This window comes from Carya illinoinensis, chromosome 1 (genome assembly GCF_018687715.1).
Source record: "Carya illinoinensis cultivar Pawnee chromosome 1, C.illinoinensisPawnee_v1, whole genome shotgun sequence".
NCBI lineage: Eukaryota > Viridiplantae > Streptophyta > Magnoliopsida > Fagales > Juglandaceae > Carya > Carya illinoinensis.
This window is the reverse complement of record NC_056752.1, coordinates 15,872,879-15,944,967: the sequence shown is the minus strand read 5'-3', so window position 1 is coordinate 15,944,967 and position 72,089 is coordinate 15,872,879. Positions and strand designations below refer to the sequence as shown.

General features: G+C 35.8%; 2 protein-coding genes, 1 long non-coding RNA gene and 1 pseudogene across 9 annotated transcripts in view; 1 reads left to right on the top strand and 3 right to left on the bottom strand.

Annotated features, from left to right (window-relative positions):
- Positions 1-3,162, bottom strand: part of LOC122311890 (uncharacterized protein At5g08430-like) — a 9,533-nt gene extending 6,371 nt beyond the window's left edge. Inside the window, exon 1 of one of the 2 annotated variants that reach the window (XM_043126656.1) lies at positions 2,864-3,162. In XM_043126656.1, the coding sequence (XP_042982590.1) occupies positions 2,864-2,967 (104 nt within the window). In that variant the 5' untranslated portion in view covers positions 2,968-3,162. Of the gene's footprint in view, positions 1-200; positions 256-2,863 lie in introns of those variants that run through there. The other variant, XM_043126663.1, reaches the window with a different exon arrangement.
- Positions 3,163-29,422: 26,260 nt separating this feature from the next.
- Positions 29,423-48,232, bottom strand: LOC122310987 (annotated as a pseudogene).
- Positions 48,233-60,377: 12,145 nt separating this feature from the next.
- LOC122301959 lies at positions 60,378-63,660 on the bottom strand. 2 transcript variants are annotated; one of them, XR_006240237.1, is made up of 4 exons: positions 61,928-63,660; positions 61,027-61,092; positions 60,831-60,913; positions 60,378-60,735 (listed from the first exon to the last, which is right to left on the bottom strand). It is a non-coding gene; the product is annotated as an uncharacterized LOC122301959 (long non-coding RNA). The 2 variants fall into 2 exon arrangements; XR_006240234.1 differs by lacking the exon at positions 61,928-63,660 and having other exon boundaries at positions 61,027-61,878.
- A 3,277-nt stretch (positions 63,661-66,937) lies between these two features.
- Positions 66,938-70,727, top strand: LOC122311872 (protein IQ-DOMAIN 17-like). 5 transcript variants are annotated; one of them, XR_006242901.1, is made up of 7 exons: positions 66,938-67,563; positions 67,688-68,002; positions 68,098-68,343; positions 68,637-68,774; positions 68,882-69,891; positions 70,115-70,176; positions 70,332-70,727. XR_006242901.1 is itself a non-coding variant. In XM_043126633.1 (5 exons), exons 1-5 carry the CDS (start codon positions 67,483-67,485, stop codon positions 69,698-69,700), a joined length of 1,599 nt encoding a protein of 532 aa, XP_042982567.1. In that variant the 5' UTR covers positions 66,938-67,482; the 3' UTR covers positions 69,701-70,072. The 5 variants fall into 5 exon arrangements, 1 of the variants encoding a protein (XP_042982567.1); XR_006242900.1 differs by having other exon boundaries at positions 68,882-69,898; XR_006242899.1 differs by having other exon boundaries at positions 70,115-70,727.
- Positions 70,728-72,089: the final 1,362 nt, after the last annotated feature.

Genomic DNA, 72,089 nt, shown 5'->3' with positions numbered 1-72,089 from the left:
TACAAATGTCATCATAGAATTCGTCTGGATCCCCACTAGAAGCAGAAGAAACACACAAATATACTAATGAAAATCAAGCTGATCTCCTTATTCAATTGGACCACTCATTAAGTTTTGCAGAAGATTATTACAGATGATCATATGTACACAAAGCGCCGAAGCTCCTAATGACCACTCATTAAGTTGCTGGTAAATCTAACCTGCCAAATTCCAAGCTTCTTATTATGTCATCCCATACTTGAGAAGGACCCTGCCTTGGTGAAAATTCACATTATCAAAAAAACCTAATGCAAGATACTGTAATCAAAAGAGGAGAAAGTGATCCTTTGAGACATGATTAATCAGGAAACATAAAAGTTTCAATAGCAAGAACCCTTTCACACTCTCCCAAGATTAACCAAAAAAATCTGGGTAGAATAGGAAGATTCTATAGCAAATAAGGAGAAACTCCCCATTGCCACAAACTTTCATCAATGCCACGAAGGAAACTCCCATAGTCTTGTCTAGTTTTTACCATTTGCTTAATAAGTACAAGTCTAATTTTTCCAGAAAACGAATTATACGTATTTTGATTACATTCTCAAAGTAATTGTCGCACTTTGATAAGTTCAATTTACTTATTTTTTAATCTCACTCTTTCTAGAATTTGGCTTTAAATTGGACTAAAAATGTGGTGTGCCCAACAAATGCCATAATCTTAACATGAGTTAACGAAAATGGCCTTAGCTTATAGATAAAATAAAAAAAGATCTCCCCCGCGATCCACACCCAGCTGCGTTGCAGATCACAACGCCAGGGGGGCACGGCTAGGCTACCCCCACACCTCCGGGGGTGAAGTCTCCCCAGCACCCCTTGGTGGGAAGCTCACCCCCCATGGTGGACGGTTCAATGGGAAAGAGGGCTCCCCTCCACCTACCCCCTGAGATTATTAGATCTTTTTATACCTTCACACTTAACTATGACACAGGCAAGCCAACAATGAGACTTTTCCTCTGTTTCAAAGCAAAAAGTTTACTGAGTACAAGTTGAATAAAGAAAACAGTGATTTGAGGGTAACCTCTCAAAAGTGGTAGTTTGAAGATGCAGGGTGTTGTTTTCCCAAATGAATTATAAAGGTTGCACAAACAGAATGCTCATTTATAACTCCTATAAAACACAAAAAACCTGTTTTGGGATTTTTGATATTATAAAGTTAAAAAGAGGGTTAGAATCTAATTTTTTAATATTATTTTTGTTTTGAGATTTGAAAAAGTTGAATTGCTTTTTGTTTTTCGTTTTGAAGTTTGGAAAATTTGTAATGATTAGATGAAAAAGTTGAAAATTTGAAATTGAAAAATATTTGTCTTTGAATGGTGTTTAAATATTGAGATAAAATGAGATAAGATGGGATGAGACAAGATGGTTTCAACCTTTGTGAAACCAAACTAGGCCTTAGCATTTACAAAACCTCTAAAACAATAGAACAAGAATAGAATAGGACACTAGAGTGGCGTCATGCATTTAATGTTTACTAAAACCTTTAAAACATGATTAGAGCAAGACAATCTCCAGTTTAAGTGGCCATGTGCTTTATTTTGGAAAAAAAGAACAAGACAAACACGCTCTACCAGAGCATGACCGTAGTAGCACCCTTACACATTGGAGAGCCCCTCAAGAGAGGCACAGGCCCACAAAGAGCCCACTAGATGGGTTCAACAGGAAGAAACAACAGACACTGCTTCAAAGATGAATTTGAACTGAAGTTTGACCTCAACCCCACCAAAGACAAGTGATACTAAGCTTGTGGGAAAGGATAACGGATAAAATGGCCAAGAAGCACCTAAAGTTAAACATTTGTATCTTATCTTCTTTTAAGGCCTAATACCATCTTAGATTCTGCAGTGTTACCATAGGTTTCATTTGTTTTTTCTCACCAATTAATTATCTCTAGTAGATAGTTGAATTTGATTCTATTCGAATGCAAAACCACTAAATACATAGCTCAGTCTGGCTAGCAAAATAAGAAAGTACGATTTCATTGCTCAGTCTGGCCAGGAAAAATAGAAAGTATCGACCAGTGCGCAGAAAGGGAGAAAATAAATGGAACAAGTATCGAGAAAGCTTCTGCCTTTCTAATTCCCTTTTTTCAAACGAAATAAATAAGAGGACGAGTGTTCCGTATTCCCACTGATCACTATCTGCATCCATTAATTTACACGATACCGACAGATAGGTAATGCAATATTATAAACGACTCGTCAAGGAAAGAGACAAAAAAAATTAACAAAACTAAAAAACAAAACAAAACATTATAAAATAGCGGCAAACATGATGCAAGTTGCAACATCAACATGTGTACATGCTCACTAATTTGGGTACCCACTTTCCCAAGTAGCCATCCAAAAATACATAGGCACTCAATGCAAATAAGGAAAAAGAATTAAGAAATTTGCAAAATCAATGAACCATGCGTGAAAAGGCTTAGCCCCCCAAAAACACAAAACCAATGAGGCAGAATCAAATGATGGTAATTCGGATTAACATTCACTAATAAAATTGTACTTTGCTCCAACAAGATGAACTGCAGGCGTCGCCTTCAGCATTGCACGCAACTATACGACCGACCAGTTTTACAATGACGAACTGGCACATGCAAATAACGGCTGGTTTTCCAAACAAGGAATATTTTTTATAACTTTTATCAGCTTTTTTTATTCCAACAGCGACTCAGAGCCGGTTTACAATCGAAATAACACATACTTTAAAAGAACAAAACGTGTATTGCACAGAAAATTACATTCCCAGTCCCACATTCTTCACCAACACGCCTACCATAAAGGAAAGCTTTTCGGAACCAGGAACAGGAGAGAAGAAAATTCCTCACCCGTACTCGCAGATGATTAGCTGCCCACCGTCTTTGCACACGAAACACCAATCCTCTGTTTCAGTCTCTTTGTTAACCCTTTGCTTTCTCTTACACTTCCTCATTTTTCAACTTTTTCTTCCTGCTTAACAATGGGACTCCGATTATGCAACTCTCCCTCTCCCTCTCTCTCTCTCTCTCAGAGTCGCAATCGCTGCTTGGCCAACGGAGTTTGTGTCCTCTTAAAATTGGTAACTTGGGAAAGAAAAAGAAAGACTGACCGAAGACTAACAAAAAAGTCGTCCAAACAAGTTTGTAACCGAAGTACTTTTTCCAAAAATTCAAAAACCCAAAATACTAAAAGTAATTTTCCATACACCCAGAAAAGAAAAATTATTTATTACAGAATTTCACTACTTCCGTGGTGGATATAGAGAACACGTCGTAGTAGTTATGTTCGAAAAAAATGATAGATATAATTGTGAAGGCATAATTGTTGCGAAATAATTTAAAAATTAAATAAATATGAAATTTATATAAAAGATTAATTTTTAATAATAGATATACGCTATTTATATATTTTACGATGATATATAAAATTATTTTTTTTTTCTTATTCACAAATTATTTGATATTACATTACCATCCAAATATAGCCTTAATGTCCTAGTTGTACTCTTCTCAAAAAATATTCAAGTTGTACCTAATTTTTTTTCTTTTTTGGGACAAAATGTGTGTTAATATTTAAAGTTTGTGTCAGTGCATTGACTAAGTAACTACAGGTAATGTTAACTTTGGCAACAAAAAAGTAATACAATTTTTCATTAATATAGTATATTTAGAGTATAATCTATATTATGTAGACTAAGTAGCAATTAGGTATAATTAATATGTGATGTATATATAATTAATAAAAGAAAAATTCGCATAAGCCTCCTATACCAAATACTACTCTTTTTATTATTTTTTTTAATTTTTTTCTCTTACCAAATATGTGATATATTGATGATTAGTAGAAGAATTCAATTATTTTAAAAAGAATAAAATTAAAAAAAATTTAAAAAAAATAAAAAAAAATTATATAATATGTGATGTATATGACTTATAAATAACAAAGCTTTTAATAAAAACATAAATAATTAATGCAAAAATAATTAAATTTAGTATATAAGTATTTGTGGGTTATTATTTTGTTAAGAGTACAGATGTCATTCGTGCATACAATCTTACTAAAATCGAGAAAACTTCCATACCAATCACTCTGTAACTGATTTGAAATTCAAGATTTAGGGTAAGTTTGGACGGCTGATGTCATTTCAATCTATTGTAAATTAATTATTAATAATATCTTAATATTTTAATTTTTTATAAATAAAATTTCAACATATTTTAATTTATTTCATACATTTAAATACATTTTCATAAACCCATAAATAGAGGTGAAAACTTATGAGATGCACTGGCATTGGTAAATGGTGCTCAAAATCAATCGAAACCGGTTGATTGGGAGAGAGAAAACCGATAGTCACAATCTCAATGTGCGTCGGTGCAGTTTCAGTTTACCATCAGTATCTCAATGATGGAGGAGCGTCGTCTGTGACTCTGTCATGAAGAACACATGCAGATGAGACATAAACTCTAGACTGAAAAGGAAGAAGAAAGAGGGTGGGGGGTTCGTTTAATCCCATTTTAAAACGACTAAAACCTTATTGGAGATATTGCCCTATTCCATTAAAAAGGTATATATAATATCACCTTGTTCAACAATTTTTCACTAGGTTGAACTAGGACCGAATCGGCCGATATTAGTTTTGCATAATTTTTGCCACCGGCCGACCGGTTCTTTGCTAGCTTTGGCAAGTTCCATGCTCCGACGGCCGGTCTGATCATTTTTCGGCCAGTTTTCTCAGTTTCTATATAGCCCTTCCCACAAAACTCATTCAAACATCTAAACTTATTACTATTTACAGATCAATTTAAATCATTCGATATCACCTCAGTATCCAATCGCAATCTTATTAGAGATTAGGAGAATTCTTAAATGTCATGTGGCAACCCATGTTTCGATCATCCTTAATTAAGTTGATTAGTGGAAGATCTTCAATGTATGTCCCGGAAAAGTCATGTACTAGCAGAAGGACTGTGAACATTATTTAATAGATGTTGGAGGTGTGTCGTCCTGTATTCAGCCTATTTCAATGGTTAATCTTTCTCATGATTAAGATTTTAAATTCCTTTTTCAAGAAATAAAAAATTAAAAAAAAAAAAAGGATGCACTAAATAATCTTTTCTTTTGATGGAATTGGCCAGCAAGCTGTAACCATGATTGCCACTAATTAGAGTATACCATCCACATCCTGGTAATATTTAGTTTGTATGATTTGAATTTTAAAATTTATTTTTTAAATCAAATTATATAATATAAATATTTTACCAAAATCTTCTAGACTTTGTGGATTAATAAATGTCAAGTGGAATTTATGATGGTGACAACTTTACTTGTGGGCAAAACAAAATATTATATTATATTATATTATATTTTGGATATCACTACCACTCAACTGAATAATATTATATATAGTTATCTTTATATATTTTTTATATATTTTATTAATATAATTAATTGTATTAATTTTTTTAATTTACAATTAATCATATTAATAAAATGTATAAAAAATATAAAAAAATGACTGTATATAAAATTTTTGATGTTATATACACTTCCAGAGTGTACGCATACTTTGAAAAATTTGAGAACTATCAAGTCTTAAATTTACCCACTTTAGTTTTTTTCAAATGGAATATACAAAAATTGTATATTTTAATACTGCAAATACCATTTGTCTATTTGAAAATGGTAGCTAGAGCACGTAACCAAATTGTAGAAAGCATGTTCATATTTCTACATATAATAACATCTTATGCAAGACAGTGTTATAACTTGTGCATGGGTCAATAAGCTTCATTAATTAGAGTACATATCCTATCCTTCCAAAACATCCCCCTACCTTATCTCGTTTGGGAAAACATATTATATCATTTCATCTCAAATATTATCTAAACATAAATACTTTTTAATTTCAAACTTTCATTTTTTTTTTTTATCTAGTCATTACAGAGTTCCAAATTTTCAAACAAAACATAAAAATCAATTCAATTTTTTTAAATTTCAAAACGAAGTTAATATTAAAAAGAATTCTATTATAATAATATTTTAACTTTATAATATTTTTATTGAATTTTATTTTCTAAAACTCAATAAAATACTTTAACTTAAATCATTTAACTATTATTCACATATTTCTCATTTAATCTCATTTATAGACCTAAATCTTACATTAGATTTCTATATATACAATATATATATATATACGGTTTTTTTTTTTAGTCTCAAAAACAGTGAATATGTTCAGGAGCGTTGGTGCTCAATAGCCAACCCAAATGATGCCATTTGACTTCACTCAGTGTGTCCTAAGTCCTGATCTGTGTGTATAAAGACCAAGTTTTTACTTGGCTCTTTGCTTTAGTATAGAGAACACGGGATTTCTCTTGAAATATAATAAGAGAAAATCCTAAGGCCGATGCACAGTTCTGGATAGTAATCCTAAGGCCAACCCGTACTTCATATGAAAAGAGAGTTTTGAGAGAGTGGACTTACACATAGTCAAACTTTAGAAAACTCCTTAAGCAGTCTTACTCCTATACCAAACTCTCAAACTCATAGGAACAAAAATTCTAATTGATTTGAAGAGAAAATAATGGAATGGGGCCATTTTGCCTTCCACCACAGCCCGCCCTATTTATAGCAAAACTCATGCTTACCATTCATTGATTTCTAGAGGGGCCTAAACTTTTGGCTACTACTAAAAAAGTCATACTACCTATCCATTTTGTTGAACATATCATGCAATTATCCTATATAATTCACAATGTATGTATATTACATGGCCTCTTTTGGACAGTCACTATCTTAACAAATACAGATTGTCACATCTTGTATTCGGGGGTGAATCCTTTTAACCCTAAAATAGGATCCCCAATAAAAGATTGTGACAGCTCAACAAAGATTCTATTAAAGGAAAATAAAATCAACACTAATATGATATTCCTCTTAAGTCCAAAAATCCACTAGTGCCATCTAGCAATTCTCTACCACTCTTTTATAATCCCACCTATTGTGCTTTCTATCATCGATCATCAACAGGATCCTCAATGTCATTTGAAAAATATAGAAGATAAACAGGTGAGTCCATCAACTTAGTAAACATTAAACTTATACTAGTGTGCAGAACATGAATTAATTGCAAAATGTAAAAATGAAGCCATGCTCCAAAAATAACATGAAGGTATTTCATAAGAATTTAATACTACTAATATAGAAAAATCACCTTAGGCATAAGGGTGACTGAAATATGAAATAGCATCATAAACATAAATATAGGGCATGTTTACCCTCATAATAGGGTTGAGCATCTCAGTGGCCAATCAAGCCAGAATAGAAAGTGGAATCCTCCATTATTAAGCTCGGCAAGAAGTGTGCACTCAAAAATGACCTACTCCAAAAACCACTTTGTCTTCAAAGTGGGCCCATTTAGAAACAAAAAAGAGATGTTGGTACCAAAGTAATAACATAAGCTAGATTTTATACCCGTGGCAAGACTAGAAATAGAAATAGAAACAGAATGTTATGCCTTAAGGTTTTCAAATGCAACACAATTACAAAAATATTATACAATCCAGATCATATCATTTAATCACATAAACATTTCAGTCATATTTACATTTTTGGCAGTAAGGAACCAAGGTACAAAATTGGTCATGTCTACGCCAATTTTGACAAAATGTTTCATTTCATTGTTCTGATATAGAAAATAGTGTAGAAAATAATCGAAGTAGTTTTCCTAGCAAAATAGGCAAGCTTGTAAGAAAATCAACCTCAATAAGTTTCTGGCAAAGCTTAGGGTATGAGCATTGCTTACCTGACTTTATTAATAGCATTGAATTGCCTCTCAATTATGTCTATTGAAAATCATTTGGCACCTAAAAATTATTAACTGGATCTATATATGAGACTTATGAGTTAACGGAAAGGACCATTACTTTTGAAAATAGGTCATACCAAAAGCAGTGGGCCGCGGCCCACTATATATTAAATACACTTAACAGGCCAATTCAGCGATAACCCGAATTTTGCAAAACCTATATGCCCCATTCTATTTGTCTCGAAACTAACACCCTAGCCATTGTACAAATCCAAGTACTCTCATTCCCAAAACTATTCAGGTTAAGAGACGTAAAAGTCAACCTTATCTACACGTAAAAGCCCTACACCTTCTTGACATCCAACAGATCACAAAACCATGCCCAATATACTCCACTCCAATAGAATCCAATCTCCACAGTAACCAACTAGCATCATCCGGCGAATGCCCAATTAAAGTAAATATAATTTCTAATAACCTCCTCATAAATATCAACCCTACGTGACGTTCCCATCTAATTTTATGCCATAGTATCAAAGCATCCCTTTGCCCAACATGTTGACCCATAATAATATACAGAATCATTTGTTTGTTCCAAATATCCAAATACGGGGAACTAGACTTGGTTGGTCGCCGGACTAACAAATACAACAACAAAGAAGGAACACTAAAATTACTAATAATGGAGATAGGCATCCGTATCTATTGCTTGGATGGGGTTGGTCTTTCTTCCTCAGGTACCTCTCTTAAGTCTACCTTTGCATCAAAGTTTATAGTTCTGATAAATGAAACCATAGGCAGGTTAAATATATATGAAAAAATTGCTAATAAGAGACAATGTAAGTGATGATGTACTGCATACAGCTTCATGTAAAAGATATGTGAATGTATATATATGTGCATGGCAAGGAATCACCTATATATATAAATATATATATATATCTATTATATATCACCGTGGCAAGGAATCACTCCCTTCTTACGCATGTAAAATCTCATTATATCACATCGTATAGAATCTCATCACATAAAATCTCATCGCATAAAATGCCAAGCAGGGGAAATCACTTTACCATTCGATTCAGGAAATCACTCCCACCTTACCAACATGCAAGCTAATTTGCCTAATTCAAATCATCTAATCACATAAAGAAATATACATGTTGCACCGGAGACACATTCTACTTGGCCAACCAACTCGATGACACCACACATGATACACTCGAGAAACTGTCCTTCCAACTTATCAATTGAGGCCAATACGAAAGCATTCCACCCTGATTATCACGAGACATTTTCTTTCATGCATGAAACTTGTGGCAACATGTTGTCGGAATGGCTTAGAGAATCCTTAACCCGTTCATGATGATTAACGCATAGTAAGACTTAAGATCTCAAAATCATGATGTAAAAATATTTATTATTTCATAACCAGAAAGGAAAATGTTACAGAATATGCAATGCAAATCCCACGACATACCCACGACATTTATCCCACATTTCCCATTATAGTCTTAGAAGCTAACCTACCTGAATAATACTATGGTGGTGCCAGTGCTGCTCTTCCTCTACTCTTCGTCTCACTCTTGAGTTCACTTGATTTCTTTAAAGGTTCTAGCTCCAAAGAAGATCCAACACTTTAAGATCTCAAAAATGAGATTTTGGCTTTTACTTTAAGCCATTTATAGGGCAGGATCGTCAAGTGTCCTTCTTACGTCCATTTGAATTTTGATGTGGCCGAATAGGAGCCATTTAGTCTCAATCATCCATCTGTAGGATGACAGAGATAGACTAATGGGATAATGCACGCACATTTCTGTAGCTTGCCTTGCATCCAATATGCAGTCTTTCTACAAGTACGGGCCCTTCACATAGTGTTGGACCAGACCTCTGGTTTTAGACAATATGGGCTATAGAGCCATAGCCTTTTTCCTACAGACCACTCTAGATGTGACTTTTCAGATGGAGTGTGGGCTTCTAGTACAACAATGCTGCCCTCTGAGTGTTTTCCTATTATTTCGAAAGGCTTATACATCTACATGGGTTATGTCCTTGACCGTTGTTCTCCTTAATCTTGTACCTCAAATTTCATTTGAGTTAGTAGCCTTTTCAACTCATCTTTCTTGCCTTTTGCAATAGCCTTTCTTACCTTCGTGTTTGCTCGCCAGGTATAGGGTGAAAAGTCCTTTGTTATACTTGTGGTGAGATGTGTTTGCCCGGTTTTCTATATAGTGCCACTCATTCTTTCTTTGGACTAGCCGCATTCTACATACCTTACCTCCTTATATTTTACCAAATCAATGAGGAAAGATCATCTTTGCCTTCCACTTGCCAAGGAAAGGGTCTCTTCTTCGCCTTCCCTTTACTCTTAGAAGGTGGAAGGTGGTCTATCCTCTTATGCTACTTGATCCTCAGATCTTCCCTCCTTATTAGGAATTTTATCCCCAAAATTTGATGAGGACGATCCTTCGATATGACATATCAAGGAAGGTGATCTAGATGTGAGGTCCTTTAGTGTTCTTGTTCAACTCCGATTGAGGAGGAGACCCTACCCTCACCTAGATTCGCCAACAAACCTTCACTATCCACAACTAGGACACAAGCTTCCTCCTCTTGCCTCCTTTGTCAGTTGCTTTTGGTGCACCTGTTGGTTGTGCTTTCTCACATCCTAGCTCCTTCACTAGATTCAGAACTGTAGGACTTTGGTGAATCTCCACCGTTGTCCTTTTTTCCCACATCATCCTATGAGACCATTCGTTTCTCCCCTCGTGATGCTATGGTTGTGCCATCGTGACCTAACATCTCTGTTATTAGGCCAGCCCTCTGAGAAATTTTTTCATCTCAGCATCATTCCTCCTTTGCTTGACAGAGTTCAGCCTTTAACCTTGCCATTTCTTGTTGTTCCTTTAAGAATTGATGCACTATTTTTGGCAGTACAGTTGCAATCCGTGATGTTCTCTTCTCTCGTACCATGATTATAGTTCTGAGGGCTCTAAGTGTTGTGGTCTAAAGGGGTAAAACGAACTTATTTATAGATTTGCTTCTACCCTTGAATTGTTTGAACTATCCTTGCATTATGCATTATGGCGCACTTATTGTGGTTCAAATAAATATGAGAACTGCTCCTTGAGACCCACTCATTTTTCCATCTAAACTTCCTAGTTCCCACATCTCCCTATTGTACCTTCACCAATGGTACTATTTAGATCGTAATCTTTGCACCTTCCAGTCTACGATTCGTACTGGTCTCTCTTCATAGGTGAGACTCGGTTGCAGTGGGACTAGATTTGGGTTAATCACTTGGGATTTTGGTTCTAAAAACTTTTTCTTAATGAGGAAATGTGGAACACATTATGAATCCCTTCGTATTCCATAGGTAATGCAACTCAATATGCCATCGGGCCTACCTTTTGCATTACTAGGTAAGGTCCAATGTATCTTGGGCTTGGTTTTCCTCTTAGCCCAAATCTCTTCACTCTTTTCATGGTTGATACCTTGAGATATACTAAATCACATTCCTTAAAGTTAACTCTCTTCTCTTTACGTCATCTTAGCTCTTTTGTCTTCTCTGAGTAGTAGTCATCCTTACTCGTAGAAGTTTGATTTGTTTCGTAATCTCTTGGATGATCTCTAGTCCAATCGTTTTGCCTCTCCTACTTCATCTCAGTATATTGGTGATCTACATTTCCTTCTATATAATGTCTTGTAAGGGGTCATCTGAATTGTTGCCTAATAACTATTATTGTACAAAAATTCAATGAGTGGGACATGGCTTTCCCATGGACCCTTAAAGTCCAACACACATGCTCTCAGCATGTCTTCCAACATCTGAATCATCCTTTTCAACTGTCCGTCAGTCAGGGGATGGAAAGCACTACTAATCTCAACTTAGTGCCAATCGCTACTTGCATACTCTTTTAAAAATGAGACATAAATCTTGGGTCTCGATCTTACACTATGGTCTCGGGTACTCCGTGAAGCCTAACTATCTCTCTTGAGATCTAGATACATCTTCGTGCCTCTAGAATGTATTGAATATGGCAAGGAATGGGCTTTAGCTGATGTTGTCATAAGATATATGAATTAGCTAGGACTATTTTTCACCCTCTATACAACAATGTTCCATTCTCGTCCAAGCTGAAATGCAAAGGTCCTTTCCCTCTTTGGATTCTTTGCTGGATCTCTAGTAGCTTTGGATCCTTCCTCTACTAGATCTTCAATTCATCAAAATCACTCATCCTCAATTGTTTCAGCTAGAATTTCCTCCTGTGGCGAATCCTTCCCCATTGAGTGCCTCATTCCCTCAAGAAGTGAATCCACATCTATGGAACCTTCCACTCCCTTTGACCTTGACTTATGAATTAGTGCAATGACAACTAAAGTAACCTTCCCTGAGCAGTACTTGATTTCACACAGATAATTTCTTTTGGTCTCCAGCAATCATAGAGATGGTGTGGGTTGTTCAGCGCAGCGAAGAGAGAGAGAGACACAGAGAGAGAGGTGGAGGAGCTTACCGGTTATGGGAGGGTTACAGTGCTCGTGCACGGAGTGGTGGAACAAAAGAAAATGAATAAGGCAAATGATGCTAGGGAGCGAGAAGAATGAGAAGTTGACGAGGAGAGAGAGAGGTGAGAGATTTAGCACTACTGGATTTGGACGATAACGCGGAGAGGCGGCGATGACATGAGTTGGAAGGGAGATGTGGGGCATCATTTTGGGATTGCAGAGAGAGAGAGAGGAAAAAATGAGGGAAAGTTGGTAGGGTTTGGGCTTTGTAAGCTGAATTGGGCTGGGCTCTATAGGTGTGGTGCTTGTGGCACAAGGCCATGGTGGCAATGTGGTAGAGATGGCTACCGTGACTATGTCAATACCCATGAGAGATAGGAGGGAGAGTGTAAGACAAGGAGGTGTAAGAGAGCGAAAGAGATAAAGGAAGAATGGTGACAACTGTGGGGCAATGGGATCACAATGGCAATAGCGATGTCGCAGAGTAATGAATGCGGTTGAAGGAGGTAGAGAATATATATAGGGAGAGGGGTAGAGAGAGAGAGATATATATATATAAAGTGAGGGATGATTTACTTGTAGTTTCATGCGATAGAAGGGCTATGGTGGTCGTCGGCATGAGGGAGAGACGAGTTGGTGCTATGAGGCTAAGGGGCTATGCAACCAATGCTATGGGGATCGGTGCAATGAAGCTTCATGGTGTTTACTTAGGCGGCGGTCGCACAAGATGAAGTGAGAGGAGGCTTGGGCCTTGGGCAACAATTGCACGTGGAAAAAGCTGGCTCCTTAATAACTATTTTTTTTTTCCCTTCTCTAATCTCCTTAATAACTGCTTAAATCAGTTCTGCGTGTTTAGTTTCATGTATTGTAGGTGTCTAAGTAAATGTCTTGTGTTTTATTTAACATAGGGTTGTGTTGGGCCGTAAGCAATCACTGTTGGGCATTACCACAAATGTGCTTTTTTATTTTTTTGCTATTTTTTTCATATTTTTTTAAATATATTTAAATATTTTAAAAAAAGAAAAAAAATACATCAATATACTAAAATTCATTTTCTTAATTATTAAAATAAAAGTTTTAAAAATTAATTTGAGGAGCGGTACACTAGGAGTAGTATAGTAGATTTATCCTTCAAAATATGTTGTAATTAGTGACCGAGTTAGTCAATAATGAGCCACTAGGCGTATGGGCCAAGTTTGATGTTAAAGTCAATTTGATGTATATTGGTGGGGAATCAATTCATGTTAGTTGAAATTATGGTCCAATAAGTGGGTTTGCTTAGAGTCCCGGAAAATTTAGGAGCATCACAGAGATGGGAGGTCATTGAGTGAAATATTGACAACATTGTAAGGAGGTTTTGTTACCCTCGGAGTGGCCTAAATTTATGATAAGTTGTTGTTTTGCTCTCTCCATTTCTGGTATCTTACAATTTGGTACAAGAGATTTGATCCCAAAATGGCTGAAGGGACAAGATTAAATCATTTGATTGGCACTATTAACCAACTTCAAAATGAATACATCCTACAAAGAAACTCAAGATGCTCATCATAAAATGTTGACAGACATGGTTCACCTAGTAGGGAAATTTTCTGAGAGCTTTGAGGCTTTGATTGGCAGGGGGTGAGACTCATGATGGCTTCAGTAGTTCCCTGGACCTACAATGTGTTGAAAACCCACCCTTCGAAGGTTATGTGCAATCTCGATCCATTAAGGTTGACTATAAGGTTTGAAGGGGAGAACCCCGCAGGGTGGCTACTGAAAGGTCTTCAATTCTTTGATCTTTATCGTGTTCCGTTTTTCTATAAATTGTTGATTTTCCTTTTACATGGATGGTAGGGCCTTGTTGTGGTACCAATGGATGAAGGAGTATGGGTTGTTGTCTATTTGGGAGGATTTTACTAAGTCTTTACCAGTACAGTTTGGTCCTTCTCACTTTGAGGATCCTTTACTACCAAACTTAGACACATTGGTTCACCGAAAGAATATCAAACACAATTTGAGATACTTTCCAGTAAGATACTAGGCCTTATAGAATAATTTGGATTAATACCTTTATCAGTGGCTTACGAGAGGATCTTTGCATTATTGTCACTATGTTTCAACCCACCTCACTTGTCTCTACTTTTGAATTACAAAACTCCATAAAGAGAAGAAAGCACTGGCCAAAAAACCACTTAGAATTAAACTTGCCCAACCATTAACCACCCAATTACTTAGTCCTCCTTTGAAAAGAGCATTGGCACCTCCCTTCCCCCAATCCCAACCACAAAAAGAAACCTATCCTGCCCATCACCCGAATCGACCAAAATTTAATTAAAGAAAGAAAAGAGAAGGGATGGTGTTATCATTGCGATGATAAATGGGCTCCTGGGCATAGATGCAAGCAATCAAGAATTTACTTACCTTTTGGAATGAATTGAAGCATCATTTGATCCTGACAAAGAAATTACACCACCATCATATTCGTCTTTTGAACAGAAAGTAGATAACTTATGCTTGCAAGGAATAATAGAAAGTAACATGGGAATTTAACTCCATGCTATTTCGGGGACCCATTACCACGAACTATGATGATGTTGGGTTGATTGAGCAGTAAACAGGTCATTGTTTTGATAGATACTGGAAGCACCCACAATTTTGTGGATGAAACTATGGCAAGCTTGCTAACTTATCGATGATGGGAAGAACATTGTCAATTACATAGTAGCTAGTGCAGCTGCACTGCCCTACCAAGGTTGCTATGAAGTAGCTCCAATACTCTTACAAGGTGATTTATGTTCCTCATACCTATATGCCATTACTTTGTGGGGATGTGATGTTGTTCTTGAAATTGATTGGGTGTCTACTCTTGGGCCTATCCTTTGGGATTTGATCAATTACCTATGTGCTTAAACGAGAAGGGAAGGGAAGCACAATTGTTAGGACTGAATCATAGTTCTGTATTGGTGGGAGAGGGTGATCAGTTTGTTAAAGGGATGACAATAGAAAAGAAAGGGGTCCCACTGCAAGTTATAAATACCACAAATACCTGTTGTGAAATTTTAAATGTACTCACAAGAGCACGACCGTATCAAAATATAGTTTAGCAAAACAACGTTGAACCTACAAGGATTTGTAAAAACTTAGGAACCAATTAAATATAAACTAAATAAATTCTAATCTAGTTCAAAAAAATGAGTTCTAAAGTAAACCAATAAATTAGGAACTAAACAATGAATTAATCAAAGCAAGAAATAATCAACTTAATAAGCTAATATAAGAACTAAAATAAATTTTAAAGATACAAATTAATCTAAATAATAAATAAACTGTTAATAGAGAATAATCTAAGGTTTTGGAATCCACCTAATTTATTCATAGTAATATATTTAGGAGAATTGATCATTCTCGAACATCTACGTGATAATTTAGAAATCAATTTTACTATAATGAAAAATATCATCATTGAAACCTATTTCTTTTTAAGAAATATCTAAAGTATGTTCTTCTGTAACATACTTTAGAAATCGAGGGAAAATGGTGTGCTATTATTGAACTTTGACTTAAAAATTATTTTTCTTGTAATTGCGCCAGATATAAAGATTACAAAAACTTAAAATCATCTTTATTAAAAATACTGAAATTATAAAAGAGAATGTGCGAAGCATTTAGTGAAATTTCTTGAAGTGGGTGCTAGAAAATCATAACTTAAAATCTCTGTACATGATCTATGCCCATGTCTACTTCTCTGGACTAAGTTCTGTCTTGCAAATCTACCTTCATAAATATTCTAACTTGGGTTAGTTTAAAAACATAAAAACAAACTAAAATACGTCTATGAATTGGTAAAAAACCAATCATAATATAAACATACTTAACAAAAAGTTTTTCATAAAATATTTCATATTAAGAACTTAAAATCATTACTGGTAATATGTATGCTATGGCATGCATGACTTATTTGAATCAACTGACTTGTCTGGTTGATCTAAAATATCTAACTGTTTTGATTGGCTAACATACTTAATTCTGTGTGCAAGGTTGTACACTGGCCTCACATCTCATGGCCACAAAGGTAACCGCTAATCTGATTTGATAAAATACTATGTTGAGCTATGCTTGAATCCGTGGCTTGCAAATCCACATTGACTGCATTGGTACCATGCATTTAAATAGCCATCTAATTTATTTTATTTTTATCTTACACTTTATCTTATGAAAACTTTGTTAGACAAGATAAACAATGCATAACAGAATCTAATTCTAGAGATCAACTTCAATCAGTTTCAAAAGCTATGCAGAGAATCTAGGAATTATAGTTTGTATATTATCCAGTTGTTGTAATCTTTAATTTTGTATTTCAAATATTTTATCTTATCTCTATATTCAAATCTGTAAAGATCATTATAAATACATAAATGCATATCAAGCTGGAACTCACTTGAACCAGCCTTCCTAATTCTTCTAGCTTGGTATCAGAGCATTCTGGCTCACCCCATCCGATCCTATATGGCCTCTCCAAGTCCTTCCTCCACTACATTTGTTCTTCCTAATATTACCCCATTAGTTTCTGTCAAACTCGATGGATCCAACTACCTAAATTGGACTACTCAATTTATTCCTGTATTGCGTAGTCATGATCTCTTGAGCATTGTTGATGGCTCATAACCCTGTCCTTCCCAGTTTATTATTGATGATATCGGGAAGCCCACACTGATCTCAACCCTGCCTATCTGTTATGGCAGAAAAAGGATCAGTTTATTTTGGCATGGTTGAATGCCACTTTATCTGAGAAGGTTCTGTCCACAGTTTATGGACTTAACACATCTTGCCAAGTCTGGACCACTTTGGCAAATCGTTTTGCTCCGCACTCTCGATCTCTCATCTCTCATCTCAAGAGGCAGCTTCAAACTTTGCACCAAGGATCTCGAAGCTGCTCTGACTACTTATTAACAGCTAAGAGCTGGTCTGACCAACTTGCTGCTGTTGGCAAACCAGTAGATGAAGAGGATTTGATTTCTTATATAGTGGGAGGTCTCAATCATACTTATCATCCATTTATTACTTCATTGAATTTTTGCAACTCGTGATACTTCTATCAGCTTTGATGATTTTCAAGCTGAATTGCTTAATTATGAGCAACTCATTGAATCACAAACCAAGCATGTTGCAGCAGACAGCAGCATTGCTTTCTTCACACAGAAGCCAAAGTAGCCGCAGTTCAATAAGAAGAAGTTTTTCCCATAGCAAAACTACTCTCACCCATAAGGCAAACCTTCCAACAACTCTTCAACACCACCCAATCAGCAAGGTTCCAAGTCTTCTACCAATCAAAGACTTTTTTCTACAAATTGACAACCTTGTCAGATATGTGGAAAATCAAGTCACCAAGCATTAGATTGTTATCACCGTATGAATTTCTCATACCAAGGCCGCCATCCTCCATCTCAGCTTGCAGCACTAGCAGCCCAGTTCAATGTTTCTCAGGAGGTTGAACAGCCATGGTATTTGGATAGTGGGGCAACAAACCACATAACAGCTGATCTTGACAACTTAACAATCCAACAGCAGCCATATCAGGGTGCGGACAAAGTAAAAGTTGGCAATGGAGGAGGTTTGCATATCACACACACTGGTTCTTCCTTCTTTTCCTCTTCTACGTCCAAATTTCTACTCCAGAATATTTTAAGATGTCCTCATGCTTCTTCTAACTTATTATCCATTCAGAATTTCTGTCAAGATAACAATTGTTATTTTATACTTACTGCCTCTTCTTTTATTGTTAAGGACTTGCAGACACAGGAGACACTCCTCCAAGGACCGAGTGAAGCTGGCTTGTACCCCATTTATTTGTAGCATTTTCAGTTCAATAAAACCTCCACAAGGCCTGTCTCTCCTCCCTCTTTTACTGCATTGCTAGGAGTCAAAGCACCAATCCAAGTTTGGCACTCAAGATTGGGCCATCCCTCTGCAGCTATTCTTCATCAATTAATTACTAGTTCTATGTTATCTCTCTCAGGTCCCTCTAGGTTAACTAAACTTTGTGAATCTTGTCAAGTGGCCAAGAGTCACAAACTTCCATTTAGTGAGTCAACTAGTAGGTCTACATCTCCTTTGGAATTAATCCATTCAGATTTGTGGACCTCCCATATTTCTTCTGTAAGTGGGTGCAAATTCTATGTAATTTTTATTGATGATTTCTCTCGCTTTGCATGGCTCTTTCCTTTGCATCACAAATCAGATGTTACTATGTGCTTTATTAAATTCAAGTGTTTGGTTGAAAACTTATTCTCTTGCAAAATAAAAAAGTTCCAAACTGACAATGGAGGAGATTACACTTCAACCTCATTCAAAACATTCCTTGAAACACATGGTATCCTCCATCGTCTAACCTGTCCATATACATCTGAACAAAATGGGATCTCTGAAAGAAAGCACAGGCATATCACTGAGACTGGTTTGTCCTCTCTTCTTGCACAATCTAAACTCCCATCCAAGTATTGGGTTGATGCCTTCTTAACTGCCACCTATCTCATCAATCGGCTTCCTACTCCAGTTCTTGCCAATACTTCTCCATATTTCAAGTTGTTCAATACACAACCAACCTACTCAGATCTTAAAACTTTTGGTTGCACTTGCTACCCCCTTCTTCGCCCATATAACACTCATAAACTACATTACCGTAGTAAAAAGTGTATTTTCCTAGGATATAGTGCTAATCAAAAGGGCTATCGTTGCTTGGACCCTCATTCTGGTCGTGTCTATATCTCAAGACATGTGGTGTTTGATGAACTCGATTTTGCTGCACAAGACATGCTCACTCGGACTGTAGAGAGTGCTACTCCTGGTTCCACACTTTCCACTACTACAGGTTTGTCTCTTCCCACCTTTAGTTCTTCTATTGATCTTTCTATCCCTTCCAATGTTGTTACTCATGCTCCTTACAATCAATCTACTGCAGTGATCACAACAGAATTCGACTCTCCTTTTGGGTCCCCATTAGATCACTTACCTGATTCTTTGACCTCATCTAATTCTCCTACTAATTCCACTACATCTACAACACCTGCTTCTATAGAATCTGCTATCTCCTTACCTTCCCGTATGGTTACTAGGTCACAAACAAACTCCTTAAAACCCAAACAGTTTCCTAATTATAAACTCTTTTACTCTACTAAACACCCTCTTCAAGCTTTATCAACCATTACTCTTCCTCAAGAACCAAAAACTTACTCCCAAGCAGTGAAAGATAAGAATTGGTGTGATGCTATGCAGGCTGAATTCAAAGCTCTTTTAACCAACAACACATGGACTTTATGTCCACGCCCTGCAGCTAAGAAAGTTGTGAGGAACAAATGGGTTTTTAAACTTCAACAAAAATCTGATGGCTCCATTGACAGGTACAAAGCAAGGCTTGTGGCAAAAGGATTTGATCAAGAAAATGGCATTGATTTCACTGAGACCTTCAGTCCCGTCATTAAACCAGCAACTATTAGACTGGTTTTAGCTCTTGCTATACACTACAACTGGACCATTCGACAACTGGACATCTCTAATGCCTTCCTACATGGATTTCTTGAAGAGGAGGTTTTCATGGAACAGCCTAAAGGGTTTGAAGATCCTCAGCATCCAGAATATGTCTGCAAACTTCAGAAATCTTTATATGGGCTCAAACAAGCCCCTAGGGCCTGGTTCATGCGTCTCTCACAAGCATTATTGGAACTTGGATTTATTGGTTCCACTGTTGACACTTCTTTGTTCACTTTTCATCAGCATAATATATGCATTCATGTCCTTATTTACGTGGATGATATCATAGTTACAAGTAACTCTTCTGCTGCTGTTTCTCAACTTGTTTCTACTTTGAGCCATGAATTTGCAGTCAAAGATCTTGGTGCACTCTCCTTTTTCTTGGGCATTCAAGTCACACACACCCCTAATGGTCTTCATCTTCATCAGGGCAAATATGTGACATATCTACTTCATCGAACCAAGATGGCAGGTGCCAAACCTGCATCAACTCCTTGCTGTACAGGTAGTAGACTCTCCAAGTTTTCTGGTGAACCTCTACCTGGCCCTACAGAATATCGAACCGTGGTTGGTGCTTTGCAATACCTTACATTAACTCGACCAGATATCTCTTATAGTGTCAACCAACTCTGCCAATTTTTGCATTGTCCAACCACAATTCATCTCACTACTGCTAAACGGGTCTTAAGGTATCTTAAGGGGACACTTCAGTTTGGTCTTCATTTCACAAAGGGTTCTCTACAACTCCATGGTTTTTGTGATTCTGATTGGGCTGGTAGCCCCGACGATCGTAAATCAGTAACAGGCTATGCTATATACCTTGTTCCATGCTTGATTTCATGGGCTGCAAAGAAGCAACCTGTTGTAGCTAGATCTAGTACTGAAGCTGAGTACAGATCCATGGCTATCACAGTAGCTGAGTTATATTGGCTGCGAATGCTATTCCGTGAGCTACAAATTCCATTAACATCTGCTCCATGCCTAGGGGTTGACAACATTGGAGCTCTTGCTCTATCTTCCAACCCTGTGTTTCATGCTAGGACGAAACACATTGAAGTAGATTACCACTTCATCCGTGAGAAGATTTTAAACAAAGATTTACAAGCTCATTATATCTCTACTTATGATCAGCCATCAGACATATTCACCAAGGGCCTCTCCTCTTCACGTTTCTTACTACTTCGAGACAAGTTGATGCTGTGCTCTCTCCCCATCAACTTGAGGGGGGAATTTAGACAAGATAAACAATGCATAACAGAATCTAATTCTAGAGATCAACTTCGATCAGTTTCGAAAGCTATGCAGAGAATCTAGGAATTACAGTTTGTATATTATCCAGTTGTTGTAAGCTTTAATTTTGTATTTCAAATATTTTATCTTATCTCTGTATTCAAATCTGTAAAGATCATTATAAATACATAAATGCATATCAAGCTGGAACTCACTTGAACCAACCTTCCTAATTCTTCTAACTAACTTACGTATCTTATGCAACGTGGGATGCATGAGATGCATAATACATACATAATTATAATATATAGAATGAAACATGATTATGAATTATGATGAATGACATGCTTGCAGATATCATAACATGCATAGTACATAAATATTGGCTTCTAAAGAACTAGCTTTAATAGTAATATATATATATAACTAGTTAATGTATGCTAATACTAATTTATGATCAATCTACTTACCTTGTAGCGCTAATTCGATATTTTCAGGGTGCAACTGATTTTCTTCCATGGGCTCGGTGCTGGCTAGAGAGAGAAATAGATTATGCGAGAGCATGAGGGAAAATAAATGTGAGAGAGAATGAGAGATAAAACGTGAGGGATGTTGTGAGAGGAATGAGGCAGTTGACTATTGGTGTGGTGAATGTGGGACACACGTGGTGCTAGACTAGATATCTTAGGTTCAGTCGCTTCACTTACAGAGGTTCATGGTTTTTCCAAATAACACACGGAAGGAAAGATCTACATAGAGTGTAGTCTAGTTTAGAGATTTTGGGTGACAAGGACTGTAGAATTATATCCCCATTAGGAAATGGTGTTGATGAATTTGAGTTGGCTATGGACTTAGTTAATACATGTAGTGATACTAATATGCTAAACACTCGGTTGTGATCATCTAAAAAGATAGTTTGAATTTAAAAACATGATTTAGCAGTTCAATCAATGTAAAATTGGCAGTGACTGAGAGTGCATAGGGAACTTCAATTAGTGATGATTTAAATTGAAACAAATTTTTAATAACCGATCTTTAAATTCTAAAATGAGTCTAACTTGTTCAATATTAAATGAGACTTAACCTAGTTACCGAGATTAATTAAAACTCCTAATCAACGTCAATAATTTATCGTTTGTAGGCTTATCTAATATGGCCCATTAAATATAATTTAGGCCAATAAAAATTATCAATATTCTGATCTTAGAATTATTGGACCAGGTCGTTACATCTTCTTCATTCAAAGATATAAAATCAAATCATCACTTGTAGTCTTGTACTTGTTAAAACAAATTACAAAGGATATTAGATTTTACTTTTCATAAAATTATAAATCAGGCTCTCAACTGATTAAGATTATTCCAGATCATAAGAAAAACATGATTGAACCCACATCAATAATTCTATCTCTCTCAATTGATATGAAGCAAGAACAATATATCATTAAACACATAAATAATTTAGAAAAATCAACTCATAAATAATATTTCTAATCTTCAATAAGGTTTCATCGTCAACCCTAGTTGAAAACTTAGCTAGACATGTTTATGAAAATAAATTATAAAATCTGAAAGTAAATAAACATCAAAATAATATTTGAAATAAAATAAAGAAAAATATAAATTACAATACTATCATAAGGTAAACATAGATGAAACAGTGAAAAATTAGAGGTAGAACTCCACTGCTGTCTCCTCTTCTTCCGTCCCCTACTGCTGTGCAGCTTCAAGTCTTTTTATTTTTCTCTATTGATTTTGTTTTGAATGAGCCCTAGTGCGTTGTTTCCTCTTGTATTTATATGCCCTTTTAGCCATTTTTCAAATGCCTGGTCCCATTTCTTATTTTTCTTTTCTTTTTCTTATCTTCATTCTTCATGTTTGCTTTCGTGCATCTAATTTTGTTTCTCTTTCTTTTTTCCTTCATATCTCTTTCTGTCTTACATTCATTCTTACACAACTATGCTCATGTTCAAAACTTATATATTTATTATTCCTTCAAGAAAACTAAATATTTTAAAATTAATAAAAATATAAAAATTAACACTACGTAATTGTGATAATGCTTTATTTCAACTAGTAAAACGATGCACAATTTGGCTATTATCACACTCTCCAATCAGCTTATTGCTAGTGGAAGGGATCTTTGGAATCTATGGGCCCAAAATGTATATAAACCTATCACACTCGTAAGCCCAATTACCTACGACAGCCCAGGCCTAAGGCGTTAACTAGTTAACATCGCCGCTGTATAAGGAAGAGATCACTACAACTGAAAAGGAAAACCATTGGAGATACATTCATGAAGGATGGTTATCTTCACTCATGGAAAATGGTTATCTTCACTCATGGAGGATGATTATCTTTACTCATGGATGATAGTTATCTTTTCCTTTGATGCCTCTATAAATATAGCCTACAGGAGTTAACAAATGCGCAACTTGATTTTACTTTATCTTCTACATACATTTATTCTCATATTATTTTAACTTTGGCATCGAATTGTTCCCAGGGCATCCAGTGCCACCCCTTTATTTGTTGCAGGTAATCCATGTGGTTGGTGGTGTGAAACAAGTCTTTAACAACTAGTCTCTAGCAATTAAAGCATCTAAAAACTAAAGATAAAAAATAATAATTTTTTTTCATGTTTTTTTAGCAAAAAGTTTAATGAAAGTTCAAGACACTGCAAATACTAAAAAAATTTCACTTGCCTTCAATACTTACTTGGAGTAAAAGTTTTAGCCAAACACAAATTAAACACATTCCTTGGTTTAGGATAAAGGTAACTCGAATTTCTATTTGAAAGTATGGTCAAACTCAAAACTCACTAGGGTGTACACTTAGTAAATAAAATCACTTTGAATGGAGATATAATTCTCTCGACAATGTAATATGTGAGTGAAATAATAAGCAAAATCAAATATCTCACATGTAAATTATAAGAAGAAAAGATTGGTTAGAAAAAAAAATTCTCTTATGAAAGAATGCCGAGAATAAAATTTATGACACACTTTATTATATATTCGTGTCAATATCTAAATATTGCAATTTTCGAGATTAAATAAGGACTTTATTGACACATAATATAAGGTAAAAGAAAGGAAATATATAATATTTGAGTAATGGTAAAAATAAGAAGTATTTTTCAGAATAATTGGACTTTCAATTCTCTTTGAAATTTTCATTTCATTCATTTTTCCAACATTTACAATGAAGCACTATATACTTTTTTCTTGGTACACTTCTTCAATTTGACCATCTTTTTTTTTTCATCCTTTCATCTTTATTTATTTATTTTTTTTTTGTTTATTTATTTATTTATTTCAATTCTCACACTAATTTAGATTGAAAAAGTCAATTCATGAAACACTTTGAGAAAAGAGGTTTAAGAAAAAAAGGCGAATCAAACAATTCAATGGGGTGACTAGTGGCAATGTATCAAAAAAACAAACTTCAGACCCAAAATAAACAAAAATGAGATAATCTCAACTCTCAAAGACTGGCACAATTCTTCAACCTCCATGGCTTTCTTAGATTAAAATGTGGCATAAAAATTTATTTTGCATTTGGCCAAAAGAAGGAATAATGAGACTAAAACAATAATTTTGTTTTGCACTTTCAATTGAATATTTAGAGTAAAAGACGACATAACCCTCTAAAAAAAATGAATAGGCTCAAAACTTACAAGGGCTAACAGTCTCTACATTGTTATCTTCAAGATTTTCTAACCACATTTATCCATCAATAAGGTGTCATGTATGTGTAGCTACGTGATTGTGTAATAAAGTGAGCATGAAAATAGTGAAATACTTTATATAAAAGTAGTATAATGAACACCATATAAACTTGTACTAAGGATTTTTTTTTTTTTTTTTTTTTGAAAGACAAAAGATAATAATGACACAAAAAGAAGAAAAACTCATAACCATCAAATGATATCAACTTACAATAGAACAATTCTCCCAACTTAAATCTAATATTGTCCTCAATATGAAGATTATATGCTTACACTACAAGAAATCGGACTTTTTCCAGCGATTTTATTTTTGTTGAAATTAAAATCGCTGCAGTAGCATATTAAAAGCAACGATTTGAGGACGCTGCATACTTGTAAAATAGTAATTTTCTTTTAAGACTTTTTGCAGTGATTTTTTACTTATTACAATGAAAATTAATGCTGCAAAAAAAAAAAAAGCCTGTTCCTTGCCGAAAATTGTAGCACTTTTTAGATTTATTACAACGATATTTTCCGTCCGAGTTAGCAAAGTGATTTTGCAGCGCTGTATCTTTTGCTACTATAACTCATTGGCACGCCAAACACCTTATTTCAGTACTTTTATATTTCCCCCCAAGTTTTTTTGCCCTCACATTTCCTCACTTTTACCGATTTGCAACAGTCCTGAGAAAACTTCAACCCGTTCCCATCAAGCTTCGTCGTAGCTCAATCCACCCCAACGAAAACCTAGTTTCCTTGCGTTCTCAAGTGGCTTGAGCTCCTCCACCTCTAGCCACTTTCCAACAATTTCTCCCATTAAGCTTTCATTCCATTTTCGGCGTTGTATTCGTTCAGATTTTTCAAAGAAGATTTTGATCTCCCAACGATCAAACCCTAGTTTCGTGCACACGTCCTTCCATTTTATTTGGCAATTGGCGTCTCTGTTTGGGAAGCTGAATGACTACGTTTCCACCTTCGCTGGAATAGACGATTTCGTGCCTACATTTCTAGTCCGAAGTGCCTAGTCCTCTATTTTTCAGAATGATCAAACGAGGCCTAAGGTATCTCCTATTTCTTGTGAATTTATGAAACCCCTTTACGAGTAGGTTGCATTACAAACGTTGTCCTTTTTCAGATGTACACTTGTATTTTTTGCTAAGTGATGGGAAATTGATGTGCATGTGCGTGTGTTTTAGGTATACTGGTTGTGTAGCTGCTTGTTGTGTTTGGAGGAAAGGGTGTGTGCATTAGATAATAAATGGCATTAAGCAAATAGAACTTCTATATTTCTGAACCAGAAGCAGCGATTTTAACAAGAATACCCAGAAAACTTCTGTATTTCTAAACCAGATGCATCTACCACTCAAGTGCATTTCAAGTTTTTATTTTTATTTTTATTTTATTTTCTTTTAAGTATTTTTTTAACATCCTTAATCATTAAGGAAAAATTACAAAAATATATAACTTTACTAATACTCACCTCCTTAATTATTAAGTAAAATAAAAAATAAAAAAAAATCAATTACAAAAAGAATATATAGTAGATAAGTTGTAATTGAGTAGCAAGAGTATCATTTTCCATTTGTTTAAGTCAAGTAGTTCAAGCTTGGTATTAAGTAGTTATCAAACAGAGACTATAAATTTGAGCTTGTAATACTTTGTTTATTAGAAGTATGAATTCCAATGTATATTTCCTAACAACCGTACGTGCTAGCGATTGACCATGTACTCCAATTCATAGTGTTTCTGGTTTTCTAGAATTAATCATGCAAATCTCCTCAGTGCAGCTCAGATCCTAATCTGATCTTAAATACCATATATGAAAGTACTAATAAGGATGTTCAGGTATAAAGCTAATTAAGACTGCAAGTAATTTATTATTCCAATACCTTCAAAATTTGGAGGCTTTCTGACAGGCTTCAATCTCAACATACGTAGATGATCAGAAAGATATACTGCAGCAAACACAAATTAAAGACATGAGAAGCTTGCTAATTCGCTAGCTAGCTAGGAAGACAAAAATTACCAATAAATACACACTAGTGATATATTTTAGTGCCAAACCTTGAACCATAATACAAGCAATTAATGATCTGATAGTTGGAGCTAGGACTAGCTAGCTACAGTACAACATGATGATCTATATATTCCCAGATAAAAATGATTCCCTAACTAGTGAGATAAATTAGAAATGAAAATTAAACCATAGGAGTTTTTTTTTTGAGAATTTAGATTAACATCATGGGCTCATAGATATGTAGATTCATGTGTAGCATCAAAACATTCTACTAAAAAGTAAGTGACATGAGATGGTGATGATCTTAATGGCCAATTCTGCAAAGTGGGGGTAAGTGGAAAATTTTGTTTTAGATTAGGGGATAAAATGATAATTTTGATAGTTTAGTGATCCTATTGCAAAATGAGTGGCTAACGCTGGAAAAATGCAATTTCTCCCTCAAAATTAAACTCTAGAAAACTAATTTGAATGCTCATCGACAATACCATATTGTAGAACCCTAGCATTCAGTTGTAGCGTCAAGAGAATTTAGGTGCTAAGAAGACATTCAACTGACTTATGTGTGACTAATAAACTTCAAGTAATTAATTAAATTACAGCAGCTACACCACCAAACCACCAAACTCTCATACTTCTTCTATAAACGGTTCAATGGAGCTAGTGCTATTCCTAGGCCATGTTCAGTACATGATGATCAGCTTCTTGTGAGAAGTGGCAGCGGAAGCTAGGCTGTAGAAATTAGAAAAACAACGTACCACCATGATTCCTGTTTCAGTCCTATCCAAAATGTGCATGTATGACATAGAAATACAAGGAGTTGATGTAAAGCTTTAAGGCAAGTGTAGTAGACCGTGGTGTTCTTGTAGATGCCCATATTACAGAGTTAAGGTCTGCACTCGAAAAGCCTTTTGTTAATCCTTTTCACATTTGATATTAAGTGCATTCCAAATTACAATGGTGCAGCTTTGCTAATCCTTTGTGTTGGGACTCAATGCCTGATAGTTCAGTTGCACTGCATAGATTCATTTCCTGAATCTATCAAGAAGTTTTTGAGTGATGAGAACGTGTGTTTTGTGGACCAAAAAGTGCAAGTTTCTCAGACTGGAGTGCTAGGGTTTTCTCTCATGAACAGGTCAAGTATGCCATTCATGATGCTTGTACTTGTTATATGATTGCAGACTCTCTCTTAAATTTGCTCTAGGCCGTTTTCATCTCCATCATGTACTTAAAGAGATGGCCTTTTTTAAAAAAGTTTTTGTGGTCTTATTTTCTTTTGTGGGCTTTTGTATCTTTTCATGTCTTTTGAGGTTTTGAGTTTGGTGTTTTGATTTTCTCTAGTGTTCTTGTGGAGATCTTTAAGGCTACCTACTAATATTTCAGCACATTTAACTCAAGCAAAGGACCGGAGTGGCCGGCATGAATGTAATTTGAGGCAGGTACTAATTTTCAAAATAATTTTAATTTTGAGAAAATTGACCAATGCTAATATATTTATTTATTTTTTATATTAATATTATTTTCTTTTGATTATAAGTATATATAATCTCCAATTTGCTCCAGTAAGTTTGATTCTCATGGATATCTGGCATGGATCCACCAAAAATCATGCATGAATGATATCCAATCTACACATGACCTTATTAAGACTACATGATAAATCAAATCTTTCAAAAGAAGCTCTCATGAGATGGTCTGTCTGTAGTTAGAATTGCTTGGGGGAGATATATATATATATACACACACATGATTGTCATGTGAATTTATAATGAAGAATGACTCAGATTGTCCCCTCTCCCATATCTCCCAAAACAATCTTTCCATCAATTAACTCTTCCATGAGCCCCTGTCTTCTGATCAACTACCTAAAGGCAATGGGATTAATTGCTGCTATTTATTGATGCTATGTTCTAGTTGTTCTGCTTTTGTGGTAAACACAACTTAAAAGAGGAATAAATGGGGATTTTACATGATGGTTTTGCTCACATTGAAGAGAGACTGTTTTGAAAACAAATATATGATTGTGTTATTATTTGTTGTTATTTATTGATGATATGTTCTAGTTGCAATTTGTAAACTGCATTCATTATATTTTCTGGGTCACTTAAATTTGCTAGCCACTCTAGCTAAATCCAAGCTAGAGTGGGGTTCTTATGTTACAAACATCATAGATTTTAAGCCTAACCCACATCTATGCACTCTAAAGACAACAACGGCTCCTGGTTTTTGTGTTTCAAACTTTTCTTTCTAGAGTAATTCCTGAGTAACACTTATGTATTTAGAGAAGCTTAAACTATTTTCTGACAGTCATTTGTATGTGGCCATTAATAGTTGTTAGCTAACATTTGTTATGTGCACTTTAGCTGAATCCAATATGCTTTTTGGATAATTAAGCATCGGAGATGTAATATGCTACCATGGTACCATGGCTTAAATTGTTGCAGCTAACATGAATGTCAGCCCATTTGTGTGAATTGCTCTATCACCCTTACCGTCATCAACTATTAAGTAAGAAGGGAAGGTAATAGAGTTCTGAGAGGCACTAACTACTGGTTGAGCCAACCCTATTGATAAACATTTTCTGCATGTCAGAAAGCAAACCTTGGACCTGGAGGAATTCTGCTCTATTTAGAATTTATATTTCCCGAGACTTAATATGCAATCCTTTATAAGACTCCTTTCACCTTCAAAGACCTAGTATCATAATAGGAGCATCCAACTTTTAGATTAACAGTTCAAGAAAGCTAAGACACAACTATGAAAAAAATTTTCCATGCTGGAAGAAAAATAAACAACGTGCCGGTACCATATTAGCACGGTACCGGTAGTCTACTGATCCTGGTAAGTGGTGAAAACCTGCGATTTCTTCAGTTGGGATAATAGTGTCTCTTGGGATCAATTTCCACATCACTCTACCAACAGTTTCAATTCCAAGGGTCAGTGGAGCCACGTAACAGAAAATGCGATAATAGCATCAAGAATCCCACAAGGCACATTGTCAGTGCTGCCCATATAGTTCTCTACATTATGGTAGCACCATCTCATGGATAAGATTATTGCAAACATATAATATGAAAAGAAAAGTAGTACCTTTAGTTTCTTCACCACCCTCTCCACTCAATATGCTTCCTTGTACAGCAGCACCATAAGCAACTGCCTCATCTGGGTTCACAGCTTTGTTTGGTGAGTTTCTAGATTTTTAGTCCTTAAGAAGCTGTTGAACATTTGGAATCCTAGTGCTTCCACCAACAAGCACAATTTCATCAATTTTTATCTTCTCCAAACCGGCATCTTCCATAGCCTTGTTAAGATGGACTAATGGTCTTTCAGTCCAAATCTTTAATTCAGCTCCTCAAATCTAGCTCGGGTCAGTGGTTCAGAGAAGTCAACACCATCACAAAGTGATTCAATCTTGACACGGACTTGGTGTTCGCTGCTAAGAGCTCTCTTGGCGCGCTCACTTTCCCTCCTCAGCTTCCCAAGAGCTCTGTTTTCCTTGCTGATGTCCTTGCCATACATATATATATATCAATTTGATGAAATAGTCCATAATTCTATGATTAAAATCCTCACCTGCAAGGAAATTGACCTTCCTTAGAGCACGAAATTTTAACTTATAGGGGAGCTTAATACAAACTTCTGTCTCATAAAAAACAGATACTTGGCATTTGCTTGTATACATAATACTCTTATATCTGCCTTTCTTATGATAAATAAAACATACTGAACCACTAAACAGTGTTGAAGTACACAATCTGAAACCCTCTAGGGTTTGTTGCAGTCAAAGTAGTCAAATCACCCTAATTAATCTCTAGGAGACTGGAAACTTTCAGACTTAATCAAAATTTTATATAGGCATCCAAGAACATATATAATATACTGCTCCTTTCAATCCATGTCTTCTCTTACAGAAAACTTAACAACCAATAAAAAAGTGGCAAAGAATATATGGTCTAACCTCCAAGATGAGTGTCTCCATTAGTGGCAAGAACCTCAAAAACCTCTGAATCAATTGTCAAGATACTGACATCAAATGTCCCACCACCAAGGTCAAACACAAGGATGTTCTTTTCACCACCCTTCTTGTCTAGACCATAAGCGATGGCAGCAGCAGTTGCTTCGTTGATAATTCTGGCAACAATGAGTCCAGTGAAGACTGCAACATTCACTAAGTCTCGTGGAGAGACTTAGTGAGGGCCAAGACATCAACTTCATGGATTTTTTGAGTATTTTGGGGATATTTTTTGTAGTGGGAGATGGTGGGTGGCCAAACTATAAATGAAAACTTATATATATATATAAAGAATGTAAGGTTTTGAAAAATGAGGCATTTGGGCAGTGGGGGGATTACTTGTGTAAGTTGTTTTCCGGAAAATGTGGGCTGAAAATGCTTTGAAGCACCATAAACACCAATTAAGAATGTAGGTATTTATTATCCGTGTAGGAGATTTTACTAGAAAGAAGTTATGTAATTGCAAGATCCCTTCTCATACTTTCATTTAGGTGGACGTTGTGCCTTCTATGTTTCATATTTTTTGTTCTCTATATTAACATTAAATTTTCTGATATACTAACAGGCCTTAAATGGCTGTTCATTTAATTCAGGAACATCCATTTTGATGGAGCAGTTGGACATGCAAACTGGATGCACACTTGGATGTTTTGTGGGTGACCATTTTCTTTCACGTCCAATTTTCCAATTCTGATGCTAATTAAAGGTTGGTGATTAAGATTAAGCCTAATTTTTCAGTTATTTTCAATATGCTAGCAATGATTTGGATGACTTTTAAGAGTTTGAGGAGATGGTTGAGGTTGATAAGGGCAATGGTGTGACAACATTGAATAATGACATTACCTGAAATTTCTCCTAGATTCACCATTGCATGCAAAAGCAACATATTATTCTAAAGTTAGCTAGAGATAACTCATCACTCCATACCAAATTTTGGATGAATGTTGTTGGAAAATTAGAGGGGAGAGGGAACATCTAGTATGCATCCCTAACATTTAATTAAAATAATCAATCCTACAAAGAATGTAAACAGTAAAGTATAAATACCATCGAATAGAACAATGATATAAACTATTCTTCTCTGTTTAAAGGAATAGAACAAGAATTGTTGAGTCACCAAAAACACCCAAGGGGCTGAGTGCATGGTGAAAAAGATCACCCCTAGGTTATGGCTTAAAGCAAAGCTTCACCATTGGTCTTTAAAACATATAGCATTTGCCTAAGGCATAGTCTTAAAGATATGTATCTCCAACTTCCAGGCTAGAGTATTAAATGAAAAGTACATATTTTCATCTTGGGGTTACATTAAGTGAATGAATACTATATCAGGAGCAGAATAATCATATGATGATCTAGTTAGATGAGTTAATTTTTAATGTTTTTGAATATGATACACTATATGCACAATTGGGAGTTAACCAATTGGTTGTTGTTTTTAAGCTGGAATATGCCCTTGCATATACCCATAGTGTCTGGTTTTTGGATCAAGTTTAGATAGTAAATTGTATTTGAAAAAGATTGCAGTAGATTGTATTTTCTCAAACATTTTCTCCATCATACTTGTGGGTCTAGATGAGACTTTGCTTAGAAATGAGGATTATTACCTCACGTTTGGCAACTGGGGGGCTGTATGTGGGTGATGATTACAGGTTCAAGCATGTTGGAATAGTTTGGTATGGGTACTAGTTTTATGCATTTTGTTGGTAATAATTGTCAATATATACTCTAACTGTAATTACAAGTCCATTCTCATTCTCAGGATGTAATGAGAATATATAACACAACTTTTCAAACTTACTTGCAACTCTACAGCACACACTTTAGCAAAATATTTTAGGTTTAGCAACTGTTTTTTGGGTTCTTATGTAAACTGACATAAACAAAATTTCCAAGCCATCCCGGGGTTTTTTTTTTTCCTGTTTCAATCCTGTTATAAACGCACAAAGGAAAAAGATCAACTAGTTTTGAAAAATGGAGAATTTAGTATTGGCATTTTGTTGGAGAGCATTTATAATTAGATGAAATTTGCTGTTTCGATTCATATTATATTAACCCAGCAATCTTATGAGCATTTTAAAGTTTTGTGTTGGGTTCTGCATATATGGTGGTTAAGTTTGTATACAAATATGTAGTATTGGAGCACTTTTTCTTATACACCCATACTGCTAAAATCAATATGTTAGAGCTGTCTGTGGGTGATGATTACAGTCAAGTCTAAAGGGAACGTTTGTATGGGTCTGTTTTTATGCAAATTGTTGTTAATAGTTGTCAGTATATATTCTAACTGTAATTACAAGTCTCAAGTATTACTCAAATGTATGACTTGAGATTAAGTATTCTTCATCACAAAAATTTACTTGCAACTCTACATTGGCACACGAATATATATATGTTTGTTGCAGCAATTTTTGGGTTGTTACCAAACTGATAATTTCAAACTTGTAAGGCAATGAAATATATATTTTCTGTTATAAACACACACAAGAAAAAGACCAAACCAGATTAGAAAAATGGAGAATTTAGTATGCATAAATTGTTGGAGACAATTTCTATTTAGATGAATATTTGTATGTTTCTTTTCATATTATATTAACCCACCAATATGGTGAGTTTTTTCAATATTTCTTGTGTTGGAAAAAATAAATGGTGGGTAACTTGTATACAAATATGCTGCCTTGTTCGGATTTTTTCTAGGTTGTGTAATGCTGAGATGGGAGTGTTAGAGCTGTCTGTGGTAACTTATTTAGAGTATAAAGGTGTGCAGGTTGCATATATGTTTGTATGGGTCTATTTTTATGCTCTATTTGACCATTAATAGTTGTCAATATATACTCTAAGTGTAATTACAAGTCTATATTAATAACATGTATGACTTGAGATTATTTATCACACTGGAAAATTTTACTTGCAACCCTACAGACACACACTTCTAAATATATTTTAGAGGCACCATATATTTTTGGGTTCCGCCCAAACTGATATACTCAGCATTTATAAGTTGCAAAATGGGTTTTGGTTTTCAGATATTATATGGCTTTACTTACAATTTTTCTGTTATAAACGCTGCTATGAAAAAGACCAACCAGTTTTGAAAAATGCTGCTATTTAGTATGCAATAATTGTTGGAGACAATTTCTAATTAGATGAATCTCTACAAGTTTCTGGTTCATATTAGAGCCAACCCATGTACATGGTGAGTTTTTCCTACCTTGAGTGTTGGGAAAAATAAATGGTGGGTAAAAAGATACTGATATGCTGCCTTGGAGGCCTTTTTTCTGGGTTGTGTACTGATCAAATGCATATGTTAGAGCTGTCTATGGGTCACCTTGCAGGTGTGCATGTTGGAAAATGTTTGTAAGGCAGCTATTTTTATGTCCATGTTGTTAATAGTTGTCAATATATGTAATTACAAGTCCATATTAGCAAGCTGTATGACTTGAGATTATTTATGTGATTTTTCTGCCATATTTACTTGAAACTCTACAGACACACTTCTAAACATGTTTTTAGAGGCAACTGTCATTTTGCGTTCTTAGCAAACTGATATACAGAATTTAAAACTATTGGCCAAAGTGGTTTATTTTTCCAAGACTTAATATGGCTTTAAATGTAGATTTTCTGTTATAAACACACAGAAAAAGACCAACCAGGTTTCTGCATGTCGACTTTAGTATGCATATTTTGATGGAGACAATTTCTAATTAGATGAAGGCCTACATGTTTCTTTTCATATTATATTAACCTAATTTCAGCAGGTGATTTTTTCTACCTCTTGTGTTGGGTAAAAATATATGGTGGGTAACTTGTAACCTCAATATGTGCAGTGGAGCATCAAATTCTGGGTTGTGTACTGCTAAAATGAATATAATAGAGCTGCCATACAGCCATGTTAGAACTTTTAGTTATACATTCTGTGGATGCTCTTAAAAGTAAATCAATTTCAATAGTGGTTGATCATTTGCATAATTATGCAGGTAGACTAAAGCTGGCAATACAAGTTATGATATGTGGCCATACATTGATAAGGTATTATCCTATCTCATAGACCTGATTTTTGGATATTTATGTTAAGAGTCTAGAACTTTATGCTCATCGATGTTTGAGGCAATTTGCAGTAGATTAGAACCATAGCACAAGGAATATTTCTAAAGTACATGCGTAAGGTATAATATAAGCTTTGATGTATTTACTTGGGTGTTTTGGGTTCAGCAGTGATGTAATAAACTAATAAATCTAGAAATGACTTCTGAAGATCATCAACAATATTGAACTTTATATTAAATATGTACAGCTATACAAGTTGTATGTGAGTACTGCATGTAATTACTGGTAGGATAATTAGTTTCAGATGCATATATATATATATATATACTGTTTGTATAAATTGAGTAACACCCTCTAGAGCGATTGTGTGTGTTTCTTTCAAACATCTTTACAGTGTAATTATTTACAAGCAGAAATATTAAAGTGCTAGTTTCGTGCTTAAGGGTGTTTTGCTTAAATGACTTAAAATCCATTTCTAGATTTTAGATTTAGACCTTATGTTTGCCATTTTGGCAATTGGTGATAATGAATGAAGATTAAAGTTACAGGCCTAATTGAGTATTATTTTCTTGTTCAGCTTCTTCAATGTTTCCTATATTAAATTAATCGGTTTACGTTTTGAAAATCTATATGGTCATTGACAGAATGGATCAGAGAGATTGAAAATTTAAAAGTGCTGGAAATAAATCCCCCCCCCACTTGATGCAGACGTGTTGAAGCTATTCTACCCAATGCCCAAGTGCACATTGTTACAGGTGACATGAACTAATTCTAACTATAGAAAAGCAGGACAATTGAACAATTGTTGATGAATGTGGAGATTTTTAATTAATGTTTAGGAGCAAGAAATGGGATCTATATATTTAGTAGTTTGTAAGTACGGCAGGCTTTGCAAGTAGAAATTGGTCCACCCCAATGTATATAGCCCATGACTGCACATTAATGTGAATTTTCCATTGGTGTTTATATTCATGAATGTGTTTGATTTATTATATTCCTCAGGATCAGGTTTTTTCATATAATGAAAGTAGTGAAAGAATTTTTCTCTATATTTTGTATATTTCTAAAATGGGTGTTGTCAAAACTATAAGTGTTATATAGCAATGGAATAGAATTGGATATAGGTTTATGTGTGAATGGTTCATGTAGGAAATTTTAAATTTGGGGTGATGCCAATGAAGTTATGTAATTAATTGTTGTTAATTAATAACAATTAAATTACATAAATTAAGTGAAGTTCAAGGTATTAAGAAAAAGTTAATTGATTAAGGGGGCTAGGTAATATCATGACTAAATATGTGAACATTACTAAATTTCCATCATTATATTTCTTACTAAGTTTGAAAAATATGGTTATATATATAACAAATATATCAGGCGAGCGAGATAACGAGAAAAAAAAATGAAATATAATTCATAGCTGCACTTTTCAGAGTAATTGCAGAGATTTTAAATGCTGCAATTATCCTTTAACAACGATTTTAATTCACATCTTGCAACAGTAAATCACCCATTACCATGCATGTCTAATATTTTCCCAGCATTTTTATTACGCTGCATTACATTATTTGCAACAATTTTCAAAGAAATCGCTGCAATTTATTACCACTATTTCAGCGCTTTTAGGCTACTTTCAGCATTTTTATTGAGCTAAAAATATTATTTCTAACAATTTTTAAATAAATCACTGGAATTGAGCAATTTAATAACAGCGATCTTATATTAATTCCAGTGATTTTAGATACTACAATTATACTTTAACAACGATTTCACATACAGCCATGGACAAATTTGCAACAGTTTTAGCTATTTCCAGCACATTTAGTTGAATTTTCAGCATTTGTATTACGCTGGAAAAAAGAATTTGCAACAGTTAATAAAAAAATTGCTGCTATTGAAAACTTAATTCCAGTGATTTTAAGTGTAAATACAGCGCTTTTTAATGCTGCCATTAAAAGTTAATAGCAATTTCCCAGACATGTTCACATCAAATTTGCAACAGTTTTTCGCATTTGCAGCGATTTTAGGTGTATTATTACAGCTAAATAATGCTGCAACTAACTATTTCCAACAATTTTTATGTAAATCGCTGCTATTTGAATATCAATTCCAACGCTTTTGAGAGTAATTTCAGTGATTTTTAATGCTGCAATTACTTGTTTGCAACAATTTTTCAGACAATATAAGCAAATTATCAACAGTTTTTTTTATCTAATTGCAGCGGTTTTAGATATATTTTTAGCATCTAAATTACGCTGAAAATAGATATTTGCAATAATTTTGATTATATTCGCTGTAATTTCTGTATATTAATTGCAGCGATTTATTGAGTATTTGCAAGGATTTAATATGCTGTAATATAGATTTCTCAGCGATATGCCTTTATGGGCTTGCTGGTAGTTGCAACGATTTTGGTAGGATTAGCAAGGAAAAAAAAGCGCTGCAAAAATGGTTATAAACAGCGATATATTTTGTTTCGTTGCTTTAGGCAAAAAAGACGCGATAATAGCGGCGACTGTGCAAGGAATTTAAAAGCGCTGGAAAGGAGTATATGCTTTAATTTATATGCTTATTTGCAGCGATTTTAAGCGCTGGAAAAGACCTAATTTCTTGTAGTGTTAAATAGATGTTTTCAATATATATAACCAAAATATAATATGACATGAGAATTCAAAACAATAGAAGTGGGCAAGGAGATTACCTGACCAAGCTGATTAATATCCTACAAAATAGGTACTAAAATAGAGATCAATTGAAAATGAAAAGAGAGAAAAAAAAATGCAAAATCTTTTGCTGTTTTTTTGAAAAAAAAAAAAAAAATCTTTAACAAAACTATATATTATTCCTGATAAGCAAGATCCTCTAGTATCACTTTTTTAACTTCTGAATTCTCAATGTTTAAAAATGGTTTCAAATATCGACCATTAACTTTAAAAATATCACTATTTTTAAGATTTTCAATCTCAACTGTCCCGTGTGGATACACTATGCACGCTATGAACAACCAAATCCATCTAGATCGTAATTGTCCTGAGAAAATATGTGAACGAGAATTATAAAGAAGCACTTTTTGACATGGTTCAAAAGATTTTACGAATATATTTCGATCATGAATCATTTTCATTCGTTTCTTATATGATTCCTCAATATCAAAATTGCACCCAAATGAGTATGATGAGCTTCTAGAGAGTTCTCACAACTTTCTTGTATTAAAGTGTCCTGAACAAGGCTTTCAATCATATTAACCTTACAAACATCTTCATCATCTGGTATTTTCTTGCTTATGTGGAAAATATTAAGCTCAATAGTCATGTTCCCAAAATAATTTTATCACACCACCTCAACAATTGATTAAAGTATTAGATGTGGCAAAGAAAGTGCGACCCAAAATAACATGGATTTGTGTTCTAACATTTTGAGTGGGTTCCCCATTTAGTTACACAGATGAGATGAGATGTTTTAAATAGTAATGAATAAAATATTGCTATAATATAATTTTCTAAAATTAATTTTATATTGGGATTTGAAAAAATTAAATTATTTATTATATTTTGTATTGGGATTTGGAAAAGTTGTAATGATGAGTTGATATGGGATGAGATGAGTTTTTTGGTTTTGGTTAACCAAACAAGTGTCTACCACAAAATCCACTAGAAAATAGAATGAATCAACTTTGATCAATACATCCTTAATACCTCTAGGGATCTTAACAAACCTTTTGGCTAACTGAATTATCATTTAAGTGAGTTTTAGCTCCCCTAAGCCTAACTGCAAATATACAGAATACGGTAGTAGGTTCACACTCGCCCCCAAATCTAACAAAGCTTTCTTATTGTGATGATTCACAATCTTACATGGAATTGTAGGAGATCCATGATCCCTGTATTTGATCGGATATTTGGTTTGAATGACAGAATTGGTTTGTTAAGTAAAAAATGCCTTTTTTTGAACATTGGTATTTCTTTTTATTGTAACAAGATCTTTCAGAAATTTTGCATAAGCAAGTACTTGTTGAATTGCATCAAAGAATGCTATATTAACTTGTACTTGCTTAAACACCTCCAAAATATCATCACATTTAGCATTTTTCTGAGAAGTTGCCAACCTCTAAGGACATTAAGGTTTAGGAACAAATTTCTTAACCGTCTCAGAAGGACTAGAATCTAGAAGTTTGATGGACATTGGATTGACATTCTTTTTCTCTGTGGAGTTTAACTCCTCATCTCCTAGTACTTCAACTTGATTGTCAATCTACTTACCCGACCTGAGGGTGGTAATGGACTAAACATGCTCATGTCCCTGAGTAGAATTGAATGCATTATTAAGGGCATATTGCCCTTCTAGATTGGGTATGGACTGACTTGAGGATTTCCCTTTCTCCCTGTCAACAACATGGGTGGCCAGTTGTCCTACTTGACTCTCTAATTTTGAAATTGCTGCATTTGTGGTCCACCTAAATTCATGGGAGGTTGATTATGTCTATAGAAAAAACTAGGTTGGTTCTACCACTTAGGATTGAATGTGTGACGCCCCCAAATCCCCACGCACGGACACGGAGAAATCGAGACGTCCGGATGGTGACAACCCGGGTCACCACCCTATCGACGAGTACCAAGTGTGTGCAAAAGCAACATATGTGCAAGAAGAAACACGCAGCGGATAACGAAAGTCATATAACTAAGTACCAGAATTTTTTCTTAATATAATACAAGCTGTTTTAAAACATACATAAATAAAATATTACAAAAACACAAATATAGTTTTAAACTAAATACAAAGCATAAACTTTAGCACCCCGGCGGAGCCGCATCCTCGGGCTCAGCCTCCTCCTCCTCCTCGAATCTTGCACCAAAATCTACGGAACCAAAAATGGTACCGCAGGTAAGTAAAATCCAAACACCACCAGATAAAAGCATATAGAACTCAAACAATATGCATGAAGTGATGCCAATGCGTAAAACCCATAAAAACATATTTTTCCACGCACGCCAAAAAACTCAATTGGCCCGAAAACAAACCCTTTCCAAATATCACGCCAAAAGTCACATTTGGCCCATATCCATCTCAAACCATTATCCATTTTATCCGTATGCACCATGACCTCCCCTAGGGGTCATCCGAACACCTTGGCTCCAGTGCCACACCGCAGAGTACCACCACGCATGTGACACCTAACGAGCGATGCCCAGTTCTGCGCCCCGCGCATTCGTAGCCAAGCATCCTCTAGCCCTCACCAGCGAAGGGCCATAGAGTCGGTGCGTAGGGCGATGCCTGGTTCCGTGCCCGGCGCGTTCGTAGCCAAGCATCCCCTAGCCCCCGCTCCCGTCGTCGCCCAGCGACAACCCAGGGACATCACTCAGTTTATTCTGCTCCCGAGTGACTAGAGGAGCTCCACCGAGATAATACCCCATCCCGGCTTGGGGTCGTGATACACACGCACCCGTAAGTCCACTTACGCCAAATTAAACAGGCTTTTCTCAATTAAACAAAAACACACGTGCATGCACCATGTAAATGCTATATCAATGCACAAAAATAATCAACCAACATATATCAATAAAACAAGCAATTCTGTCCTCCATCCATCCGACCCCCGAACTCCTCGGACTCAGTCCAGAATCAACCAACCAGCAGATAAAGTTATTGAATGAGCAATATATTTTTATATCTGAAAATAGGGTTTGGGAAATACTTACAGCGCTATATGGTATTTTTAGAAAGCTTGCGGTGTTGCAAACGGCGGAGAAAAAGCAACGTAACAGTGAAAATTCACTGTGGCCGTGGGTTGTAAAATACCCACTTTTGAACGGGGACAAACCAGGGCTTGGGATTGATAGGGAATGGTCTAAGGATGATTGTGAAGCTATCGGAAGTGGTGGTTGGCTGTGGGTGGCGGCGGAAACGGCGGAGGGAGGCCGGATTTCCCAAAACGGAAAGCTAGCTCGTGGGAGCTGTTCCGGTGTCTATTAGGGGCCGAAAATGGGTGGGTTAGGATGGCAAGGGACCGGTGATGAAGTGGTGGCTGGAGGTGGAGCGACGGCGGCGGATCGAGGCAAAAACCGTGGGAGCTTCAAGGGCGTTTTCCGGCCAAACGGCCTGCCGGATGAGGCTGGGATTTGGTGGGGGGTTGCGCCAGAGGGAGGGGCTTCGATCGGTGGGGGCAGTGTGCCGCACGGCGGCAGGACGGCAGCGGGTCGAGGGGTTGGGTGACTTACGGCGTGGGAGAGGAGAGAGAGAGGGTCGACGGGCGCACGGGGAAGAGGAAGGAAGAAGAAAAAGAAAAGAAAGAAAAAAGAGAAAAAGAAAAAGAAAGAAGAAAAAGAAAAGAGAAAAAAAAAAGGAAAAAGGAAAAAAAGGGAAAAAGAGATGTAGGAAAGAGATGAGGTCCAATCCTCACTCCGGGAAAACAAAACAAAACCGCCAAGAAAGAGATTAAAAAACCGTAAAACAAATAAAATAAATAAAACACAACATCAAATAAATTAAAAACCAATTTTAAAACGTAATAAATTAAAATAAATAAACTAATATATTAATTAAAATAAAAACAACCCTTCAGTGAAAATACACGCGAAAGCGGGTCATCACAGAATGTCTCTATGAAAGGATTAGCAAACAACTTTTCTAAATTATTTAGTGCATTTGCTAGCTCAGCATAGCATTCTATGTAGGCGTATATGGAAGGACACGTTTGTATCATATGCATGGGACTAGCACAAAGAGATCATACTCTCTTTTGAATTTGATTGAAAATTTTCAGGGTTCTACTTAAAGTCAAAATTTCTACCTTACAAGCCAAATTGTCTAATCTAACCTAAATATCATGATCTTTACTTATTTCATGCAAACTTCCTTTCTTAATTGTCTAGGATGATCTCTATACGATTAGAAAAATCCTATTGCTGGGAGTTTTTTGATAAAGTTTCAAGAAATTTATATGCCTCATCAACCATTAAACTAAAAAATCCACCACTATTGATCGACTCAATCATGTTATGGTTTGTCTAAGTTAAACCGTTATAAAAATATTACACCAATCTCCATGTCTCAAAACCATGGTGGGGACACTGTAGAATCAAGTCTTTATTCTCTACTCTCATAAAATTTTTTATTATCTTTTTAATAAAAACCAGCAATCTCTCTCCTCAAAGCATGGAAAAATTTAGAGAGAAACTTTGTGACAAGAATATGCCAAGTGATATATCTAGAAGGCAAAGAGTTAATCCAAGTCTTTGCATTATCCTTTAAAGAGAAGGGAAACAAGCATAGTTAAACTAACTCATCAATGAAAGTTTTAGAACATAAAGGTAGCACAAATTTCAAGAAAATCATTTACATGCATGTAAGGATCTTCTCACTCAAAATCATGAAATGTAGGTAAAAGTTGAATTATTTGTGCCTTCAAATCAAAGTGTATCGCAGTAGTTGTAGGCGACACTATACATGATGGAGGTGAAAGTGAAACAATTCCCCAAGTGTTTTTCCATCCTTAAAGTTTTCCACCGTTATAGACAATAAATCATAATCCAGACTAACAAGACAAAGTGTATGATCAAGTATCCACATTTTCATACACAACACAATAATGCAATATTTCTTTTGTTTTTCTAAACCACTAACTACAACTATTAAAAGAAAAAAAAAAAGCAATATTCAATGTGTTTTCCTAACCAAGTTCTCGGCAACGACGCCAAAAATTTGTTGTGAAATTTTAAACGTACTTGCAAGTGCACGAACTATACCGAAGTATAGTTTAGCAAAAATGAGGTCGAACCCACAGGGACTTGTTAAAACCTAGGAAACCAATAAATATAAGCTAAATAAATTATAAACTAGTTCAGAAAAATGATTTAAAATAATTAAGAAATTAGGAACTATACAATCAATTAATCAAAGCAAGAAAATATCAACTTAATAGCTAATAAAAGAACTAAAATAAATTTTAAATATGCAAATTAATCTAAACAATAAATAAACTATTAATAGAGAATCATCTATCTCATTAATTCATAGTAATATATTTAGGATAATTGATTCTTCCTGGACATCACATTATAATCTAGAAAGAGAATAACTTATATCCGGCTAATCCTACAATGCGTCTTTATCGAAGGCCCCCCTTTCCTCACCCCCCTCTCCTCACCCCCCTCTCAACCTCTCTCTTCATGTGACATGGAAAGCCATCTCTCTCCTCTCTTCTCCTTCTCTGTTTCGAACCGAGTGATTGCAAAACATGAAAGCCATCTTCTCTTCTCCATGTCTGTTTCGAACCAAGTGACTGCAAAATGCAAAATTCATCTGCTCTTCTCCTTCTCTATTTCGAACCAAGTGACTACAAAATGAAACCCATCACCATCCACGCAAAACAAAACCCATCCCCATCCAAGCAAAATGAAACCTACCCATACTCGCATCTCTCTCTGGCCACCGAAACCCATCCATGAAATCAAAACCCATAAAAGAAGTTTTACCTTAACCCTCCCTCATGATCTCTATAAAACCCAAACACAAAAAAAGCCCTCCCTCTCGATCTCTATAAAACTGAAACCCAAAAACCCCCTCCCTCTAGATCTCCATAAAACCGAAGAACAAATCGTGAAAAATAGAATGAAGGTACTTTTACTATTTTTTCAGCTGTTTGTAGGTTATTTCCTGGGTTGTTCTGTGAGTTATTTTGTTTGAACATATATAATTCCGGATCTTTTTGTTTTTTGTTTGCATTCGAGTTGCTCCCTGAAGTGCAAGTTTTCACTATTTTTTTTTTTTCCAGCTGCTTGTGGATTATTTTGGGTTGTTTTGTGGGTTATTCTGTTTGAACATATATAATTTCAAATCTGTATGGGCATTTGTATGTCATGTTCAAGCAGAGGAATTCAATTTCGGTTGTATGTCAAACTCAAGCATTGGAATTAATAGCTAAATTTATTTCCTTTTGATTTTGAATTTGCTTTAACTTGTATTGAAGTATAAATTAATAAATTATAGGATTATTTTGGGTTGTTTTGTGGGTTATTCTGTTTGAACATATATAATTTCGGATCTGTATGGGCAGCTGTATGTCGTGTTCAAGCAGAGGAGTTCAATTTTGGTTGTATGTCAAACTCAAGCATTGGAATTAATAGCTAAATTTATTTCCTTTTGATTTTGAATATCAAATAACTTGTATTGAAGTATAAATTAAGAAATTATAGATACTGGGCAATGCTTCTTTATTGTCTAAATATGTCTAGTTTTGCTTAGAATGAAGCTCTTTACTAGTTCAGTCCTTGTCGAAGCTCTTTATTGGTTCAGTCCTTGTTAAAGCTCTGTACTGGTTAAGCTCTTTACTGCTTAGAATGAATTGAGCTTCTTGTGCCTGTTCAGGTTGTGTAATAAACTTGGAAGTGTAATATTTTTCTATCATTATATTATGATGTCTAATATTAATTAATGTGGCAAATGCAGTACGACTATGATAGCAATGTTAGTTCAAGTTCTTGAACTTCAAGAGCAAAAGATGAAGCTGCTACTTTGGAGAGACCACTTTGCCATTGCGGGATTCCATCAAAGCTAAGGATTTCTACCAAACATACTAGTTTTGGTATACAGTTTTTTAATTGTCCAAACTATAAGGTGAAGAAACAATGCTCATTTTTTCAATGGATTGATTTTGAAATGGAACAAAACAGTTATTGCAAAATGACATTAGAGTTAGCTCAAAGAAGGCATGACAGGATCAATCAAGAATGTGTAATGGCTGAAGAAGCAAAGTTTAAAGCTATGGAAAAGAAAGTATAAGGGAACATTATTCTTGTCATGGTTATGCATTGTTGTACTTTGTGCTGTAAGTATGTTGAAGTTTGAATGATAATCAGCTCAATGAGTGTAATCCTTGAAATATTTCTTGATGATGTAATCCTTGAAAATGAGCTTGATGTTGTTTGGTTGATGGTTGTGTAACTTTCTTTTCGGTTAAGTTGGAGATGTTTCTCAAACTAGAAACTTGTGAATATTGCTCAAAACAGGGGGTTATTGTTTCGCAACAAAAAATCAATTTCATCTTTTGGAATACTCTCATATGACAATGTCCAAAACCATATATAAGATTCTTTAAAATATATATTGCCAATTACACGTATCATATATAAATATTTAGTTAATGTTTAGTTAATCAGCCTAGCTAGCTAGCACCAAAATCTGGGGTTAAGTTTTTAATATTTAGTTCATGTTTATTTTAATATTTCAAGTCTTTGACTGTCCCTGACCAATAACGGCAGAAAAATTTAGCTTCTAGGCAAACCAAATACAGCTTTTTTTGGCTCAAATATTATGAAGTCCCTAACCAAATGAGCAAAGAAATAGAGCACTTGGGTTGAGCAAAAAAATAGAGCACCTGGGTGGAGTACACCAGAAACAGAGCTTAGAAATAGATCTGTGTCACTTGCTAAATAAACTTCCTTGTACAAAAGCCAACCAAATAGCCAGCTATGAAACAGAGCACTTGGGCTGAGTATGGCAACATAGATGTTCTCACAAAACTACTTTAATTACCACATCTAATTACATGATCTGAACAAAAAATTAAGTCAAGAATTTTTGTGCTTGCAGAATCACAAGTAGCAGAATTTTATACAGCTTTAAATATCAATTTGGAATCTCCATTCTATCATACTCTCATATCTAACCAACTACTAGAAGTAGAACTTTAATTACCACATCTAATTACATGATCTGAGCAAGAAATTAAGTGAAGAACATCTGCCATGTTCTCTGAATCCCAAGTAGCAGAATTGGTGCATCCCATGCCCTGGCTAGAAATCAGATCACTTCCTTTCTTTGTTGGCTAAATACATAGGTTGAAATAAAATGTACCAAATCCATAGAGGTCAAAATACATAGTACCAAGTACATAGCTCTAAATGCATAGTACCAAATAAATAGGTCCAAATACATTGACGCCAAAAATTCAACAACACCGTCACTTTCCATATTGAACTCCTGTAACATTAAAAATATCAAATCAATATACATGGTGATAAGCACATAAATTCAACAACACCCAACTAATTCACCAACCTCATGTGATATGGTCTTCAAGATCCACCCTTTGTGATATGTCTTCATTTATGTTTTCAAGATTCCTACATGGAAGACAATAAAATCATAAAAAATGAACTTATTAGATTAAAACAAAATCAAAATTTTCTGATAAGTACTATACCCCAACGAAGGGCAGTTGTTCTTTATATGGCCCTTAATCTTGCAAATGCTACAATGCCTTTTCTTCATTACTTAAGTTTCTTTCGGGTTCTTTGCTCTCAAAGATTTTGGTCTTTTTTTTGCTGGCACTCGTTGAAGATCTTGTACAGTTTGTGAGAAATTTGATATTACTTGTGATCTCAACATAGGGGAATCATTACGTGACATGTCTCTACCTTCTAAATTTTTTTCTCCAACATCTTTCATCAAAAGCAACTCCTTGTGTACCTTCTCTAAGGCAAGAGAAAGGTAGTTCATTCTAAAACTTGATTGTGAGCGAAGTTCTACAATATCGTGAAATTGCATCATCAACTTATTTTCTTCGTATTATTGGATCGATCTTCTTGTGTCATTACATGCCCCTCAAAAACTTGTATTTCAAGTATTGCTTGACGCTTAGCATTGATTGTCCATCTCTCTACCACATAGTGATAAGGCAACATGTCTAATTTTGATTTTTTTGCAAAGACACATAGGATATGCCTACAAACAATACCCAGAAACTCAAACATATGATACGTACATATTGTCTTCGCTTCTCTACTCTCCAAAGTCACATAATCAACATATTTATCTTTTCCATTAGGTGCCACCTCATACATCTTACTTTCACCCTCTTTTTGAACTTTGGTATCTTTGTACCGTTGGCTATTAAATAGCTCATATTGAAATATTTTGAAAGACTTCCTAGTATATACTCTGGCTGCCTCTTCTTCAATTGCTCAACATGTTTTGAAAACCACCTTAGTCAATTTCGTTCTTACATCCTTCTCTTTCTCCTTAAAATAGCGTGCATCTAAGCCTTTTTCATACTGATATACAAAGTCACTCACCATCATGCTTGAACGAACATAATCCTTGAAAAATTTATTTACACTCTCACTCCTTTGCGTGGTTGACAAACCAGCACAAAACATGGTTCGCAAGTAAGTGGGAACCCACTTCTTTCGTCGATTATATAGATTTTGCAGCCAATCATTACCAACTAGACTATACTTCACCATTATTGAACTCCATTCCTTCTCGAACTCTTTTAAAAAGTCTGGAAACTTGTTATAGACATGTGTTTTAAAATATGCCACAAGCACAACCGGTGAGTTGTACTTGGGAGTACCTCTGCAATGGCCTTGGCCATGACTTTGTAATCATCAGTAATAATAGTTGAAAGGGCACGCCCAAGCATTGTTTTATGTCATGTTCTCAATAACCATATATAAGATTCAGTTGTTTCATTGACTAATAACGCACAACCAAATATTATGGTTTGGTGATGATGATTAACTTTTAAAAATAGCACAAATGACATCTTATAAATATTTGTGAGATATGTTGCATCAAATGTCACAACATCTTCAAAATATTGATATGCAAACCTTGATCTTGCATCTGCCCAAAAACAGCTTACCATACACCCGTTCTCATCAACCTGCATAAAGTACACAAACCCATGTTCTTTACACTATTGATCAAGAAAGTATACATACAACTTTTGTACATCTCCTTCTTCAAAAAATTTTCTTCTTTTATTTTTTAAATAATTCTTGACATCCTTACCAATACAACCAATGTTAAAATTACCACCTAATTTTTTGCTCAACACCGACATTATCTTCATTGTCGATACACCGGACTCCTTCAAAGTGAGAATGAGTTTTTTTTTTTTTTTTGCGCACGTGTCACTCCTCTATGCCCACAGAGCAAGCTGGTATTTCTTGGTGTGAGTAGATCATGATTGTGTTTAGGCACAAACTTGCATGCTATCCACCTTTCACCACCCTTTTTTATACATATAGTGCTTTACACCTAATCTTTGTTTTAGCATGTTCGAAAATTTTTCTTTCTTTTTGTTTTAGACTTTCACGCTTAAACCCCTCCCTTGTACAAATATAGTGTACTCCTTGTAATTTTCTGTCCTCTCTCGATAATACTGTATGGTTGGTCCTCATTGCAAAACCTTTTCATCTTACATACACCTTATAAAATGCTTATGCATCCTCGACCTCATCAAATTCCTTCCCAACAAATGGTTCAAAATTTCCACTACTGGAAGTGGAAATCAAATTGACTCCATCTCCCACATTCACTCCAACTCCATCACGATCTCCCAAATTCACGACGTCTTCCATATCCAATCCATCTCCCATGCTCACATCACATTACTCTTCTACAGTTTCATCCTCAAATGTTTCATTTACCATGCCTTGTGGACAGTTTATACTCGTTACTATCTCAACGTCATCACTATCCGAACTTCATCCAAAATCCTTCATCCAAAATAAAACAATGTTATATATATTACATATTGAATATTATATATATAATATTGAATCCGAATAATATTGAATATTATATATATAAACTACACTAGAAGTATATTACAACATGAGTACCCAACAAAATCAAGCAGAAAGTAAGAACTTCTACTTTGCTTAATGATTACTGAACTCGTTTGGAACTTTATTCACTCTCTCACACACACAATTATACTACTCTTCCTCAATATTATTCCGTAAAGCAGGACAACATCAAATTCTTCACCACCTTTTGAAGGCATGGTTGGATATTTGGGATTCCCTTGAAATGTTAGGAGTCACAAAAATATATATTGTAAATATAAAATTTAGATGCTAATTATTAATGCGGTTAGATTACATGATCTTTTTGATATATAATTTGACTGGAAATAGCTAGTAGACATGACATTTAGTATATTTTTTGTTTTTGCACTGCAAGTTAATTAGTTCTCTTGTGAAAATAAAAACTTCTTTTCAGGTTTCTCTAGCATTGATTTTCATTCTAGATTACAATTGGAAACCATATTCATTCAAAAGAGACCTGTGGCATAGCAAACATATTTTGCTTTCTAGATTACAACAGGAAATCAGAGAATACCAAACAGATTTAATACCATGATTTTAACGGTGGGTGCGTCAATGTTCAAACAGTGGGAAATTGAAGCCAAAACCCTACAATAAAAACAAAGGCCATTAAAAAATACACCACCAAAAACAATGCCCTCCACCAACTTGCAAGCAAGACTCATTCAAAATGCAAACGTATCAAAAACAAAGAATAACGACAACATTAATTAATATTCAAACTCATAGCCACACAATAATTCATGAAAAAAAAAATAACTAAACTAAGCAGCACTTATGACACCACAATAATTCATGAAAGAAAACAACTATACATACATGCATATATATATGGACTTCTTTTTTTAAACTTAATATTTTGTGAAATCCTCTCAAAAATATTTTGTGAAGCCTCTCACAAATATTTTCTGAAAGCCTCTCACCATTCCCATCATGTGAGTCGAAAATCAGTTACACTGACGTTTCAAGCAAAATTTACAATGCAAAATTGATCTGCTCTAGATGGATTTTTCTTAGAGCATAAGAGTAGGCATAGTCAAACAAAAGATTAAGTGAAAATGAATACAAATTGATATGCAGGAGAATAATCGAAAATGGTCGACCTTGATGAACTTGGGATCCCAAGAATTTGGTCCTTTACGAGTTGCTTGCTTGCAGTACTCTATGGTAGGCTTAGAAGCTTCCGATTTAGCTGGTAATGTTAGGGTTTCTACGAGAGAGAGAGAGAGAGAGAGAGAGAGAGAGAGAGAGAGAGAGAGAGAGAGAGAAGAGAGAGGTTTTCATTTCGATTCCAGACAAAAAAAAGGGAGACAGAAAGCAAGAGTGGGTTTAAAATTATCCCCTGCATTGCACAGTAGTGGGTTTAAAATTTACCTCTTACGTGGCAAATTCTGATTGGCCTTCGTTATTCTCCATTTATAGGAGTGTCCGGTCTGAAGCGAAATCAATCTTGTTATCATGGAAAATATAATCGTTGACACTTATTTCTTTTTAAGAAAATATCTAAAATATGTTCTTTTTTCACTGAATGATATAAAACCAAATTATCACTTGTATTTGTTAAAGCAAATTACAAAAGATATTATATTTTACTTTTAACAAAATTATAAATCAGACTCTCAACTGATTAAAATTATTCTAGATTATGAGAAAAACATGACTGAACCCATATCAAGAATTCTATCTCCCAATTGATATGAAGTAAGAAAAACATATCATTAAACACATAAATAATTTGGAAAAATTAACTCAGAAATAATATTACTAATCTTCAATGAGGTTTCATCTTCAGCCCTAGTTGAAAATTTTGTTAGACATGTTCGAGAAAATAAATTCTAAAATCTGAATATAAAAAATAATACTTGAAAGAAACTAAAAAATAGAAATAAAAATTAAGTATTCTCATGAAGTAAACATAATTGCAAAACTAGAGGTAGAGCTCCAGCTTTGTTTCTTCTTCTTCTGTCCGCTGCTATGTCGCAGCCTTGAGTCTTTTTATTTTTATCTGTTGATTTTGTTCTAAATGAGCCCTTGTGCGTTGTTTCCTCTTGTATTTATATGCCCTTTTAGCCCTTTTCCAAATACCAGGTCCCACTTCTTATTGAATCACGTCCTTTAAGTCTGCATTTTGTTTTTCCTTTTCTTATTTTCATTCTTCCTGTTTGCTTCCGTGCATCCAATTTTGTTTCTCTCTGTGTCTCGCTTTTTCCTCTTCCTTTCTTACTTTCATTCTTACGTTCATGTCCAAAACTTATTTATTTATTATTCATGTACGAAAAATAAATATTTAAAAATTAATACTCCATAATTGTGATAATTCCTTATTTAAACTAGTAAAACTATGCAAAATTCGGCTATTATCAATACCCAAGCCAGGGAACCAGCCAGAACAAAAAATTGCACAACGACTCGACCAATTCAAAGATATTTTTACTGAACGATCTCCCCTTCCCTCCACCTAAGACTGACCATAAAATCCCACTCAAACCAGACACCAGCCCTGTATATGTCAGGCCCTACCCCTACCAATTTTACTAGAAAGGCAAGATATAAATAATCATGTAAGGGATGTTAGAAATGAGGATAATCCGACCCAACTAAAGCCCATGTTCTTCTCCTGTATTGTTGGTAAAAAAATCTTATGAGAGTTGGCAATTTTGTTGATTTTATATAGAGCCTTAAACGATGAGACAATTAAGGATAATTAATTACCACATTCTTTGTGATTGATGTACTGTTGGATGAGTTGAGTGCGACTAGCGTTTCTCTAAATTAGACCTGCAATATGGTTATTTTCAAATCTTCATGCACCCAAATGACATTTCTAAGATAGCCTTTCACAAAAATGAAGGCCACTATGAGTTTCTAGTGATGGATTTTGGGCTAGCTCATTAATGCACTATCAACTTTTCAAGACCTTATGAATTATTTATTTTGATCCTATTTCAGGAAGTTTGTGTTTGTTTTCTTTGATGATATTTTACTTTAAATTAAAGCAAACCAAGAGTATTTGAAACACTAACAAAACATTTTATCTCATCTCATCTCAACTCATCATTACTACTTTTTCAAATCTTTATATAAAATATAATAAATAATTTAAAATTTTCAAAGCTCAATACAAATTAATATTAAAAAATTATATTATAACAATATTTTATTTATTACTATTTAAAACATCTCATCTCATCTCATCTCATATGTATAACTAAAGGAACCTTAAAGTAAGTATTCATTGTCTTGAGGGAAAACCAGTTTCTAAATGTAGATTTGGATGCGTCGAAATGGAGTACCTAGGATACATTGAAAATTTGTGAGAGGTTATAGTACCATATTAGCCCCTTTAACAGCCCTACTAAGAAAGGACAACTTCAAATTGAATCAAGCAGATCCTGAGGATTTAACCCAGTCATGATTGCAATGTCTAGTCCACCAATATTGGTCTTATTTAATTTTTTCAAAAGTTTTGTATTAAATGTGATGGATCTGGTAACGGAGTTGGAGCTGTTCTTACGTAGGAGGTGTTGGGAGCTGTTCTGACACAGAGACGATTCTAGATAAAGGAGGGACGATATTTAACCTGGTTCGGCAATTGCCTACGTCCACAGCTGCTGTAATTTCACTATAAAAAATAATTTTACAGAAAACTCTCTCTCACCCACTCTCTACACTTCTCTGCTTTCTCTCTTCCACGCTTTGCAATCAATTGCACTCTCTGATACTTAAGCTCTCCTATTTATAGGAGAGCAGATCAGTACTATGCAGCAAATTGCTGCATGATTTTAGGGAGGTGGGGAGGTGCCTAACAAAAGCACCGAACGGTGCCTTCGGTGCCTAATATGCCAAAATAGTAAACGGTGAGCCATGCACCGTTTACTTCTTTGTCTCCATCTGCAACAATCTCCCACTTGGAGACAAATGAGTCTACATATCTTCATAACAATTATCACAGCAACTTCAAATCATGCCTTTAAGTACGGAGGCCAACTGAAACTATACACAGCTTCAGTTTGTCAGCAGTAACTACTTTTGTAAACATGTCTGCTGGGTTTTCTGCTTCTCGAATCTTCTCAAGTATCAGCTGTCCACTATCGAGAAGAGATCGGATAAAATGATATCGCAACTGTATGTGTTTTGTTCTGGAATGAAAGGCTGGATTCTTTGCAAGAAAAATAGCACTCTGACTATCACTGTGCAGAATGTCTTTTTCATTCTTCTTTCCCAATTCCTCCAAGAATGACTGCAACCAAACCATTTCCTTCCCTGCTTCAGTTATAGCAACGTATTCCGCTTCTGTAGTTGAGAGAGCAACAATCTTCGATAACTTAGAAGCCCACGATACAGCTGTACCACCCAGCGTATACACAAATCCAGTAGTACTTTTTCTGCTGTCAACGTCACCTGCTAAATCAGCATCTACATATCCCTGTAGTTTTAAACCTGCTTTTGTAAAGCATAGTGACGTATCTGAAGAGCCTTGTAGATATCTTAAAATCCACTTGACTGCTTCCCAATGCTGCTTTCCTGGATTACTCATGTACCTGCTCACAGCTCCCACTGCTTGTGCAATATCTGGCCTTGTACAGACCATGGCGTACATAAGACTACCAATAGCAGATGCATAGGGTATTCTGTTCATGCATTCTTGCTCTTCCTCCGTCTTTGGCGACTGATCCTTAGTTAGTCGAAAGTGACTAGCTAAGGGTGTGCTTACTGGTTTCGCCTTGTCCATGTTAAAGCTTCTAAGCACCTTCTTTACATACTCTTCCTGCGAAAGCTTGAGAGTATCATTAGACCTGTCTCTAATAATTCTCATACCAAGGATTTGTTTTGCAGCACCCAAATCCTTCATCTCAAACCGCTTTGACAACTGCTTCTTTAGTTCATTGATTTCCTCGATGCTTGACCCTGCAACGAGCATATCATCCACATATAACAGTAGGATAATATAAGAGTTGTCAAAGTTCTTCATATAGCAACAATGGTCGGCCTGCAGTCTTGTAAATCCATTACTGCACATGAAGTTGTCAAACTTCCGGTACCATTGTCGTGGAGCTTGTTTTAGGCCATACAAGCTCTTCTTCAGTTTGCAAACTAGATTCTCTTTTCCCTTCACTGAGAATCCTTGTGGCTGGTGCATATAGATGTCTTCCTCCAAATCACCATGAAGGAATGCAGTCTTCACATCTAACTGCTCAAGATGTAGATTCTCTGCAGCCACAATTGCCAACACTAGTCTAATCGTTGTCAATTTTACAACTGGAGAGAAAATGTCTGTGTAGTCGACACCTTCTTTTTGTTGAAACCCCTTCACGACCATTCTGGCTTTGTAGCGCTTGCTACCATTGTGTTCTTCTTTAATTCTGTACACCCATTTATTGTGCAAAGCCTTCTTGCCTTTTGGAAGCTTAGTTAGCTCCCATGTCTGATTTGACATCAGTGACTCCATCTCATCTTGCATGGCTTTCTCCCACTTGATCAAATCTTCAATTTGTAGAGCTTCATCATAACTTTCCGGTTCACCACTATCTGTTAGCAAGATGTAGTATAGAGATGGTGAGAACCGTTGTGGTGGCCTAATTGTTCTTGAAGATCTTCGAGTAGCAGTGAGTGGTGTACGTTGTTCAATCTGTGCATCATCATTTTCTTGATCCTCGTTCTGATCAGTGTTGACTCGAGTAACATCAAAGTCAACAACCTCAGGTTTCTTTGGCTGTTCCTCAGATTCAGCTTGTGACTTAGCTTTGTACAGAATCTGCTCATTAAATATCACATTTCTACTTCTGATGATTTTGCGATTTTTATCATCCCAAAATCGATAGCCAAATTCTTCATCACCATAACCGATGAAAAAACATTTTCTAGATTTGGCTTCTAACGTGTTACGATCAGTAGAATCTATGTGAACATATGATAAACAGCTAAAAACTTTCAAATGGGAAAGATTTACCTTCTTTCCGCTCCAGACTTCCTCTGGTAGATCGAACTTTAAGGGAACTGAAGGTCCCCGATTAATCAAATAGGCTGCAGTGTTAATTGCATCAGCCCAAAAACATTCAGGCAATCCTGAATTCAGCCTCATGCTTCTGGCACATTCGTTGAGAGTTCTGTTCATGCGTTCAGCTACGCCATTCTGCTGCGGTGTCCCGGGAATAGTCTTCTGAAATCTAATCCCATTTGCAGCACAGAATTCTTTGAACCCTCCGTCGATGTACTCTCCTCCATTGTCTGACCTCAGACATTTTAACTTTAAGCCTGTTTCATTTTCAACCATGGCTTTCCACTTCTTGAAAGTATCAAATGTGTCAGATTTATTTTTCAAAAAATAAACCCATACTTTCCTGCTTGAGTCATCAATAAATGAAACATAGTACCGCGATCCTCCAAGAGAAGCGACTGGGGATGGCCCCCACAAATCTGTGTGCACCAACTCCAACTTTGTAGATTTTGGAGTTCTACCATTTTTCAGGAAACTAACCTTTTTCTGTTTCCCAAAAATGCAACCTTCACACATGTCGAAAGCAGTTGATTTCAACTTTGGTAACTTCCCCTTGGATAATAGTACTTTCATTCCTTTCTCACTCATATGACCAAGCCTTTGATGCCATAGGTTGGCATTTGCATCAGCAATTGCAATAGTATCTCTAATACTTGAAGTCATGTATAGAGTACCTGTTTTTGTGCCTCAAGCTACTACCATAGCTCCTTTTGTTATCTTCCATGTGCCACCGGTAAATAGTACCGAATGCCCATCAGCATCAAGTTGTCCTACAGAAATCAGGTTCCTCATGAGTTTGGGAACATGTCGCACCTTCTGTAGCAACCATGCACTTCCATTGGGCAGATTGATTGGTACATCTCTCATGCCTTCGATTTCCAAAGTTTCACCATCTGCTAAGTACACCTTCCCAAAATCACCAGTGACATAATTCTGCATGATTTCTCGATGTGCCGTAGTGTGGAACGAGGCTCCTGAATCTAACACCCAAGATTCAATTTGGTTGTCGACTGAAAGAAGTAAGGCATCTTGGAGATCTTCTGTTGTGGCATTAACAGAGTCATGCTCATTCTTCTTCTTTGCTTCTTTGCAATTATTTTTGAAGTGGCCAATCTTGCCACAATTCCAGCACTGTACTTGTTTTCCGGACCTTGATTTACTTCTGCCTCTTCAGGACTTCGATCTGCCCCGATTTGAACTTCTACTAGCTCCTCTACCTCTCGTCTCGAGGTTTAAGGCAGAACTGGAAGTTGATACTTCTCCCGTATCTCTTCTGCGAACTTCCTCGCTAAGAATATGGTCTCGGATATCTTGATACTTCATCTTTGTTTTGCCATAAGAATTGCTGACAGATGTTCTCATGGCTTCCCAGCTCTTTGGCAATTGAGCTAGAGCAATTAGTGCACGTACTTCATCATCAAATTCAATCCCCACTGAAGCTAATTGATTGATGATGGTGTTGAACTCATTCAGATGCTGAATAACTGGAGTTCCTTCTGCCATTCTCAAGTAGAATAGCTTGTACATCAAATACACTTTGTTATTGGCTGATGGCTGCTCGTACATATCCGATAGAGCTTTCATCAAATCCGCCGTGGTCTTCTCCTTTCCCACATTGTGTGCAACTGATCTTGACAGTGTTAGTCTAATGACTCCCAACACTTGTCTATCAAGGAAACTCCAATCTTCATTGCTCATGTCATCTGGCTTTCTTCCTAGGAGTGGAAGATGTAGTTTCTTCCCATAGAGATAATCCTCTATCTGCATTCTCCAGTAGGCAAAGTCTGTACCGTCAAATTTCTCGATACCAACACCTTTAGCTTCTTCTCCAGCCATAACTTTACAAATGAGTTCAAATTCAAACAAACAAAGATCACAGTTGCGTCCGAAATGATCCAAATAGTTTGTCAGCACTATTTGATCGTCGCGATGGAACTTCAACTGGCGTGATCTAGCCTAAAATGATCTGCAACACTTGGATGGTTCAGATCCAATGTACTGATGCCGAATCTCAAAATTTCGACCGTACGGATGAGTCCGGAATGATCCAAATAGTTGGAAAGCACTATTTGATCGTCAAAATCGGACTCCGAATGGCTTAGATCTAGCCAAAAAACAGATCTGAAAAATGGACGGTTCTTATCTGTCTGGCGCGTGAGATACACGCGCTGAACAGTGCGCGTGGGCAACGCGTGGGCGCGTGTAAAACACGCGCGTACAGTACTGTGCGCGTGGGGGAGAGTGAGGCGCGTGTGGCACACGCGCCGAACCTCTCTAGGGCGCGTGGGGGCGCGTGGGCGCGTGTCCTTCACGCGTCTTCAACCTCTGGCGTGCGTGGGGGCGCGTGTGAGCGTGTGGTGCACGCGTCTTCAACCTCCGGAGCGCATGGGGCACGTGAGTTGCAGCAGATGCACGCGCCCGTCTTCTAGGGGCGCGTGTGGCCTCGTCCGACCTCCGTTTTTGATTTCGTTTGCGGCAACGGATTCGTCTCGACGCGAGGAACACCGTGGAGTTGTCAAAAATTGATTTTGAACAACTTGAATTTTCAGACAGCTCGAACCAGTGCTCTGATACCAGTTGTTGGGAGCTGTTCTGACACAGAGATGATTCTAGATAAAGGAGGGACGATATTTAACGTGGTTCGGCAATTGCCTACGTCCACAGCTGCTGTAATTTCACTATAAAAAATAATTTTACAGAAAACTCTCTCTCACCCACTCTCTACACTTCTCTGCTTTCTCTCTTCCACGCTTTGCACTCAATTGCACTCTCTGATACTTAAGCTCTCCTATTTATAGGAGAGCAGATCAGTACTATGCAGCAAATTGCTGCATGATTTTAGGGAGGTGGGGAGGTGCCTAACAAAAGCACCGAATGGTGCCTTCGGTGCCTAATATGCCAAAATAGTAAACGGTGAGCCATGCACCGTTTACTTCTTTGTCTCCATCTGCAACAGGAGGGGAGACTAATAGCATTTATGAGTTCTAGCTGAATATAAAGCTGTAAGAGAGAACTATGCGTTAGATGCAATGTCTAGGGTACACTGCAAGAATGAGAAAGGTCAATTGGTTGCAATTTCAAGTCCTAATGAATGGAAGATTTGAAGGAGCAGTACCTTACGCATCCTTTATTGTCAAAATTATTGGAGAAACATGTACTTCGTGCAGAATGGAATCCTCCTTTATAAGAATATAAATCATTTGGGAAATTTCAAAGAACTATAGCAGCAAGTCCTACAACAAATGCATGGCAATCGATTTTGGGGTCACTCAAGGTATCACAAGACCCTTAGTAGAGTTAAGAATTAAAGAGCTCTGCTGGCTTAATTTGAAGAAACATGTGCGTCAGTATATCAGAGAGCAGGACCTTTGCCAGAGAAACAAGATTGAAACTCAACATCCAACTAGATTACTCCGGCCTTTACCCATTCCAACTCAGATATGGACTAACAACTACATCGATTTGGAAAGGATGTTCCCGCATCTCAAGGATACTCAGTTGTAATGATGGTAGTCGATAGATTCTCCAAAAATGTACATTTCATTCCAATATCCCATCCATACACGACAAGTACAGTTGCATATCAATTTTGCGAACATTTTTAAACTTCATGAAATGCTAAAAACTATTGTTCGTGATCGAGATGTAGTGTTTACAAGTGTATTTTGGAATGAGTTATTCAAATTGCAGGAAACCATACTCCAACTTAGCACTGCCTACCACCTAGAAACAAATGGACAAATAGTGTCAACAAATTCCTGGTACATTACCAGTGCAGTTTCAATGTTGAGAGTCCAAGAGATTAGTCTTGCAGAGTGATAGTACAATACCTCTACATACTCCTCCAACAAAATGACTCCATTTTGAGTTAATGTACCGCTACTCCCCACTAGCCCTACTCTTGTATGTTCTTGGCTTAGATAAAGGGTAGATGGTGGACCAAACTCTCTGCAATTGTGACAAGACCATGGCACTACTCTGGGAGAATCTTATGAAAGCTTGAGCCTGGTTCAAAAAGTATGCAGATTTGAAGCTGAAACATCAGGAATTTGAGGTGAATGAATGGGTATATCTACGACTTAGACCCTATCAGAAACTCTGCATCTCGGGTAGAGCAAATCTATCACCTAGATTCTACGGCCCTTTCTGAATCATCCAAAAAATTGTAAGGTAGACAGGGTGTGCATGTGACCCGAACATCCGATGGATCCAATTAAGATGATCCCGACCGATCTGGCTTTTATCGGGTCATTACTTGAGCAGGCATCCAACCCAACTAATATAACGGGTTTGTTAATTGGTGTCAACCCGTCCGACTAAGTCCTCAAATCCTAGCCAGTAGCCGCCCATTCAGCATCAAGCCCTCCGATAATAGCTCCATGTCCTTCTGGCCAACATGGACGCCAACGATATGTAGAGAAGAAATTCACAAAAAGGAAAACACCATGAAATTGGACATTTGAGATATGCAGAGATGAAATCCACAAAAAGGAAAATGCAATGAAATTGGACGCTAGAGATATGGAGAAGAAATTCACAAAAAGGAAAATGCAATGAAACTGGACGCTAGAGATATGCAGAAAAGAAATTCCCAAAAAGACAAATGCAACGAAATAGAAAATAGTGAAAAAAGATTTGGGTTTGCTATGCAGAGAAGAAGAAAATGCAAAAAAGGAAAACGCAAAAAAGGAAAATACAAAATCAGAGCCGAGGGAGTTTGCTACGTAGAAAAGAGGGTATTTTCTAGCGAAGAAGCTTACAGATCTAAACACCACCGTTTAAAGAGTGTTTTGGGGGCTGAATCGAGAGGGTCGGGTGCTGCTACCGCTGTTGCTGCTAGGTTTCGTAGTTTGTAGTTTTCTTATTGAAGAGTTTGTGCTGGGCAGGTAGAAGCTTGGGGATGCCTCTTCTCTGCTCGAGATCTCCTTCAATCCCAAGAGTCCAAGTCATTTTTGGAAGCAATAAAGGAAGAATAGTCGTTTATGTGAGTGAATTAACTAGTTTCTGGAAGCACGGAAATGGTGTTGTTTTTAAAGGTTGGGTCATACGAGTTCGACCCGATTTAATTTTCTTCGGGTTGGCCTAGGTCGGTTTGGCGCCTTAAATGGAGGTATTCGGATTGGGTCGGGTGAAAACCCGTTTGAAATAGACCGGGTTGCATGCCTAGGTAGACTACAAACTCAAGCTCCTCGAAAATCCCTTACATCCAGTTTTCTACATTTCCAACCTAAAGGAAAAACTTTGCCAAAACATTAAACCCGGCCCCACCTTATGTAATGCCCTGGTTTTAGAGGTTTGGAAAGTATGCTCTTATTACCAAATATCAACTCTAATATCACAACTCTAAAATCTAAAAAAACTCCATAAAATATTAATTCATTTGCTCAACCCAAATATTCATGTTTTTCCAAAAAAATACTAACCAAAACCCTCAATACAATAGAATAATAACTTTACAAAGACTCGAATTTTCCATAATTCGATGTATCAAAAATAATCGCCAAAGGTAAACCTAAAAAATATGATTGTCCAAAAAAAAAAAAAAAATTACTTGTACCCTTAACACTTATTTATTATGTGATCTAAGGGTGCTACCCCCCTCTCTCCCGCCCCCGGGGGGAGGGCCACCCCCCCTCCCCCCTACCCAGCCCCTCGCCCCTGCATGAACGAGAGAAGGATTTTCGTCCTCGTCCTCCAGCCCTGCCCATGTGGGGATGGGGTACCCAGTCTAGTAGCGGGGGTGAACATCCAATTGTCTACCCCTCCTCCTCCTCCCCCCCCCCCCCCCCCCCCCCGGGCATGTGTTTATTTGGGCCTTTGGCCAATTTCGATTACCTAGGCCCAAAATGGCCCAAAAACACATTCAGATCTATTTTTGAGCTAAAAATTTAACTACAACTATATTTATATATTAAAAAACTGAAAAAAAAAATATGAATAGAAACACTAATTACCAAGTTCCAAGTTCAAACTTCAACCTAGTACTATTAGTCTATTAAGAACTAAGTAATAACCATCACTAAGACACGCACTAAGCTATTACAAATTTAGAATGATACAAATTATAAATTAAGAAACCTAATAAACAATTGCAAAATTACAAAGGCATAAAAATAATATATACTACAAATTATACTATAAACATTACAACTAATTGTGAATTAACAAAATTATAATATTGGAAAGTTTGATCAATTTTGGATGGCGATGAGTTCACTATGATTCTGAGTTGTATTGAGTTATGTGAGAATCAAATTCAAGATCATAGAACCTGCAATAATAATAAGTTAAAAATAAAAAGAATTAGAATTATAAATATAAAGTTATAAACATGAAAAAGAAAATTAAGGAATTAATTATACAAACCATGAGTAATGGTGGGTCTCCACTCTAATATACACGAAGTTATACTGTAGCGGAGGTAGCCGTAGATGCCGTCCTAGGTGTCACTACAACAATTAAATTTAAAATTAACACTACAACAATTAGATTTGAAATTAACACCAATTAAATGAAAATAAATAAATAAAAATAAGAAAATTGAATTCAAGTGAAAAATTACCATATTAAGGCTCAACAGCACCCTCCTCCTCGGCATTGACTTGACAATAATCAATAACATCTTGAACTTGAAAATAAGAAAATTTAGTATGTAGTTGTTCACCTTCAAATTAAATAACTTTTAAAATATATATTTAAATAATTTAATATAATAGATTAGATTTATTTTTACAATAAAAATAAAACTAAATCAATTCAGTTAATATGAAATATTTTCTGTGTTAAAGCATTTGTCTTTAATCTTAAGATTCTTTATGACCCCATTTCATAAATGATATAACAAAATTTAAATCTACCAACAGTGTTTTTTTTTTTTTTTAATATCATTATTGTTACAAGGCATCAGCAGGTTGGAGCATTGCTGAAGACAATGAATGACCTTCTACTCCATGTCATAAACATTGCGTATCAACACTGCAGTAGCAACATGCCATAATATTTTTTATTTTTTTACATTATAAATTAATAAATGAGAAAATACAGTATAAACTAAATTATCAAGATTGAAATATTAAATCTTTCAACTAAATTCATTGCCAATTAGCATCATTTGTTAGGATTTGGAGGAAAACTTTGTCATTTCTTAAATGGGTTGGAGGAAGTGTTTTCTAAATCAATTTAAAAAAATTTTTTGTATATCAATTATATATACTCTTAGGGATTCAAATGAAAGCTTAATAAATCACAAAACCAAATTAAATCACAAAATCAAAATAAATCACAAAACCATAAAAACATTCAATCACAATCGAATCCATCAGACACATGCACATTCAATCCTCCATGGCACAGAATTCACAATCTCATCTCCATTAATCCCATCCTCCATTTAATTTCATAAAAATATATATATATAAAAAAAAAAAAAAAAAAGAGAGATGAGAATCCTCTATTGGACTTACCTTCGATAACGACGGCAAGCATAGACAACAAGGAGGTCAGCTGCAGTGGCGACAGGGGGCTGTGACGACAACGATACTCTCATGGAAGGCAAACTTAGTGGGGAGAGGGGGCTTCAGCCTTCAAATTGAGAGGAGGGGGGGCAGGGTGTTAGCCTTTTAGGTTAGTAAACCCAAAACGACACCGTTTTGGGTTTACTAAATTAATTAAAAAAAAACCCCGGTGCCAAACGATGCCGTTTTGGTCACTTGAGGATTTTTTTAAACATATGTTGTATTTATAATTATATATTTATATATAATATATATTATATATTCACGGTGGGGTATTTCCTGGGCGGGGGACCACCCTATCCCACCCCTGCCCCCGCTAAGTGGCAAAATACGGGCCCGCTATGCGGATGGGGCAATCCACCTCGCCACACAAGAGCGGGGTGGGGCCCCGCTGCCCACCCCTAATATGATCATCGAATTTTTCTAATACTTCCTACTCATATTCTCTAGCTGAACTATAAAAAATATTTAAAAAATATTGTGGAGATAAGAGAGTGAGTTATCAATAACTCAATAAATAGAGAACATATACCAGTATACAAATATGAGCATTTACAGAATTTAAAATGCAAAACAAAAATATTTTTACTTTCAGAATGTAGAATTAGAATATGTTATAAAAAATATCAGAATGAAAGTTTCAGAAAATATTCTTATTCAAAGTTCCTTTAACACAGCATAACTAAAATATTCTCAATTTCCCTTTACATGTCTAACTTCATTTCCTAAGATCTATTTCCTAAGATCTTATGTCTTGCCTTGTCCTGTCCTCATTTTTTATATTTTCTCACATATTTTTTTATGAATCACATAATGAAATGGCCTGATATATTGTAGGCCTGCCATATTTACCCGTAACAATGAATTTGGTAGTATGCAGGCCCAAAAGCCCTTGTGAAGTAGTTACCTCGCAGGTCTTTTAACTCCTAAGAGCGTTGGAAAATACCGAAGTCACAAAGGTATCCCATAAAGAGACTCCACAAACTTACGTAGCAAGTCCATTTTTAGTTGTTTCTCTTTTTGACCCCCCTCCTTCGCTCTCTCTCTTCCCCCGACAGTTTTAATTTTCTCCCCTACTGCTTTCCCTCTTCCCCCCGCTACTCTCCCTTCCCGTCTCCCTCCTCCCTTTCTTTTCTAGCCCCCATCGTTGCCGTTTGTAAGGAACTTAATTCTGTATTGTGGTTGAAACAAGAATGATGGATGAAATGGTGGAACTGATCTGTGTTATGGTGATTGTAACGGGTTGGCTAAAGAGGATAACAATGGACAATAGAAGCAAGAATACAAGGGTGGCACACAAAGTGTTTGATGGAAATTCTTAACGAAACTTAATACTGGGTTAAGTAAATAAATTGAATCTCGTCCAATGGTATAATGTAATATTCTAATCCAACATTTAAAAAAAAAAAATTCCATTTTCATATGAACAAAATAAAAAATAGCATAAAGAAATGGCAAATTAGAGAATGGAAGTGGAAAAGTTGGAGAGAGAGAGAGAGAGAGAGAGAGAGAGAGAGAGAGCTGACGTTCCATCTTGATTATAGCTTGCAAGGGCGTTGGATTGCTGAAGAAGAGGACATTGGCCGGGAGTGAAAACGGGATGGACGCAAGACAGCAAGTGTCGAGTGTCGACTGTTCACATTCTTGAAAAAAAAATAATAATAATAATTTGGGATCTCTTCGTGGGATCCATATGTATTTGTAGCAGCCCTCAAGGAAATTTGTACCTGGGGCGAGAAGGAGGAAAGAATTGAAAGTTGGCACGTGTATGACATTGGAAAATGAGAAGTAGTTTCGTGTATATCAGGCTTGGTTACAATGTTTATAGCACATTGGTTTTTTATAAAATTTCTTATAATTTAATTAAAAATAATATTTTTAAATTTTTTTTTTAAATTTTATTCATTTTTTAAAAATTTTCTACATCTCATTTCCTATCATTTTTATATTTTATTAAAAGAATATTTCTCTATTCTTTCTTTATTATTTTTTTTCTCACTTTTATTTACAAACTTAACTACTCAATATTTTTTCTTATATTTTAAACTATTACTCTAGTGAATATTTTAAACAAAAATTTAAATTATTTTTTGTGGGTTTGATAATATTTTTAAAATTAATTTTTTATATTTTCATAATTATTTAAATTCTTTTAAAATTTTTATTTAAAACTATAACAAATATATGATAGAATGTATAGATAATTAGAAGTAAATAAGTATGATAGAAAGTATAAATAATTATAATAAAATATTGATAAAAAATAATTTAGAGATGTATAGTAATTCTCGAAATATATTATTAGAACCGTTGTACATTCCAGAAATACTTTTCCTAAAATAGAGATCTACATGTAGAGGTAATTTTAGTAAGGAAAAATTTAATTGTAAGTACAATTGAGTATTAATATGTACACTAATTTAATATGATCAATTAAAAAGTAAATTTTATTAAAAATAGTATTAATTTAAATTTTAAATATAAATAAATTAATATTAATACACATATTAATACGTAATTTTATTTATATATAACAAAACTCTTTTAATAAAATCTTTAAAATATTTATCAAATTATAAGAAAAAGGTACCTACGCGGTACCGGTTGGAAATGCTCCTAAAAATAGAAGGTTTTCAAAGAAGCTTTAATTGCTTAATTGGTTTGAAAGCTATGGCTAGTTGGTGCTTTAAAATATTTATTACAGTCCGATCATGATCAACGTCGCCATATGAACTGGATAGGTCGAGGTTTGAGACGTGGCAGTGGCACCCACCCTTTTGAACATGATGGAGAAGATTGAAGAAATGACGTTCATACCTTCCTTCCATTCAATGAGACTTTCCATTAATCTTTTTTCTTTTTTGGGACCATTCAAGGAGAACCCTTTTGTGATTATCAAAGCATATAAATTAATTATGCCACAAATGGATATGTTCTGCAGTTAATGTAGTTCTTACGATAAAAATTAGGCTGTTTTGACTGGTGGTTGTGGCATGGTTTTAGAAAATAATATGCTGGAATCATCTCCCTCTCGAGCTCTGTCTCTCACAAGCCTTGACCACCTTTTCATAATTTGAACTTTGCTGTTGGCGAATTAGAGCATTGGTACTGATCTAATCAAATGTCAGCACTTAGTTAAATTTTACTTAGTTAAATTTTTACTAACTTAAACAAAAATTATCTGCATTGAAAAATAGTCAAAATTTCATGACTTCACTTTTGAGTTACAATAATATTATATTATTATTTTGACTTGAAGTTGGATACTTCAATGTGGATTAACATTTTCATTGATTTTAGTTTTAGCCAAAACTTCAACTTTTAATCAAATTTTAGGCTTGGCACCATTGCCAAAGCTCTTATAATTGATACCCACTACATTGTTTTTTTGGCTTTTTTGTCTCTCTGTTTGTTTTTTTAGTAGGAAAAATGAGAAGAATACAAACAAGGAACGTAATAGAAAATCAAGGAGATCAAAGATGAAACTAAACTTTAAAACATAGGACTGGATGGAGACAATGCAAATGCAGCCAATAACATCGACACTTATATATCTTGACTATGGATGATTTGTTTGTAGTTATATGGCAAACTCAACAAGTATTTGGAAATCTCTCAATACATTCACATTGGAGTTTGTTTTTTAATGATCTCTACAATTCATTTTAACAATATCAATCCACTCACCAACATTATTCCTTAAGATTTATGTCCTCTCTGCATCAGTCAGTTTTAATTTTAACCCTTTTGTCCCTCTTCTCTTTTGAAGGATGGGGTGGTTCTTCCTTCTCTTCCTGTGGAGGGTCTCTTCCTGTGGAGGGTGAGAGTATGTTATTTTTGTTTTTACAGATTATTTTACTCTCAGACAAATTAGAATTACAATTCTAAAAAGTTTTTTAAAATTAGAATTACAATTACAATTCTAGAATTACAGAATACTCTAAATATATAAATAATTTAACTTGTAATTTAAATTTTTTTTTTATTTATTAATCACAATTATAACTTCAGTTAACCAAATAAAATCTTTTTCCATAAAAAAAAGTAAAGGAAAAAGTTTTGAATTTGACCCGAATTTTGCTTTAGTTTGTGCACAAAAAGCCTATTCCTTTATAGGGGTAGCCCCAAGAGATGCCCTATGTCCTTTCCCTTTACTGCAAATTTCCTACACATTTCCCTCTATTTTAGAGGCGATAACGTTGCCTCAAAACTATAAATATATATTTTTTTGGGTGGATATGAAACTTTTGCCCTCACGTTAACGTCCAAAAATTGGGATAACAAAACAGGACGACCCCACTTGGCCCAGAATCCTAGAAAGAGAGAGAAATAGTATATTCTTCGCTAACAAACAACTTCCCTGCACCCTAGCTATCTTCGATTTAATTGGCCTGGTCAAAGTTCTGGAGAACACAACTCTACTTAACACTGTCCCAAGATTTCTACAGTTTTTGGACGAGATGGCCAACGTTAAAACAATGAGTGAAGGAATCCACGCAGTTTGACTTTGACCAGTCACTGAAATGAGGCCTCAATTGCAGCCAATACGATTTTATTTTATAAAAATAAAAATAAAGATTATTGCAAATAGTATTTATGAATAATTTAAGGAATTTTGAAGGGTTTGATTTTTTAAATTCCCATTTGATATTATATTTATTTATTTTCAGGATCGTCCTATATACAGACGTAGCTAGATGCATGATACACCGCCTGATTAGCCCAGAATGTACAAAATAGACTCCCAGTGAAAGGAGGACCACTGTGGTCTATCATGCACATGATGTTCTCTGTTTGCTGACACCACGTGACAGCACGAGGGCTGCCCGGTTGTGTCTGAATTAGTGAAAGAGAGAAGCTAGCATAAAGATATGTTTTTGTTTTTTAAAAAATAAAAATAAAATAGAGAGAGAAAGAGAAAGGGCTTTGCATCTTTTTAAAGCACTTTTGGAGTTTTGGTCCCAGTGCTTGTGCGGCTGTGCCTCCCAACGTGCTCCTCCTGCTGTGCTATTGATTATTGAACCCTCCCTCCTCCATATCTCGCTCCTCTCTTTTCTCACGTCTTATCTTAAAATATATTTTCTATTGATAACCAAAGCTGTTATTATCGTCCTCTCTGACACGCCATTTCACTTTCCTCCAGGCTCCCTCTACTCTTTCCCGGTGCTTTGAGGGACCATGATGTAGCAAGCAGATGAAATAGATTCTTTCCCGGCTTTCCTCAGCAGTTGTGTCAAGACTGTCCTCTTCCATCCTCTTCCACGGTTTCGCCCCCCATTTTTTTTTAATTTCTAATTAAAGCTTTCAGAATATTAAATTTCTGGGTCTCCCTCTGTCTCTCTCTCGCTAAATCACATGCAAAGTTAAAGAGGCGAGCACAATGGTATAAAAACAGGTCTCAACATCTTTACCGTCGATGTTCTTTGATCCATCTGGGTCTTCGTTTCGTCATCTATTTTAGCAGATTAGCCGTAAATGCAGCTTAGATTTACCTAATTTGTTTGATGGGGAAGAGGGGAGGTAGCTCATGGTTGACTGCTGTCAAAAGAGCTTTTAGATCTCCTACTAAAGAGGATGAAGATAAGGTCTGTTAACTGTAATCTCTATTTTTGTTTAAAAACGTTAATGTTCTTTCGTTTCTTGAGTTGTTTCCCCGAAATAAGCAAGTCATGAAATCAAAATGGTCGTGTCTGTCGTTGTTTAACGCAGAAAAGAGAGAAGCGAAGGTGGATATTCAGGAAGCCCACAAACCAAGAAACTGTGACGCAGCAAACACCACCAAAGGCCACGCCTCCTCCTGCCGCCGGCTTTGATGGCTCCGCTTCTGCTTCTACGAACAATGAGCCGTCAACGAAAGCGGATGTGGAGCGAAAGCATGCGCTTGCGGTGGCGGTGGCCACTGCCGAGGCGGCAATGGCAACTGCGCAGGCGGCGGTGGAGGTGGCTCGGCTTACCAGGCCTGCCAATTATGCTAGAGAAGTCTATGCAGCTATTGTAATTCAGACTGCTTTTAGAGGGTATTTGGTAAGCCAAATACAGATCTAAGATCGAATATCATTTCACAAGAACAAAGGGTTTAGACTATGCCACTGTGCGCGCGTGACTGTGTGTTTGTGCAGGCGAGGAGAGCACTGCGTGCGCTTAAAGGGCTAGTGAAGTTGCAAGCTTTAGTGAGAGGTCATAATGTTAGAAAGCAAGCGAAGATGACCCTCAGATGCATGCAAGCCTTGGTTCGGGTACAGGCCAGGGTACTTGACCAACGCGTGAGGCACTCTCATGAAGGCAGCAGAAAATCCGCTTTTAGTGACACAAATAGCGTTTGGGAGTCGCGGTATCTTCAAGACATTTTAGACAGGAAATCAATGGTAAGTTCGTTGTTGTTCCGATGTCAACTTTTAAGTCAATAATGTTTTGGAAGTTTTTGCTTTTTGTTCTTCCTTTTAAGCTCGTTTTCGAGTAAACTTCTAGTAAATATTTGGAAGTTCTTTTCTTGCTTTTAGAAGCCGAATGATAGTTAAACAGTAAAAGCCGAAGCCCTTTTCCCGATTCCAAAAATGTCAATCAAAGTTCAAACAGAAACCTTTACTGTTTTGTGGTTTTGACGCTGTTTAGCTCCATAGATGGAAGTATTTTAATTTGATTTGATGTTATTTCAAAGTCAAGGGAAGGAAGTAGCATTGCAGATGATTGGGATGAACGTCCGCACACTGTGGAAGAAGTGAAAGCTATGTTGCAGCATAGAAAAGAAGCTACAATGAAGCGTGAAAAGACCCTGTCTCACGCCTTCTCTCAACAGGTTTCATCCTCTGTCGCAAACTCTGTTTCAGTCAGTGTCCCCATTTTGTTCCACTCTTGTTATATCCATGAGCTAAATTGTCCAACTTTGCTGACCCCATTTCATAGATTTGGAGAACTGGAAGGAGCCCGTCGATTGGCAATGAAGAGGAGATTGAGGAGAGACCCAAATGGCTCGACCGTTGGATGGCCACGAAGCCATGGGACACTAGGGGAAGAGCCTCAACTGATCAGAGAGACGCCATCAAAACCGTGGAGATGGATACCTCCCAGCCTTACTCATGTCTGGCTTCTAATTTCCGGAGACAAACTCAAAATCAAAATCATTATCAGCAACAGCAACAGCAGCAACAAAGACCCAGTTCCCCTCTCCACAGAAGCCACCAAAACGTACACACTCACCAATCCCCTATTACTCCTTCACCATCGAAAACCCGGCCTATACAAGTCAGGTCGGCCAGCCCTCGTTGCTCCAGAGAAGATAGAACCTTCCATACATCACAAACACCAAGCTTGAGGTCCAACTACTGTTACAATGGTAGTGTGCAACAATATGGGAGGGGCGGTGGGCCTAGTACTAGCAGCAGTAGTGGTGCTGCATTGCCAAATTACATGGCTGCAACAGAGTCTGCCAAGGCACGGGTGCGATCTCAAAGTGCACCAAGGCAGAGGTCCTTAACGCCGGAGAGGGAGCGTGTTGGGCCGGCCAAGAAACGGCTTTCTTTTCCGGTGCCAGACCCTTTAGGTATGGGAGTTGGGTACGGAGGTCTTGGGCAGAATTTGAGGAGCCCAAGCTTTAAGAGTGTCAGTGGAGCACATTTTGGGTTGGAGCAACGGTCCAACTATTCATCTTGCTGCACTGATAGCCTTGGTGGTGGTGAGATTTCTCCATCTTCAACCAGTGACCTCAGAAGATGGTTGAGATGATTAATGGATCATGATCGATGGAAGATATTGATTTTAGGCTATGACTGATAACTTGCAAGACTTTCTCATCGAATTCTCTTAGCATAGGCTCCAGAAACTTCATCGTTTTCACTTTAATTTGAAAGTACGAGAGATTTGGTTGTATAAAAACATAAGAGTAAAGAGATCCGGATGAAGCTGGATCTCAAGTAGTAAGTGGTATTTTCGTTTGCCTTTATTCTTTTAACTTTTCCTTTCATGTTGTTGTTTGAAGTTGAAGATAAAATTCAGGTACTGGGATATGATGTTTCTTAGACATTTGAATGACTTTGTAGACTGTCTTGTAAGAGGAACTCCTTTTAACTTTGTGCTGTTGATGGCTTTACATGTAAACGCTCGTGTTTAACCACAAATGGTTTTCATGTTGATTTGCAGCTAAAAAGAACCACAAATGGCCCCAACCAGGAGAGCAATCCTGCACTTCGGTTAACAATTAAGTATTTTTGCACTTGCAAGCAGATGTCAAATCTTTCCCCCTCATCTTTTGTTTTCTGTCATCGCTATTTATGTACACTTTAATATTTTAAAAATGCAGCCGCATGACAGATTGGAAACAGAAATGCGCACTGATTCGCATGTCTTTTCTTCACAGAAATTCATGTTCGTGAAATTGATTATCACCTCGGATGCCCCTTTTCTTCGGACAACGTAGTCTGAGTGTTAAAAGCGACTTCTGGCATTGGCTGGCCCCCCTGAAGAGTGGAATTATAACTCACATAACATCCATTGGAAATTGAGAAATTTCACGATGGCCTGGAAATTGTTGTTGTATCCGCTTTTCCAATTCCAATCAAATGATCAGAATTACAGAAACAAAGAGACAAAAAAAAAATCATTCGCATTCGTAACCTCAGTCAAGTTCATAAAGTCTTTCAGAGCTGGTAGTGGTAGTACAAGCATGCAGTGAAAATGGCGCCAGAAGTAAAATTTCATGTTGGTAAGTTAGGTAAAAGACACGAGAATTTAATGGTAGAAGCGGTAATAAGAATTGATTTCTCTTGGCAATATAAAGTTCTGTTTGCTGTAGGAAATGTGGCTTCTTATCTTAACACCACCTATCAATACATAATTTATTATTTTTGTCATTTTAAAGATATATATATTTACATATTAATATGCATGTTTAAATAAAAGGATAAAAATGACAAATTACATAACGTATAGTATAAGCTTATCTCTAGTAACATTTTTTCATAAATTTTTAATAGTATAGTATAAGCTTATCTCTAGTAACATTTTCACAAATTACATTTTTTCATAGTATAAGCTTCTCTTAACATTTTTAAGAGAAGATAAATAAATTTTTTCATAAATTTTAATATTTCATCATAACAATATACCCATGCAACATATTTCACACATATTTTATAGTAATTAAATATATTATTTTTATAAAATATTTTACAAAAAGAGCAATATACCCACAAGACAAGTTTATCAAACCTTAGAACCTTCTTTTCTTCTTATGGAAGGCACTAGCGGGCCATTTAGCCCTTATTGTTAGACATACCGCTAGCACAATTGTAGTGATTTATTTTTTTTTATCATTTTTTTGTAATTATTTTTTTTAACATCTTTAATCATTAAAAAAAATTAAAAAATGTAAAATTTTACTAATAATCAATTCCTTAACTATTAAGTAAAAAAAATTAAATACGTGAGCGTTAACATTGAGCAGTAATATTGAGAGGCTCCTAGTATTTTCCTTCTTCCTATTCTTGTCCCCCATCTCTTGCGCATGCTACTTCTTTAGCCCTAAGCACCCTTTGGCCTTTGGGTTTCCCGATTTCTCTGCATTCCACTCTACGCAGGATCTCTCTCTCTCTCTCTCTCTCTCTCTCTCTCTCTCTCTCTCTCTCTCTCTCTCTCTCTCTCTCTCTCTCACGTGTTTTTCTCCCTTTGTCATGGTCCGCTTGGAGCACTTCTCTCCATTGGACGAGACTAACTTCACTCCACACCTCAGTTGCACTGATTTGACATGAGGCACCATCACATTGTCACTTTCCAGCCATATCACCATTACTTAGCCCATCGTATCACCCATCTTCGTTGCAACACCATTACTAACTCCCTATTTGTTCTGTTAAGACAACTTTAGAATCCAACTCATTACAGGACTCTTACATTTATCTTTTATCTCTAGTAACATATTGTATTTATCTTGTTCACATATCTTATCGTGTATATATATAACTCTTGTAACAACTATTATTTCTTGTAACAAACATGATTTGTAAACATCTTTATATAGAGATTAATACAACAAAAGTCAATATTCTGGCCTTTCTCCAAATCTGTTCAATATTTTACATGGCATTAGAGCCCCTAGGTTCACACCACACATCTATGG

Coding starts and splice junctions, on each gene's coding strand:
- LOC122311872 (XM_043126633.1), top strand. CDS start 67,483: ATGGGGAAGAGGGGAGGTAGCTCATGGTTGACTGCTGTCAAAAGAGCT. Junction 68,003..68,097: donor CTGCTTTTAGAGGGTATTTG/GTAAGCCAAATA, acceptor GTGTTTGTGCAG/GCGAGGAGAGCACTGCGTGC. Junction 68,775..68,881: donor CTCACGCCTTCTCTCAACAG/GTTTCATCCTCT, acceptor CCCATTTCATAG/ATTTGGAGAACTGGAAGGAG.